This window comes from Blennius ocellaris (genome assembly GCF_963422515.1).
Source record: "Blennius ocellaris genome assembly, chromosome: 9".
Classification (NCBI taxonomy): domain Eukaryota; kingdom Metazoa; phylum Chordata; class Actinopteri; order Blenniiformes; family Blenniidae; genus Blennius; species Blennius ocellaris.
The window spans coordinates 10,257,190-10,318,137 of NC_137658.1; the positions used below are offsets into that span (position 1 = coordinate 10,257,190).

Consider the following 60,948-nt stretch of genomic DNA (forward strand, 5'->3'; position numbering starts at 1 on the left):
ATTCTGCTGAATAGCTTACTATTGCATAGAAGAGGCAGATGATGAAGAGAACAATATTACCATGGGGAAAAACCCAACTTGATACTATTGGCAGTGGAAAATAAAGAAATCATATGTGTCCTTCACAAAGGAAAATACACAATCAACTTCTGGAATCAGCACGACACATGGAAACACACTTTTACAGTGATAAAAAAAATTATCTGATCTTTAATCCATATATTCACAACATAGCTTTTTCTTTTGAAGATATAGAAATCAAAAAAGGTATATTAGACACACGTATGCATGTACATGTCTGCAATTCTAGTGTTTTTTTCCACCGTCTCTGTCATGTTCCTAAACCCTCTCAATGCCAGGATGGAAGAATAAATACATTGCCCATCTCCAGTGGTGGCTCATTTGTGATTTCCTACATATTCAGCACTTCATCCCCCCCCCCCCCCCCCCAAGTAAATAGTTTCAAACTTTTGTCATGCATAAACCTGAAGGCTCTTGAGGACGGACGAGATGAGACGTACATCTTCAACTCGCACCAGACTGTTTTTCTCCTGTCAAACTTCACTGACCCATCCAGCATACTCTCAACCCAGCACGCAGTGTTTTGAAAACGTGTCAGCCATACTTCCAAACTATGCTGATAACATCCGCACTCCGTGTGTGTGTGTGTGTGTATCTGTGATCTGGGTTGAATTATCTTTTAGGCTTTACTGAATGAGCTCTGCATATTCCTCTGCGTGGGACTGGATCAAAAACTCTCTGCTGTTTGTGTGGAAGTGTGAAGCAAACAGGTGCACAGCAGACAGCAGTCTCTCTTACAGTTGAGTAGACTCAGCTCAGCCCCAGTACCTGTCACCGTCTGCATTCTCCCGACGCAGCTGCAAAACCAGCGACACCACAAAAAGCATTAAACTAAATGCCAAGGATGCTCGGAATTTTAATGGCCAAATGGAGACACCCAGATACACACAGATTTTAACGCTGCTCATCATTTACATCACTCTGTGCAGGCATTTATATGTAGGTGTGCAGACACAGACGCTGTGATGAATGCAAGTTGCGTGGGTGTTTGGGTTGTTTAGTATTTGGCAGAAGGTGTTTAGGGGGCCCTAACTGTCTGCACAAACGACACCCTGAACTTTTGAACCTGAAGCACGGATTAACAACTGACCTGGGAGCAGCGGAGTCTGGGAAACTATAATAAAGGTTGATTAAAGAACATTCCTAGGGTCTGTTTGTGCATGCTAAGTGAGCTGTGGAGGTTGGAGACCTCGGCCCAGATCGAATCAGCAGATCTGACTCCCGAGGATGTGATATGTTTGTCATGAAAAGAAGTGCCACAAGGTGACATCTCAAACACATTGTAAATCTGCAGGTAATTAAAGAAATGCGTAAATGCAGACATAACCGCACACATACCTTGGCACAAAAGCATAAACACGCCCCAAAATGTTTTAATTTTGCATCCCGTAGCAAAATCAACTGGAAAAAAAAAAAAAGAGCTCTGAAAGCTTTGGAAAACCAACCAGTCATTACTGCAATCACCCCAATGGTATTCACAGTATAATTAGCTGAAACAGGCAGCACTGTACCTATAAATATGAGAGACTAAACAAGAGTAAACAAAAGGATAACCGCAGCCAGCAACCCCTCACATTAGACTTCAGCTCACTCCCACAAAGGCGACCAGCAGCACCGTCAACAAAACCTGCGGCAGCTCTGACAGCAACTAAAGCATAACTCAGCAATAGGCTGATCACAATTAATCTTTGCTCAAGTAATTTATTACAGAAGCAACTAAAGAGAATCGTTTGCTTTGTTGATGTCATTGCTCTTTGTCACATCACCACTTCACAGTTCAACTTTTAGCCGTTTGTCTTTGTGTCGACGCAGGTTTCCCTCTAATCTCACTCCTCTGGAACTTAAAGATAATAGATTCTCAATAAACATCATCTGACAAAAACACAGCTGCAAGTATTACAACCATGGTTTTAGGCAGAAACGGGTATTTTCGGTGTCCATCCCAAAAAATGTGGGTGTCCAAAATATATATGGGCAGCGAATATAGGAGTTTTACGGTCCAGACTAGAAACAAGACACGGCGCCGCTTATCTGCAGAGCGACTGGACCACCTCATTCCACTTTCATACAGGAGAATCCCTTTGGAGGAATTTTCACACAAGTGGAATCAATTCAAGGGACCTATGATCTAAATTTTGATTTTCAAAATGTTGACATATATTTGGATATGTGTTCATCATTTATTATTTTCCATGGAAGAAATTCTTGGTTTGAAAATGTTGATTTTGATACAAGTATTGACAATCATGCTTCTTCACTCCCCAATTTAAGCATGTGCGACATACTCAGGCCTTGGGACCCAGCTATGGGTGGTATGCAATACCTACTTTGATCATTTCTGATTTTTTGCTGCAGCACAAATGGCAGCTTTCACTTAGTTTGTGGACTTGGAAGGGTGGACTATCCACAGCAGAGGTCAGGTCAAGATTAAGCACACTGCTGAGACAGATCAGCACAGAGATGTCGTCTGAGGGAAAAATCCACCGCGACAGGAGTGGTTTTCAACAGGAGAGTCCTCACAGGTTGCCTGGCAACATCCTGCTGTGACAACAAGACTTTAGAAAGTCACTGTGGCGGCCAAAATCAGACAACCCTTTTGATTTAATTTTCACATTATTGGATTATTGTCATCAGTCCGATAAGTCAATACATGTATCCTATTACTAATCACCTATATTGCACCTGCTCAGGCTGCATCCTCCCATCAACCATGGTTTGCTGAGGTCGGCTCCAATAACCCACGATCCTGCACAGGATAAAGCGGTACAGAAGTTTAGATTTAGATTCACACTTAATTTTATCTGCAGCTTTTGCAATCTCATTATGTTTTAATCTAGTTTTGAAATTGGAAACGGCATGACAAATCAGTGCTGAATAAAGCCACCAATTCAGTGACGGCCGTGATTAAATAGTAGGATGTGACAGTAACAAAACTCTTCATGTGTAAATCCCATTTGATATTAAGGCTGCATGGTATTAGATAAACATGTGATAATATTGCCAAATACTGCAATCATGATACCAATTGCTATAAATAAACAAACACTCAAGTATCTGATTTTGATCTGTTTGTGCTTTTCGATTTGTACTTTCAAACAACTGGTCCCTTGTATTGAACCCAACAAAAACCAGATCCAACTGAGCTGTGTTTGTTTGATTAAAGGAGCGTGTGCGGCGTGTGCAGCGTGTGCGGCGTGTGCGGCGTGTGCGGCGTGTTCCCACGAGCGGCATTACTGAAGCAAAGCGGTTCTTCAAATTGTTGAAAGTAATTTTCACCGGATTTCTTTGTGTTTCTGACCTGTTTTCACCGGGTATGGTGTAATGTTGAAATGATGAAGCGAAAGATGATGAGTTGTCAACACAATCTAGGACAGTACTTCTCCATCTGATTGCATGACATGAATGCACAGTGCATGGAAACATTACTCAGTTCAGTCTAGGGCTGCATGACAATAGGAAAACATGATGTGCTATAATGTGTGTTGAGAATTACGATTATAGCAATGTGAGTTATGATGAATAAAAACATTTGAGATACTTATGTCTCTCTGCTTTGAGATGCATTCTTCCAAATAACAGTGGTCGTTTTTCTTCTTTCTTCACTTGTTCTCTTGCAGATCCAACAAACAGTGTTTCAATCACAAGGCACTTTGTTGACTTTGTCATTTTTCTTTGGGTTTTTTTTTGCACAACTGACTTCAGTCCTGAGGCCACAACCTGTAGAATAAGGGCTGTCAATTATTATTTTAAGTTTTGCAATTGTGCACAACATGGATGAATAGTGCATGAAACAGTTCATCTCAGTTCGGTGAGTCTTTTGCCAAATCTATGTGTTGCACATGTTGATATTGCGATAATGACTAATACGCGATATATTAAATAATTTAATAATTTTTATGAGACACGAGTCACTTTTGCCTGTTGTAAGTGAAACCTTGTGTTCAGTGTTTGGACAATCCATTTCAAACTCGACACAAATATTTGGTGTTTGCTAATGATTGAAGTAACATTGGCAGTAAAAATAAATACTCTTGCTGTTGTTATTTTAACTGAGTGTCAGAGGATGAGGGCCACCGATTCCTCAGCAGCTGTGTGAAGGTTGTATAGCTCATCGACCCAAGGCAGGGCCTACAGTGTTTACTCGTTGAAGCAGTGATTGTTGCAAGCAGATGTCAATGCCTTTATAGCAGTTTCCAGCTGAGCCTCCTGACTGTATTTGATAAATATCTTTAAAAAATAATATGTTGTTTTTCATTTCTGGTGCTTTTCCCCAGCAAGTCCCTGCAATTAAAATACGGAGCCAGAAAACCCTGTATTTACTCATTGGACTGCCATGCAATTCATTAACATGCATGAAAAAGGTCCCAGCTCTATTCCAGGTCGAAGTGCACCTGGAAAAAAAATAATGATGCAAGCTGTCATAGCGCCATATTGCTTGTGTATACTTTAATGCATCTTTGTGTTTTGAAATGCCTGAACCAAGACTCAAGCCCTCACTGTTTTTATCACATGTATTTGAAAACCTCTGAAGCACGCACGCACGCACGCACGCACGCACGCACACACACACACACACACACACACACACACACACACACACACACACACACACACACACACACACACACACACACACACACACACACACACACACACACACACACACACACACACACACACACACACACACACACACACACACACGAGCAAAAGCTGTCATACTCGTCTTTGCTGGAGCTTGTGACCCACAAATGGGTGTGCAGGAGCCTCGAGTGACAAACAAATGTTCCTCAACCTCGAACAATTAGCGCGGCGAGCACCTCAGACAGACAGCGAGGCAGTCGAGTGGCGGCGGCTGACTGCAGAGAGGGAAGAGGTTGCGACCCCGCTCGCCAGATGTGCTTCGAGACGACAAGTGACTTCTTGAACGGAGAGCAAAGTGAGCAGAATGAAATGGGAAGACAAGACTCATTTCACACTTTTAAAACGCGTTGTGTTGCCCTACATAGGGTGGGCTAACCCCGCCCCCCGCCGCCAAAAAAATAAAAGTTAAAATAAAAATACCCAGCAGCCCACAGGAAAACTGTAAAGCTGAGCATGTCTTTGTTTTGAACATGTGAAGTAGTTAGATGACTATATTAAAAAAAAAGAAAATGTAAATAATTTCCCATGAATAATTGTAATGTTGATGATAAAGGCAATGACAAGCAATCGGACCATCTCAGATTTGCCCTCATGCACCTCAACCACAAACAAACTCAAGAATCACGGCACACTGCGATGTTTTCAGAAAGCACAGAGCACATGTTTTTTTTCTTTTTCCTCTTTTCTCTTTAGTGTTTTTCTTCCTTCTCTAACTCAATACGTGCTGTGAATTCTTGGCATGACATCACAGCTGAACGGCCTTGTTTTTCTGTGCTCTTCGTGGATAATGTATGTCGGTGGTCGAGGTGCAGCTGGAGGGATTGTTCACGTGTGCATTTGCAAGCAGGTGTGTTTCGTTGACTGGCGCATCCTCCATCCTAATTAGGTCTGTTCCACTTATTTTGTCATCTTCTCCACAGAGTTCAGAGCGGATCATTCTTGGTATTTGCACTGGAAAACTCCCTCACCAAATATCTGTGTACAACGTGTTACGGCTGCAGTGGTTTTGCCTGCTCATATGAAATGAATACTGTGGAAGTTTTGTCAATTTTCGGTTTTGTCAGAATCCACAGCACTGTCCACTGTCCTTACTGTGCAGTATATATCAGCGTCGTCGTAAAAGGAACGACAATAGAGCTTGAACATGCACCACTGGAGGGAACTCCTTTTGATAGAATTAGTTTTGCTACAACGCGTTTCCCGAAACCTCAACAGGCCACGACCCTAACTTTCAACCTTTATCCGTTATACGACTATATTTGGTAACTTGCACATATCTTCCACGTTAACTACGTTTATAGCATCAGTCAAATGGATCGCATCCCTGCAGCTTCAAGAGAACACGCTGGCACTCACCGGTGTAGATCAGCTTCTCACTTCATGGAGTCTCTCACCACTGGTGCCGATTCCAGCCGACGATGGGCGTAGGTAGGGTGCAGTCTGGACTCACAGTCACACCTACAGATCACAAACCAGGGGAAAATTCATGTTTTGGGCTATGGATGGAAAACCTTAGAAATTCCACACAGAAAGGCCTGGAACCCACATCCTTCTCGTCGTGAAGCTTAATCATTACACCACTATATGCTTTAGGAGCTGTTGAACCATTACACGATGCTCCACAGTGAACCGCAACAGTTTTTACTGTTGTTTCAAACAGTGCAACGTTAGAGTCACAGCGTTAGGTTCAACAGAACAGGATTATTTATGTCGGAGTTGCCTGCAGAAATCATTAATTTCACTAATCCTATGCACGACAGCCGTCCTGTAGGAAACATACTTGAGCAAATGTCTGCCCTCGGCAGACACTTTACTAGGCTTTTTTATGGCAGATGACATAAAAAAAGCACATGACATCTTAAAATATGTCAAAGTGAGCGTGTCACAAAATATGACAATAAAACACAGCAATGGGAAACAGCTTTTGGATGAGTTACAATCGAAAAAATACTTACAAAAAAAAAAGAAGATGATGACTGAAGCAAAGCAAAACATGAAAAAAAAGGATCACATTTTTTCCATTAGCAATTGGATCGTGCACATGTGCATATAAAACAGTTCACCAAAACTGGGACAAAAACAATATCAGCTCATTTTGATACACACCATAAATGTTGTCAAGCATCTTGGTATTAAAATACAACAACAAAGCTACAAACATGTTAGAAAGTTCTAAGCCTCGACTAAAGTTGTAGTTGTGAGTGGGTGTTCTCCGTCAGTTATTCACATTTACAAGGCAGAACCAGAAACCTGCAGCACATTATGTTTTGAGTGGATGGTCATGTTTCTCATCTGGTGACCTTAACAATGCCGCACACTGACAACAGGTGAGGCTGGTCAATATATTTCACACCTGGTCAGAACAACATCTGGATCCTCAGAATGCTGAACACACACATAGACAAAAAACAAAAAACAAAAACAAAAAAACCCACTAGTAATCACTGCATCTAAAGAAAAATGGACACAGAAAACTATTGTAAGTGACAATGTAGATTTAAAAACATGTAGCTAATAAGTCTGATAAATCATTCTGTTTCAATGAAACATTGTATTGTAAGACAATGTAACACAATAATGTGTCTGCAATCTTTCAGGGGAATAAAAATCACGTTTAAAGACATTTTAAACTCAAAATATGTGTGATTATAATTCAGTTTTACCTCAGCGGGCAAACATAATGATTGTACTGTATAATTGGCATGCAATAGTGTATCTTTACCCGGGGCGGGCTCAATCGCCAGTCAATCACAGTGATTTAGTCCTGGAGTAGAAAAAAAGACCCTTTAAAAAATAAAAAATTTGTTGAAATGTTTAATTCACACATATTTTAGTGTGTGTACTGTAAAGCAGCTAGTTTTTTTTTTATTTCAGGATCCACTGTCAGCCCTTAATGACAAGCCATCAAGAATGCAGCTTGACCCAAAGAGTATAAAAGAATACAAGTTAAACATGTTTAATGAAAAAAGGGGATTTAAATTAGTGATGTAAATGGGATGATTATCTTTTATCATCAGTAAAGTGTATTTTGATTAAATCTAAAAAAGCTTAAATTCAGTATCTTTACCCTTTTAAAGCAGTGTATTCATGCATTGATATGAAAATAAATCAGTCTGGACTGAGAGAAGAGTGGATTACAAAGTGTCGTTCCGCATGCCACTTTAGTTTTATTGGCTTTTAATTTTACCCTCCTTAGTCCTCCAGATGACATCTATATCTCATATTCTGTATCATATCGGTGCTTCGCCATGCTCAATTAGATATGTACAATTTTTCAAGTTTTTCATTTTCAACTTGACAAGTGGAGCATACTGGTTTTTTGAGCCACACAGAGATACATCAAACAACACACACACACGCACCCACACACGCACACGCACACACGCGCGCACACACTCAATTGAAATGCATCAACTGGGATATTGGAACTCGTCCAAACTGTTTTAGAGTACACGCCTCTGTCCAAATGCTGCTTAAGGATCTCCCAAGTTTTACCTTCCTGAACAAAGTCACACCCTGGAGTTTAACAAGGTGATAAAAGACACACACACACACACACACACACACGCATGCACATGCACAATACAAGTATGTGCTTCTACAAAAACGTAAATGCACAGGTGTCATTCCTCCCACGGGTCAAATGTCTTCCACATTGTTTCCCTCTGAAAGTCAGGATCATTCAAAAGGTGATTTCCACTGAATGAAAGTTCTTGGAAACCCGAAGGTGTGACGGCTGGTCGGCGTCCGGCCTGGCGGGTCCAGCCTCGGTCAGTCACGCGTGACTATATTTTATATGCCCATTTCTGCAGCTCTTTACAACTTGAATCCACAAGCATGCAACCAAAAGAAGTATTCTGAGAGCGTGTCAGGGGGAGTTGGCGAAACATCACACGGGTTTAGAAGGGCCTTGTAGTCTCTCACACACACACACACACACGTATGCACACAAGTGGAAATATCAGAAGAAGAAGGGGGAAAAAAAAAAAAAGGATTGTTGAGTGGCGGATGAGACACAAAGGAGGATACGGATGAGTGAGAAAACAAACAGCAACAAGAGAGAAGAGGACAGAGAGTGAGAGGCTACATCTGTAAAGAACTTTACAGGCGCTGCAATCTCAGTGCCACGTCGACACGAGACAGATCGCCCGCCAACATCAGGGGGGAAGAGGAATCCGTTTTCTCCCTCCTCCTTTTCTTGCTTTCTGGGAACAAATGTTTTTGTTCCCCAAAATGTCCACACACTTATCCAGCAGTTTCTAAGAGAACTCCCCGAAAAGTGCCTCTCTGACAGAGCTGCCCTCCCCCACCTCACATTTTAAGGTTAAACTTCACCAGATTAAGGCCGCATGTTTATGAAGCCCAGCGTTTCCAGATGAGAGCAGTCAGCTGAGAATTATTTTTACTGTCACAGTCCATTTCAGGGTAATAATAGGAAACCTTGTGGCTCTTTTTTTTTTTTTTCTGTATTTAAATGTGTCAGGACTTCTACGTACAGACACGTCTGCTATGAAACTGAACACAAAACTAATGAAAGTCATTGAATTCTGTGAAACTTTATTATTAATTATTATTATTATTATTATTATTATTATATGCTGTCATCTTCCCACATTCCACTTATGTTACTTTGTTGGCTTTCTAATGTAACCACTTCATGATGTTGCTCTGCCATTAAGAAAGTGAAACGGTGGCTCACATTCCCGAATGTCTGTTAACTGGTACTAATTATGGCCACAGCTGCAGCACTTGAGTGCTGGATTCTACTGCATTCCATAGGTTCTATCCCAGTGTAAGCCCAAGAGCTGGAAGAAAATCTTGTCATACAAACACAACAAATACAAAAGGTGAATATCAGGCCGATTAAAGGCTGGTTGTGCAGCATTTTATGTTGCGTCATTGAATCACTTACATTTTCATCGTCGGTGGGCCACACCGGTAAAATACTGCCATAAAAACCTTTAGAATTACACTTGAAAGGTTTTCTTTGTTGTGGCGCAGAGTATACGTGATGGAAAATGTCTGTAATTTCACAAAACCAAACAATTACCGCAGAAAATTACGGCAGTACAATCTCAACATAAAGTCAATTCTAATGATACAAACTGTGAAATGTCTAAAAAGCTTTCAGGCTAGATTGGTAGCAGTGAGGTAGCGAGCTTTCCTGGCAGCATCACCAATATTTGAGGCCACATTTACAAGTACCTGGGTATCTGAAAAAATAAATTGATATTTCTCTGTTTGAGCCACACGTTAAACACATGATTCACCACAAACGATGTTTCCTGAAAATTCCAGCCACAGTGGAGAGCTGGATAAACTCAGTGTCTCTGTTTGCATCTAAAGGCGGGGAGGCATCTATGAAAATCTCCACACACAGACACACAACTACTGCCAATAAAGACTTACAAACTCTTCACAGAGGGCCAAGTTTGTTTACAAGTTCAAACCTGGAAATCACTTGCCGTGAGGCTGAAATGACTCATGATGGGTGTAACACTATGTACAAGAACTATGTATGCCTCTGTCCTATCAAAAATAACAAATCTGATTAAAACTGCTGCAGGCGGTGGTCCGTTATGGTAAAACTGTGCTGCCTCATCTCATCGCGAATATTTGAGCGTTGATACATGGATTGATACTTTTGGTAGAGGTTGACATGCTCACAGTAATCGGATGAAGCCAAGACCACAATAAAAGTCGGGCTACAGTTAGCGCAGCCAGACAGTGCAGCAGCAGTAGCTCTGCTCACACGCCGAGGTTTAAATGCACTTTCAGCTTGAAGTACTGAGCAATGAATCTGTCACCTAAACTGTCAGATCTTGCCTTTGTTCTGTTACATCTGCATAGTGTTTCCCTAAACTGGCAGTGGATTTTAACCAGACCGACGTGCCAATCAGAGGGAGTGAAAGAGTATTACAAGAGATTGCATTTCATACAGGGACATATACAGAACGTGAAGCCTGACCTCACTGGGTTTTATTTGTCAATCATGTCCAAACATTTTTTAGCTCATTGTCACAGTTTTGAAATCCCAACAGCACAGATTCACAGTGCTGAACAGTCCACACATTGAACCAGTGTGGGGAATTAACATTATTTATCGCATTAAGTTACAGATTACGTTCATAAAGTCGATATTTCAGTGTTCCCGTGACTTTTGTTGTGCATTAAAACAGCAGCGGCCTCTCTGGTCTTGCTCTTTGCTCCTTTTAGTTTGTTACTAAAGTCACATTTACTGAAAAATTAAGCCCGAATCAGCTTACCTGAGTGTCTGTCAGCCTGCATGTTTGTTAATCTCAGCTGTTCTGTTACTGTTTTCTTCTCCTTGAGATAAGATAAATCTGTTTGTTACAAGAACTGGTAGCAGTTTGATTGTGGATCAACTTCAGCTGAACTTAATGAGTCAATCAGTCTTCAGTCTGACCCCAGAGGCAGCTCAGCGACAGTCACACAGCAACACTTCATCATAATAATTCAGCCAATGTGCAGCCAAAACACATCACATTATGGTTTAGGTAAGATATATATGTGGAAGTAGAACAGGAAAAGCTTTCCAGTTTTTTTTTTTAGATGTGTGTTTGCCAAGTCATTTGAAATGAGAGAAAGAGAAATGGACTACAAAATTTTAAGATGCATCAAAACAAGGTAAAATAATAAAAAGGGGGGGGGGGGGGGTTTAAAATCGCAACAAAATATAAAGTATATTACACCTTGAGATAAAATGTTAATATGACAAGAGAAAGGTGAAATTTAAAATCAGACAAATAAAATATGAACTTAAAATATTGAGCATACCATAAGTTATGTATTTTCTGTTATGACTGAAATATTTGCCTACACAATTTCCACAAACAATTATTTTTGTATCGTTTTTTTTATTTACACATCCTACCAACCTTTGTAGAACCAAATTCACCTGAAATTGAAAAATAACAATATCTGAACCGAGGCAATGAATTACGTTGAAGAAAATATTTAAAAAAAAATCAGTATTGCAAATAATTGTGGTTATTATAAGAGTATTAAAAATATGTGGGCTCATATCAACAGGATCTATAAACGCATCAAAATCTGATCCCATTGTAGCATCAATCATGTAATCCAAAAAAAAATTGGATTATATAAAAAGAGCCAATAGAAATGATGAATTAAAGATTAGAATTTTTTATTTTTTTACCAACTCCATTCATTTGGATGCACATGCGTGTCTTTTTATGTGATAATACTGAGCAGCTCAAGGTTTCATGACTTTAACAAGATTTCTTTTTCATCATCCAGTCCCCAGCTCACATTTTTATTGGAGCTTTGGCATTGAGCAGTGCAGAGCGGCTGTTCACGCCAGGAATCGTAACATCCTGCTGGTCTGCAGGTGATCCTCTGCCTCCACCATGTGGTCGCCAACGACGAGGCACAAACTGTCATCTTCAGCCCGTTTAAGGTATTAAATGTTAATGTTAAACTTTATTGATCCCCAATGGGAGATTCCCTTTTCATTTTGCAGTTCAGGAAAGCAAAGCAAAGGTCAGACTTTGCTACAGAACAGCCCCCGTGATTCTGATAATGGTTTAGTGTCTTACTGAAGGACACTTCAGGGGGGGCGGGGGCGTCTGCTGACAAGAGAGACTTCAACTATTGGTTTGGGTTTTTTTTTTTATACAGTGTCACAGAGAGCCATGAATGTGCAGGCTGATGATCCTAGTCCCATATTCTATGAATGCTGCTTCAAATTTAGGTTGGCAGAAAACTGCAAATCAGGTACTGGTGGGCCTCAGAATCCCTCCTCGAACAGCTGTTGGACGCACAAACAGCTCAATGAAAAATCGTCATAAAAAGCCGAGCCACAAAGACACAAAGCATGAATTGATCAAGTGTCAAATGAAATCGGAAGAAAAGTGGGAAGTCAAAACAAGGAAGATGAAGCACAAGGAGAAACAGATATAGAATTTATTCTTCAATATTCATCGCAAAGAATAAGAGGTGACACAGCTGGAAACAGATAATACAGAATTTATTTTTAACCAGAAGTAGGAAAATACATAGGTAGGTGTAAAGGAAACAAGCAGAACCTGGAGTCCAAAAGAAACCATGAGAGAATCAAACTAGTTCAAAGAGAATAGAGAGGACGGCTAAGGGTACAACAGAAAGCATTGTTTACCATTCAGTTTCATTTTAAAACAGTATGTGTTGATTTGAAAACAGCTGCCTTGATTTCTTATCTGGGTTAATGGACATTCTACAACATTGTGCAAGTGTTTTTGTCATTATTCCTTTTTCTGTCTTTTTTTTTTTTCCTTTTCTTTTTTTGCTGGTATTCATGAATGGTAAACAATAGTTGGTCCAGTGCATAAACACAGTGACACAGATCAATATATGTACTCAGCTGACTACAGATAGACAATCCTGATCATTGAACAACTACCACTAAACTGGCAGGGAGCAGGAGATGAGTAAATATACAAGATGGATGAGAGAAAAAGGAGGAGTCTGGGTAACCAAAGTGTCTGGAAAGGTTGAAGATGGAGAGTTTAAAAACAACAGCCACAGTTGGGGGAGGAAAGAATGCAATAGCTACATTGGTCCAGACTCTTTTCTTGAAAAATCTGAATGTTTCTGGATATTATTGCCAAGTTTGTTTTTTGTTTTTTTTAGGGCGGGGGGGGGGGGGGGGAACTAGGGTGAATCTGAAACAATCCGACGGGTTGGAAAAAACCCCAAACTATAACAGCAGTAGACCGTGAATGTGGGTGTTCATGTGAGTCAAGGAAAAGGACAAAAGTGCTTTGCTTTCCTAACAGCCCTACATTTCATGAAGACTATGATTTGGTTGGCGTAAGAAATCGCTCGGCGACAAGAGAACTGAACTACAAGCAGCTTTGGTGTGCACCATTACAAAAGAGATGCAGCCTGGAGGAAAACAAAAAAAACGAAACAAAATGAAGTCACTCTACAACTAACAGCCCAACTACGAAACACAACGCTACAGTGAAAAATGTACAAAGCCAACATGGATGTGGTCCCTCACTGGAGCTCACTAGGGCCCGAAGCTTCAGCTCGGTCTGACTGATCCAGTCATAAGTGTTTAACGCGAGCGGGATGGAGATGAGGGGAGGCGTGGAGAACCCCAAAAAGATCCAAGAACTTCATCAGTGACCATCAATAGTAGCTAGCTAGTTAAAAGAAATGTAACCACCGTGGTGCACGAGAACAGAACGAGATGGACTCATGAAGAAGAACGTCACAGGACCAGTCTAGCGGCACGTCGTTAGCTTTAGTCTCACAAACACATTTTTACACCCGTCAAAAACTGGTGTTTTCTATAGCACTGAACTGCAGCCACGAGCTCTACTGCCCTAGCCTACCGGCAACCAGCAAACTACTGCCAGCGCCACATCCAAAACAAAGCTGAAAAGCGTGGAAAAGAAAAAAAAAAACAAACAAACAAACAAACTGAATATCCCTGTGATGAAGTTCTTATCGGGCACCGTTGACGCGGGTTACTTTCAACCAGCACCAGCTCAGTCCTAACGACATTCGGTTTCTCTGATCAACACATCGCCATGATTTCTGCAAAGGATTTGGTTTCGTGACGGGAGAGAAGATTGGAGGGCGGGGGGGGGGGGTCTTGAGTAAAAGTAAAAACAATGTAGCAAACATAACACCGTCATAGAATTCATGATTTACACAACAACACAATTCATTATCTTTTTAGAAAGGAAACATGAGATACACCTTTTATTCACACTTTACAAAAAAAGCTACCCTTTTAATCTACTACAATACTAATGCCATTCAGGAAGGAGGAGAGAAAAAAACCAAACTGGACACATTGGTTTCCACTGGAAAAAAACAAAAAAACAAAAAAAACAAAAGAATAAAAAAACAAAACATGAAGGGTGCAAAAACTTGGGACAAAAGACCTTGATCCGAGGACTTAATTTATACTTCCTATTTTACTCGCTTCCCTCTTGTTTTAAAAATTCATTCATTTAACATATACATTAAAGTAATGAGCTCTTCACTCATTAGGTTAGGGGGGCGGGCGGGGAGTGAGAGGAGCTGCGTCTGAATCTAAGTGCTCGTCATCCGTGAAAACGCAGGACTGCTCAGGTTATCTGGTTTCATTGTTCGGGGTCCAAACAGATTTGTTTCACTGCAAACTGTCAGCGTGGTCTTCAGAGGGGGAAGCAGCTGCGCTCCCCGACCCTCGTCAATCCAAAAAGCAGAGGAAAGTGGGCCGCCGGGGGTCCACGCAATGGCACTATAGCTGCAGTGACGAGGGGAGGAAAAACTATACAGATCGATTGAGCAGGACTTTATTTTTTTTTTTTTTAATATTTAAAAAAGATACAGCTTGAGTAATATAGGGAGGTAAAAATCAGATGTTGGGCGGGTTAAGGGTGCGAGGATTCGGCTTGAGGAGATTTAAAAAATCGTGGCCAGGGAGGAAGCTCGGGACTCAGCTTTTCCGGGGCAGGGAGCTGTGCCAACGTACAAAGAGGGAGCAAAACTATTTAAGAGTGAATTCATAAAGATAAGATGCCCAAACTCGTGTTGGTTCAGGATAGAAGACGGGGAAATCAGTGGAGAGAGAGAGAGAGCTCAATGAATAGGAAGGATATACACATCATAACATTGTCACAGCTCATAAAAAAAAAAAAAGGAAATAAACATGAACAAAAATGGACATAAAATCTTCACAAATGTCTCGACAGTATTTAAAAATAAAAGGAGAAAAGGTTGTTCAGGCGTTCGTCGCATGTAAATAGTGCAAGACAACGTCCACTGCTACAGTGAGGCACGATGTACATGTGGGAGATTTTTCTTCCGAGATCGTGTCGGTCATACGTCACTATTCAGTGAAATGTGGGGATGAACAGATGCGACCCAATCTTGCGTGTCCTTTTAGTTCAGAACCGATGGCAGCAGTACGGACCGATGGCTTTGATAATGGGCAAGAAGCAACAGAGTTTACTCAATGTCTCTATTTACATTGGAACAATATGCGGGCAAATCAAACCAACAGCTTGGGGGGGGAGGGGAGGGGGGGGGTACAATACTGATACATTAATTACAGTCGATCTATGGAGTGCAAAGTAGTGATAGCGAACGCCTTGAACAACCCCTTCTTACGTCTTTTGTACAAGCTGGTAATATCAATTCATCTTAACATTAACTGGATAAAAATTTAGCCATAGTTTACAATACAATCTTTTCTCAAATCTGATCATAATTTACTCTTCGTACAAAAAAACGCCAGAAAACAGGTCTTTTGTGGTTCATATACAATCATGTAAAGACTGAGTCTAGATTTCTATTCTGTACAAACACTTGTGAAAAAAAAAAAAAAAAACCCACTGCTTTTCTGGTGTATGGATTTTATGGCTGGGGGGGGTGTATCACTACTGGCCTCAGAGACAGTGCTACAGATCTGCCTGCAATGTGTGTGTGTGTGTGTGTGTGTGTGTGTGTGTGTGTGTGTGTGTGTGTGTGTGTGTGTGTGTGTGTGTGTGTGTGTGTGTGTGTGTGTGTGTGTGTGGAGTTGGATGGCAACTCCCCGACAGTGAGAGGAATGCTGGTTTTTGTTCCCATGGATCAGCCAATTCTCGTTGCCTAAAAGCGATCAAGATAAAGAAGTTTGTCACAGCTCCGCCCCTCCCGCCCCAATCATTTTGCCCATCAGCTTAAATCCCAACCCCCCCTCACTCAAAACAGATGACACATGGGGCCACGTGAGCTCCTACGCACAAGACGAGCCTAAAAACAATACAAGCTGGGGTGAAACAGTCTGCGGCGGGGATGGTAGCTGCTCTTAAGTTTCTCACATCTTTCCTCCACATGACGGCGTTACAACCCGCCTGTGTGGAATTGGGCCAATGCCGGTTCTGGGATTCTGGTTCTTTAGGCATCTGTGGGTTTGGTAGCTAGTGGCACCAGGGCCGGTGCCAGAGGTGTAGTCTATGTAGCACCACGGGAGGCCATGACCGCAGTGAAGGCCTCAGCACCACAGAATGACAGCAGGATACATCTCATCGTACGTGCCGTGTGACATCGACCTCTGGTGATACTGGACTACCAGCAAAAAGCTGCGCTAACCCGAAGACATCCCACTCGGTAGATGCGTGTGTGTGTGTCCAACAAACACTGAGGAAATATTCTCGCTGCATAAAGGGCCGAGGAAAGCAAGCATGAGCCAATGATGGAGGTCTGAGAATGACAAGTCTGCCGTCTTTGCTGGTTTCAGATTTATACAGGACAGACAGACGTGCAGACCTTTAGCTATGGAGCTCGTTGGGTGAATGTCGCCCCGTTAGCCACATTTTAATTTCCCATTTCCCCCTGAACCAAATGGCGCCCTGTGTGACAAATCCGAATGAGCTACCATCCACTGAAGTTTGAGAGACAGAAGCAAAGTGGGTGAGGTGGGGAGGGGGGGGGGATGGGGGTTCGTGTACTTCGGAGGGCATGGGAGTCAAAACGCAAAATATGATACACGAAGAAGGACTGAATTGAGCAGTTAAAAAAGAACATAAAAGAAAAAACTGAGAAAGAAAAAAGAAAAATATAGAATATCTATAACATTTTACGAAATCCCTGTCAGCCAGACCTCACTGTACGAATATTTTACAGGTTGTGTTTATTTTGTTTTCCTCCTCCAGTGTGGTGGAGGGAAGAGCTGGTAGTGGGGAGGGAGGAGGGTTGAGAAGGGAGAGGCTGTGGTCGCAGCTCCCCCTGGTGGTGCGGCGGGGACTCACTACCTGCGTGCGGGCAGGTGGAGCCCATTGACCTGGGGGGGCGCGTTGGGCAGGAGCAACTCCAGCTGAGCAAAGAGGGAGAAGTGGTCAGAGGGGATGTGGGGATGGGGGCACCCGCTGACATTGTTCTCTACAAGCCAGTGGGGGTCCAGAGGGCCCAGGATACCCAGCACGTTCAGGTGAGGCTTGGAGTAGAAAATATAGTCGATGACACCCTGAGGGGAGGAGAAGAAAAAGAGGACTTCAATTGTGGAGAAACATTTGTACAAAACAGAAGTTTTGTCCCGGTTTGTGCATTCCGGAATTGCACTTTGTACATTTGTGTGTGTGTGTGTGTAAAATGCGTCAATCCAATGACAGATGCTGATCTGTGTGGCAGCTTCACAATCACCTTGAAGTCGAAGGTGTAGTTGGTGTAAGGCATCAGGCCGTTCTCGTAGGAGCTCTTCAGCTTGAAGCCGTGGGTGATCCTGCCATTGGACGTGCTGCTCTTGCCGTTGCAGTTGAATTTGGTCAGGCTGTCGCTGTAACGAAGCTCCTTGAAGTCCTTGTGGGTGCAGTCCACCCCTCCAGTACTCAGGTACTCCACCACACCTGAGCAAACATGAGAGCAGACGCTGCGGTTATGGAACTCAATGTGTGGACGCGGTCAGTCAACGAAAACAAAACGGCGAGTTTGCCTTTACTGAAGACATCATGTCATATTTTCAAAAGCAAAACACTTACAGGCAATAATGGTAATTTACTCACAATTACATTACTGGAATCATTTGTCGATATAAACACAGAGTGGGTAAAAGGAGACACTGGTGTTCTTAATTTGGCTCCTCCGTTATAAGGAATGTTTCTCTCAACTAAGCATTGTTTCTTACCATTTCGTCTTGTTTAACTGAAGAGAAGCCAAGTAAGTTTGCTGGTGGGAATTTAACTTAAACAACAGAACGCTTCATTATTTTAATCATCATTCTTGTTACTCATTAGCAGGACAATCATTTTGCTGTATCAAGTTACATAACTCAAATTCATTCAACTGCAAGTATGTTATTCGATTCTTTCCATTTTCAGTTCCAAGCTTATAAGGTGGTTGTGCACAATTTAAAAGACAGTTTTCTACATATGAAAAATGCTGAATGCAGCAAAAGCAAGGTACATCAATGAAAACCTGCCAGCGATGCACAAAACAAAGTAAAGCCGCTCTCGAGTTGTTCTGTCTCCATAGGTTTGACCAAGTGCTTCAGTCGGATTCCTGGGAAATAATTTCATAAAAAAACCTAACAATGGTACATGTTCTACCGACAGACACAAACACCTGGTGAACCTTAAAGAAACAACTCCTTGTTAATCTGAAGAAAAGCATTTTAAATGGAAATAAACCATGGACATATCCCTTTGTTAACCCTTTTTATAAATAGTGCACCAGCGTTCCCATCCTGGCTGAAGAATCTCTTCATGTTATTCTTCCAGGATCTGATTTCATAGCATCAAGAGTTTCTCAGTTTTATTCTGCACTTGATGCGAGGCTGTAATCCACACAGAAATGTAGGATTGTAACTGAACACTTAAAGTAAGCACCAAGTGAAATATTCAGACCAAACCAACAACGACTTGTTGGCCGTGTTCTGTCCCTACACCACAACTTTGAAGATAATGACACTATCAGCGTGCTTGATCTGTCCCACAAAATCCAGAAAACAAATATGGGAAACAGCAGCTCATCGGTTGAGACTTTTTTTTTAATGTAAAATCCAAAATAAATGTTTTCATATTGCACTGCTTGAGTGAACAAAGTGTACAATGTGCTCTGTGATCAGTCACAACACAGTTGTACGAGTCGTGTTTTCTTACCAGAGTCAGGCAGGGAGTTGAGGTCAGCGCAGAGCACCAGTGGAATGGCGTTGGTCTCACCAGAGATGGAGGACAACTTGAGGCTGCGCGTGGCCTTGTCCACTATGTTCTTCACTTCTGACAGGAACATCATGGTCTGAACCAGCTTGACATCAGAGTACTCCGGGTCCCAGTGCATGTGGGCATTAGCTACCAGAAGCAGCTGCTTCTCCATGCCATGGAGCGACTTTCCAGCTGAAATAAGAAAAATAAAATGAAACTGCATTCCAGAGAAAAGAAAAGGACTATTATAACAGCACTGAAGAGTCCTTCAAAAAAAAAAAAAAATGACAACATGTTTTCATGATGTGGAGCGACTTCATTATTGTTTTGATGATCATCTATTGTCTTACTGTTGTCACCGAGAGCGCTACATGTAAAACCACTACAATTAAAATGTATTAATATTCATGCGCCAACTGCAACTCCACCCATTATTCCCTACACTGGAACGATATTTGCTCATAGGCCGTCAGACAAACTCCATTAAGGATTAACAGGGAGGACGAATCTCGAGGTAATATCCAAGTAAGCAAATCATCAGATGTCATTTGAATGAGGAAACAAAACAACACTCATTCTCACAGGAGAGCTCCATCATCTCTTTGCGAACTTCGAGCAGGACAGCGACCCCAATGTTGTCCTTCGTCATCACCCTGTTCAGCATGGCCTCGGAGCCCTCGGAGTTAGCCATGGCCAGCTGGTTGAACTCCACCGTGTGCTTCTGCACTGCACTGAACCTGGAAATAAAGAGAGAAGGACACGGGGAGAGAGAACTTAACAACTTTGGCATGCGAAGATGGGAATAACTGAACAAAAAAAACAAGTGCATAATTTATGGGGCGCTGTAAATGGATGGAATACTGGATGAGAACACTGAACTGCAAAAAGGAAGACACGGTGAAAGGAAGTGACACTCAAAGCCATGAGCTCGGGTGCAACTTAATTTGCTTCTTTTGAACCGTTCTCCAAATGAGACACGTGTCAGGCCTGGTTTACAGGTACCCAATATTTGATCAATATATTATTAACAATGCAACACATTAAAACAACATTACCAATCTTATATTTGCTGCGTTTGTTATTCTTATGGGTACGTGTGGCCAACGGAGTCCACCAGATTAATCAAATACGACGTTGCAGTGTGGATAAAGCTTCAGTTTTCAATGGATTTTAAAATGGCAAAAACAAGAATTTCAAACGTGGACTTTATGGCACTATATGAAGGCTCCCAGATTACAATGCTGTTATTTTACTCATACCCAAAATTGCAGCCTCAGAAGAATATAATGTAGCTGCTCAGTCAAAATGAATCTTGGCTACCATTTGAAAAACAACCATTGGCAGATAACGAGACGCCTGTTAAGTTCAATACACTGGCTCAAAAAACATCTGCAAGTCCCACTGAAACTCCAAACCTGTGTCCACGCAGAAGAATCAATGTAGACTGAAGATGGCCAACAGTGACCAATCTGAATAAAGCCAATCATGTTGTTCACGTCATAAAAGCTGGGCACGCGTACTTATCCGTCTTGTAGAAAATTGCACATCCGTCTACGTGTTTACGATCCGACTCCGACATTGTTCTGGCTCGAGACTTTGGACTGAAGAAGCCGTCATAGCCTTGCTCCTTCAGCTCAGGCAAGAAGAAATTGTAGTACTGCTCTGTCTCCACTTCCTTCGAACCAAAGACAAACATAAAACACGTGGTAAGAGGGCATCAAACACCCAAAGTTACAGAGATACCAAAACTGAAACTGAATAACCCAAGTAAAAAAACATCATGTTCATCTTACAAAGACAGGACTACATTTCTTTTTACAATAGACAAAATTAAAAAAAATGGAAAAAAATTTGACTCACTTAAGTATTTATTACAATAATTTTGATTTTTTTTAATAATCAATGTTTACCACAGATGGTGTTTTCAGAACCAGTACAGGACATTTTGGTTGGAAATATTGAAACAGTAGATATTAGAAGAAACATTAAATCTCCACATGTTGCATATCAGCAGATGGGAGCCTTTCACCCAAATAAACAAGACTGTCACAGCAAGACTGTAACTGCTTCATATTTCACTAAAAGTACATGCTGTACAAACATTACGATCCAAAACATGACACTTAAAAATAACATTATTCTTCCACAACACCGCTGCTTTCTCATCATGCTTTTACAGATCAGCCTATAAAATATAGTAAACAGCTCCATCCCAGATCAAACACTAAAAACAATCATGGAGCCCCTGTGGCGGTAAAATAGCAGACAAATTAAGCAACTGTCCAAAAACATGCATTTTATTAATTCTGAAGTGTCTGTTGGTGTGAATGTGTCCGTTTCTGTTTTTCTAGCGATGGACTGCTGACCTATCAGAGGTGTAACCTGCTTTCACCTGCAGTCAGCCGGGATCGGCTCCAGCAACTTGCCACAACAATGATCACACCTCCATAAACACCAGATCCCAGCGCATCTTCAACACAACAGGTGAAACTACCAAAGTGAACTCAACATGTTTGTGATTCAGCACCAACAGCTCTGACCTCAGATCGAATACTTTGCATGCTCGGTGAGCAGAGAAAACACAACATGACTGCAAAGGTGCCAACATGTTAAAACCACTGCCTGTTACCTAGCAACACCCTGACCACACAAAAACACAATTCAAACTATCAACACTCGACATACTACACTTGGATATTAGTTGTACTTATGACAAAATTAAAACTCCAATGCCCAGTGAAAAAAGACCATTTACATTTTTGCTGCAACAATATGCAGTGCATCAACTTACTCTTACCGCAATTGGAAATAATGTTCATGTAAAGCTGTTAATATAAATTTAGATTTTTGGTCAAAACTAAACATTGCAAAAAACACACCATTAATAAAGTCAAAACTTCAAAGAGTTATTCATATGCAACTCTTAATGGTGGCTCGAGAATCTTTATTATTATACAGCAGCCAAATCCTTCAGGCTGATAACTCGTCAACCACAGATCACTTTTTTTTGGAATCTAACAGATCCCAGGGAAATTATAAAGTTCTTCTCACTGAAGCGTTGAGGACTTGCTTTTGATAAACTGCTTTGATGTGCGACCAGATGGGTCCAAAACCCCAGAGCCTCTTCATTTTTTTTCTCTGGATCTCTTTCAACACATTAAAATGAAATCAACACATCTCTTACCTGCAGACTGATGATGTCCGCATTGCAGCCGAGGATCTCCTGCATGATGGATTTCTTCCTGTACTCCCAGTTTAGAGCCCAAGTGGGGCAGTAGCCATATAGCTGTCGTGTGGCATACTTATCACAAAGTACGTTGTAGCACATGACGGAGAACAGTGCTGAGGAGAGAAACCGATAAAATAATTAAATTTTCATTTTTATAAACATAACAATACAAGCCAAATTCAGTACTTCACATGTAAATTAACGCTATGTTATTCTTTAGACCTGATGATAAAAATGGAATAGTGAAACCATTCATCCATCCAGGTTCTGCGCGGATATATTCTTGGAAGATCAAATTAATACTTTGGCCAGGTCTTCTGGGATCAATTGATAAGAGAGGCTATTTTTTGTTTTGTTTTATTTTGGGGGGGGAACAAGCAGGATCCCTTTTTAGCCACAAGAAACCAGGATGACGTGCAATTCAACTCTCAACACGAGTTTTAACCGGAGCAGGTTCGTCACAGTCATATGTTGGTCCAGCCTCATCTACAATAATTGACTATACAAGAGCTCAATCTCCTCATTCAGCTTTTAAATTATTCACAGCTTAGTTTCACTTTGATTTTTGTCGAGATCGCTCAGCCTTCTGTTCCCGTTTACCGACAGTACGAGTTGTATTTAAACCGTGTTAAGCTGCGGTTAATGGAAACTATGCTCTTCCTCCAGTGTCCTGCCTCACTGTGAAATCTTTACAGAGCGTGCGTGAAGATCTCATTGTGATAAGTTACAGGAAATATAACCCATTCATCGGAGCTTCATGAGCAGGTCAGGTGGATGTTAACTTGTAGCGAGCAGAAGAAATTCATTTGCATTACACGTGCGTGTCTGAACATAACTGTGGACTGATCATTTGCTCGCATATCAGTGGGAATAAAACGACAAAAAACAAACAAACAAGTAAAGCAATTGAAAGTCCTGTTTTGAGTCTGCCATGCTTACCCGAAGGCCTTGCTCGGTCTGGTTCCTGGAGGGAGATCCATGACCGGGCTGGCGGCTGCTCTGTTGGTACTGAACAGGAGGGAATTAATTGCCTACGAGTGCCAACATGTCAACAGACATTACATATAACTTCAAGTAAACATTAGCATCTCATAGGCGGTCTGGCTCAGAATGTCCTATTTCCGTATGTCTAACGCAAACAACAAGCAACAAAACGGCATGAGGCACTTCCTGTTGGAGTGAGAGGAGAGACTCACTGCGCTTGATAGCCCCCGCCAGATTGTCTAGTAAGTAGCTGAGCAGTCTTCGCGTGCCGTCAGGTTCCTGGGAGAGGCTCATAATTTCTTGTGCAAGTGGGTTTCCTGTGGAATGACAGAAGGCTGAATACTTGCTAAGGAAACCGTGGGATTTCAAGGATTGAATGGCTAAAAAATATTCTGAACAGCCACTCACCTTTCAACCCCAGTGTTTGTAACTGAAACAGTTTCCCCAATTCAAATGGCAGAACCCGCAACTGGTTGTTATTTAAAAGCAGTTCCCTGTGGGGGACAGATGGGAAGTGGATCATTAGAAACCAGTCCTCCAGTGAATCCACCATCTTTGCTGCCACTCAAAGCATTATTCGTTAGGTTTCTTCTCAAAATCATTTTAGCAGCACATGCTGACTTTAGAATGCTTGTAACGTGGCCTCTTCAAGCTGAAACTAGGGCAGTGTGATAACGGTATCTCGAAGACGGTAGTGGATACGAATGATAATCTTCTGATGTACATTTATTCATTGATATGATATAGTTTGTCTCTTTTAGCTTGTACACGCTGTACTGCGAGGACATGCATGTGCTTGATAGCAACATGAAGTCAGAAGCAGAAAAAGCCAGAGAAGGCATGAATGGAAGTGGAGGGGATGCTAATAAAGCTAAGACACTCAGAAACCGAAGACAACCTTTACAAAAAAGATCATGTGATCTTAATCATGTGGCCCCATCAGTTATTTACAAAGTGAGTCAGTGCAGAGTACACTGGTATTTTGAAATGTATGAAAACAAAGGCTGCTGTTAGCAACAAGTCAAATCCTCCAACTTTGTAAAAATGATACGAGATCTAAAACCAGCTAGTTGTGGAAAAAGCCTCGATGGTTGTGTGGCATCACAGCTTGTAGCCTTTCGCCAAGCGAGTCACTATAAAGTGTGAGGGCAGTCAGACCATCGTCTGATCATGGAGATACACACTGGGATAACCTGTTCCCACTTCTGATTATTGATAGATGAACAATCAGTTCTGCGACAGAGGGGTTTTTAATGGTTGTATTATACATAAAACTAAACCCCAACGTGAGCAGTAAAAACCAACATGTTAATTTTGAACAGGAGCTTCATATAAAATAAAAACCAAAACCTTTATTTTCTACCTGTGCTTTAAATTGAAATTCCAGTTGTACTCAAATGTGGGTTTTTTTTCCATTTGTTGAGCGAGTTGCTCTTCTGTCCAGACTCTTCCACAGCATTTAAATGTTTGATGTGAATCTTTTAGCCTAAAGAACATTTTGTGCTAACTATTTTGAAATGATGTGCTCTCAGTTTTTTGGTCTTAACGTTTAAAGTACAGTTCTTCAGGCTGTAGTCACGATAAGTCTTTGGAACTGTCTCCATAAAAAGTGAAAAAATAAACTTTGTGCATCACCCAGCCCTGGTTGAAATCACACCAACAGATAAGTGGTATAAATTGAGTAGAAAGCTCACTAACCTGAGAGACACCATGTTGCCGAGCTCTGCCGGCAGGCTCCTGATCTTGTTGGATGAGAGATCCAGGTACACCAGGTTGTGTAGTTTGGCAATGTCTGGCGGGATGCGTGACAGTGAGTTGTCACTGAGGTGCAGGGCAGTGAGGTGGGTGAGAGACCACAGGGCTGTGCTGAGACTCCTTACTCGACCTGCAGAGGGGGAAAAGCACAACCAAGGAAATCCTTGTATCAGAGTTATGCCTGAAAGCAGAACAGTCGGAACAACATGTCACCCACTGGCATAAGCTGCTCAACATGGTGCACTAAGCTCACAAGGAATAACTGCTTCATTCTTGTCTGGCCAGAACCATCACCCCCCATCCGACTAAGACAAGCACTGCCTTTGAGCGATCTCAACTTTTTGGCTGCATACATTCTAACATTTTGTCAACCACATGGATGATCTGGATTCCAAACATTGATATCAACCAAGCAAAATCCACAAGTCTTAACACCCATTAGTTGCCTATGTTCGCACAAAGGAATTTGAAGGAGTTCAATATAGAAAGTTAGCGAAGTTCACAGCAAGATGCAAGAATCTGAGAACTACTGCAGACAAATTTGACCACAAATCCAAACGTTTCCCTGACAATACTCACCACTGATTTCCAGCTCAGCCCAGTATGACTTCTTCCCATTGGCTGCCTCCTCGCTGGACATAATTGTGTACATCCGCCTGGGATCCGGCGGGTCATATTTTTCCTTGGGCATTCCTATAACACTGCACACAGAAATTCTAACAGGTTCACATTACAAGATACAACACTGTTCAGCTACACAGCTAGGCCTTCAAACAGTAGCTTGCCAGATGTGAAACGTTCTGAAACGTTCAGAGCTAACTGTTTAACAATTCCTGCACTGAGAAGTTTGACACCACTAAGTTTGGAAAACCTCTGAACAACAATCAAAAGCATTAAGATAAAGCTGTGATTACATCAGTGCACTTTTAAGAACTCCCAATTAAGACTGATTTCACTGGGTTACATAAGTTAAGCATATAAGCTCGGCTCAGTATAGCGGTTTTCCACGCTAAATGTGAAAAACCAAGCCATTAACGGCTATGCGAAGTTTCACTAGGTGCGGTTTAAAACGTGCAATCTATCTGTAAACATTAGTACATTTTCTCCTCTAGCGTCGCTGATTAGCCTAGCTTAACCTAAATAGCAGCTTCTAAATAACAAACCGGACGACTGACGCTACTAGCTCACATGCTAACTAGCGAGCAGCAAAAAAAAAAAAAAGCAAGCCAAAGTTGGAGAAATTCACCAATTTGTTTACCGTGGGGTCGCTTTCGAGTGAGTTAGACATAAGAAGAAGAAAAAACTACGCTAAATGTTTGGAGGAAGCTACAGTCCGAAGCTTGTTTACATAATACCAAAGCGTTGAGTTGCGCATAAACACTAGGCCAAAAAACAACGCATTAGTTAGCCGCGGCTAGCTCGCGGTAGCTCGCGAGCAGCAGCAGGAATCAGTAGGAGCGAGTTAAACGAACCGGCCACACAAAGACACACAACACTGCTCCTGGAGGCAATTCACGGCTATTTAGCTTAGCTCCAGTTAGCTAGAGGCTAACATCTCAATTATATGAAGCTAGCCGACTTCCTTTTTTCAAATAAAGCCCTCTGGTGAAAATGACGACAGCGCTTTTCGCGTCCGAGAACCGGAAGGTTAAAACGGGACGAAACGACTGAAGCGTAGAAGAGGGAAATGGTTCAATTCTCTTTACCTGCAAGAGCATACCAAATCGCGAGGACGACTGCGTGTTCTCCTTTTGTTTTCTAGCTACTTCTCCTCCGTTTCCGCTGCTGTATCATGGCGACTGTCAGGATTTTTTTTCTTTTTTTTCCTCTGCCGATAACAGCGAGGCGTCCTATTGGTCAGTTCCGAGGAGCCAACCAGCTGTTGAACCACAGTAAATAAAAAGCCCACTGAGCTCAGTGAAGGATGGAAACCAGAAATTAAATGAGTGATCATTCCATCATCTGAGTGAGAGTCATCAAATACAGAGGAGAAACTTTTATTTATTTATTTCTATTGAGCCAACCTGCAGCTCCGTAGACACACGTGGCTCTTTGGCTCAAGTCATTCTCGATCTCTTTCACTGGATTATAATTAAACATTTGATCATTTTATAAAAAAATTTTTTTAATTATATTTCAACCCCAAAGTCATTTTCGACTAGGCATTGTAAGCACACGAGCTAACATGAGGGTAGAAAATGCTAAAATGACAAGAATTTCTAAAGGGGAAAACTACTTAGAAGTGAGATAAAGTGGTTAAAATAGCTCTAATGTCCTTCCTTCCTGTGGCCAGAAGGCTATATTTTTCCCCTGCTGTTTTTCTTCTGTTAATTTAATCCATCAGTGAAGCATTTCTTGTCTAAACTGTCAAATACATCTGAAAAATGCTGGAAAGGAAGTATGAAATCACTAAAATCTGGTACAAAAACAGCTGAAAATATGATGAAATATTTACCACTCTGAATTGACATTGAACATTGAGAAATGCAACATAAGATATAGTTTTTGTATCTCAAAACTAACTTTAAAAGCTGGGTCAACCTCATTTTAAAGGTTCCACATGTTTTGTGGATCAAGGAAAATTTGATTTGGTGAAAAAAATCACAATGGCGTTTTAGACATAAAGGTTGCAGACTCCAGATCTAGTACATAAATACACATCAACACAGAGAAAGTACAGCTTTAAACTAAATGTAGGGAGATGTGCAGAAGTGCAGATCAGTATGCAGCTGAAGAACAAATAAACTCCTCATAAGAAATTATGTGACGGCCGATACAATGAGGATTTTGAGGAGTAGAAGATGTCGTCACAAAATGCATTTAAAATGTTTTGCATGGGCCGCGCTGTGATGCAGTGGTTAACGCTCTCGTCACATCGAGAAGGTCATCGTTCAAATACCAGCTTTTCTGCATAGAGTTTGTATGTTCTCCCTGTGTGTGGGTGGGTTTCCTCCCACAGTACAAAAACAAGCTCGTGAGGTCCGTTCGTGACCCTAACTTGTCCAATGAATGCGAGTGTGTGTTCCTCTGTGATGGACTGGAGGGTGTCTCCTGCCCTCAGATCCAGCACCCTGATACCATGCACAGGACAAAGCAGTACAGAAGATGGATAGACGGACGTTTAAAATTCATTTATTCAACACCAACAGGACAACATCCCCAGAATTGTTGGGGCCATTTGTAAAAAGCATCTAAACAGGGATTTTTCTTTGTTTGACTGTTGCTAACTTTTGTTATGTATTTTATAGTTATTCACCTATCCTTTTTCTGATTACCATTATACATAGTGGTAAATGTCTGTTTTATTTTATTTAATGTATCTACTTAAGTCTACTTAATGTGTATATATTGGTAAATCTTTTCATTCAATCTGCTTCAAGTTTATTCAACCTTACATTTTGTCATTGTGTTGAAACTAATGAAATAGACTCTTCACATGTATATGGAAAACAAAAGGAAGATTTGTCTTTGTTGATTTTGACTCGCATTCACAGTTTTGGTTACAGTGTAGAGAAGAATATTAGAAAATCACAGAGAGCAAGTATGAGAAGGTAAAATTCATATATTTCAGAACATTCCAAACACATCAAGGCACAGCCTTGGAAAATGCAAAAGTAGTAAAGCCCACTTGAACAAAAATTAATTTAACAGTATGCTTCACTAAAACGAAGAACGTCTAGACAACCGGAGTCTTTTGATCTTCACACTGACATGCATCCATCAGGTGATCCTGGAGATAAGTGAGAGACTCCTGCACATGGAGGGGGAGCTCCTGTCCGAGGTCGGCCTTGGATCTGGATTGGAAGGCCTCCACAGCCTCTTGGACTGCCGGGGCCGATATCACGTCATGTGCCTTGTAGACTAATGTGCTGATTTTTCTTCTTTGATCCATTTTTGAGCTGCATAAGTAACCTGTGGAAAAGGGGTGAGAAAGGTTAGTCAATAACTGAAGAGTTTTCATTAATAAAGTCCCAGTAATGGTGACGTGATTTTTGCATTTATGGGACTGAATGGAGACGTGTGTTTCATTCATATATGGAACCCATCCGGCTATGTGCTCTCTCTCAGTGTGATTCACTCCCTGCTGCTGCATATAGAGCACATCTTCATGTGAAAAGAATCAAAGTCAAATCAAAAGCACACTGCTCACCTTTCATTGCCTTGTTGTAGCTGAACAGCAGCATCCAGAAAAGTTGCATCAACTCCTCCCACTTCTTCCACCTCTCTGTTCCATCCTGAAGAATCCATTCATGGATCAGTTACAACCAGCAGAGAGTCTTAGTCACTAACTTCATTTGGTCAGACATCTTCTAAAAAATAAATGGCTTGCAACTTTACCATCATAAACATACCACATTCTGCCATCACTACATCAGTGGCGGAGCTACACAACAGGATTAACACGGGTGGAAAGAGTGCGATACTCACTGAAGGGTCTGGCATGAGAGTAGAATTCTTTAGAAAGTGAAGCAGCAGACTAAGCGACATGGGCACATCGTGGATCTTCACATCGTGGCATGCATCGTTCAACAGATGTTCCAACAGCTTACATTTTAGCTGCTTGCTTTGTAAAGTCTCCAACAACAACATCCTGTGTGTAAGAAACGGAGTCACATTAAGTGTTGGAGTTGCGTTTCAGCTGCTCGTCAACACAACAGGTTTGCCACTGGGCGCCCCTCACAACACAACCTGGGCAGTTGACCTCTGACCTTTCCGTAAAACCTTACAAACTCACGACATGACAGCCCCTCAATCAGGGAGTCATTTCAATTATGTCACTTCTGTCAGGAATATTGGAAATTGCTTTGGCTGATGAAAATTCCGAAAGGCAATGGCATTAAAAATACTGTAATGAATGGCATATTTTAAAAATGACTTATTGAAAAATATAGTTTATATATAAAGCCATTGGCACCAAGTTCAGAACACTGCAATAAGCGACCGAGCTGAATATCACTGGGAAGGTTGGTTAAAAAAAGGAAAAGAGACACATTTTAACACACTGCAATGTCGTCTCATATCATCAGAACATCAGTGAATCAGTGATAGTTGTTAAAATCAAGTGTCAGACTGAAATGTTTTTGTTCACTGTAATTTTCTTTGTTTACTTTAAAAAAAAATTAAATAAAAGAACCATCTGGTAAAACACAAAACATGCAGGGAACACAATTGATAGCCTTGGACAAAATGATATATAAATGCTACAACACAGATACAGAACAAATCAAGAAAAGAAAAAGAGAAAAAATAAAGAGGCAATCGTCATTGCAAACCTCACTCTATAAAATGTAACTGTTTTAGGAATGAGGCTACTGAGGTTTTTCAGTTGTTTATGAGTTTAATAGATTTGAAAAGCAGTTTAAAATCCACGGGAAAACAACAGAACGTAGGAATTGCTTTCGAACACTTTTGTTTGGGTACGAAACATTTGCTTAGTAGAATGCATGTTCCTTTTGGGACTGCGGGGGAACCTGGAGGAAACCTACGCACACAACAGGGATAACATGCAAACTCCACACAGAACGGCCCTGGGCTGTATTTGAACCCACGGCCTTCTCGCTGTGAGGCTTGAGTTATGAAGAAAATGTGGTCTGTTCATGTTACCTGGTTTCACCTCTCCTCCTCACCTGTGTGTTCGCAGAGGACCAAAACTGATGAGCATGTGGAAGAGCTCCAGGGACAGCTTGGCCGAGCTCATCGCGGGAGATCCGTCCACCTCCAGAGCAAGAGACAGCATCCGTTGGAAGACCGTCACCATTCTGTGGTGGACAAATTGGGAAAAGTAACAATGAATAGAAAATCAAGTAAATGGAGATGACAAACACAGAACCAGCCAGAATGAGAAAATGTGCTGTTCTTTCCTTCCTTCTGCTCAGGCTGACATGTTCAATTGTTTTGGGTGATTTACCTAATATATTCATCTCTCTCCCTGGTCATCGTGTTGCTCTCTTCACATTCTGTTGATTTTGTGATGGCAGAAAACAGCAACTTGATGACATCCCTATGAAGAACAACCAAAGGAAGAAAAAAAAACATTCAAGAAACTGCTCTATATTTACACAAATGGCACTCGTCCACTGGCTTCAACAAACAGATTTATTCAATTTCTCCTACTTGGAATCTATTTTACTGGGGTTTTATGGGGTCTAGCAAACCGTTCAATGTCCAAAGGTGTAGTGGTAAGCACTCTGGCCTAATAGGTCCAATCCAGGCATGAGGGTCTTTTCTAAATGCATTTATTATTTTTGACAGTTTGCATGTTCTCCCTGTGGGTGAGGGAATTTTATTCTGCTTTTGATGAAATCCTCAGTCCTAAAACGAGCATTCCAGGCTAACTGGTACGTCTAAATTGCCTGTAACTGGGAATGTGACAGTTTTGTGACTGCTTGTCTCTCTGTGTTCACCCCGTGATGAGCGTTTGAGTAGTGTGACTTTTACCCTCTGCCCATCACCACTGGGGTCAGCTCAAAAGGCTCTATGTCTACAAGTTGCACAACGTTGTACAGAAGACAGATGGATGGACGTAAGAAACAAGTTAAAGCAGCTTTGAGTGGCCTAAAGATAAAACAAGTTTCCTTCGACCTAAAGCTGGACTGAAAAGCTCACCCTGTCAGGCTGCGTGTCCTCTTGCTGTGAGGGCTGTATTTTAGAAAATATCACCGATAACACATTAACAAACATTATTTGGCCAAAAAGTACAAACCTGCACATTTCAACAAACTGCCGTGTCGTCTTACTCGTTCATGTAGTTTGAAATGAGAGTGTCTGCTCGACCCGACGAGGCACTAGATGTTATTGAGCTGTGCGGGTTTTACCTTGCGTCTGAGCCGAGACTTGTCAAGTCAGATCTGACAACCCTGGTTGTCGATTAAGCAAACACACCGCGTTGGATTCCATTAGCTTCGCATGAGCTCCATCTAAAGAGAGTGAACGCACACTAAAGATACCAGCTCCTACAAAGTCCCGAGAGCTGGCCGAGGACTGCAGAAGCACCACCGGTTGATATGAAAGCTGTGCAGCCGTCAAGACACGGTGCGGCAAAAACGACACACAGCCTGACCGCGAGCTTGTCCTTTCTGCAATGAGATCTGGAATCGAGCGCACACATTTTGTTCAGCACCTACAAATTTAAGTGCTAATTAAGTATGGACGGAACAGACACAAATATTACACATAATAATACACACACAACTTACGAAACATACACACAAACGATTCCACTACTATAATAGCCTCATAAGCATTAGAACAGAGCAGCAGTGTGCAGTTTGCCCAAAGGGCGCTTTGTTCCCCGGAGTGCAGGAATTTGTAGGATGAATGATCATTTATGAAAACTGCACTTGTTTTGATGAGAGATTAGTTGGCAAACTAAGAAACAGATCGTCAACTAACTTTTAAGTCCAAAGATGTCCTTTATCGTTATACTGGCCTGTAATGTTAATACCCACCGGACCCGAGAAAACTGGTGACGACATGACAGTGTCGCCTTTGCGATTGAATGGGGGAGGGAGGATGGACAATTGTTGGCATGAAAGTCATCTTCTAAAGTCTGTATGATGTACTCCAGAAGCATGCGCACAACCTCACTACAGTGCTTCTCTGCACTGTCCTGATGAGAAAAGAGAAGAGCAGAAAGGGAAAAAAAAGTGTAAACAATCTCAGTAGCGCCAGTATTACTTTATTAGTCTATTTTGAAACCAGAAATGCCGACGCACATCTGACAAGCAGAAGTGATGACGGTGTATAAAGTGCTACAATCACTCAGTGTTATTGCACATTTGAAGATTTTGCTATCTGGCGCTGTACCTGATTTGCCATGACTGAGGTCAGTAATTCCCAGTCCCAAGGAACTGTGGATTTATCAGCCATGTGATGTCTGTGAACAAAAAAAAAAAAGAAAAAAAGAAGAAGAAGATAGAAAGAGGAGACAAATTAGAAATCTGGGTAAACATGAATGATTAATGCTTTCCGATCTACTGTACTTCTCTTTGCGAGTGCTCTGACCTCTGTGTCCTCATGAGCAGATTAAAGGCCTGCACACGGTGGTGTTGGGAACACTGACGGTTGAGCAGGATGCCATGGAGGAGGTGGGCGGTGATGTCGCCGGGGAGATAGTAGCCAGGCTGAAGCAGGTCAAACAGCAGCTGCAATGTGCCCTCTGGGTAATTCACTTCAATGGTGGTGTAAACCTGACACAGCCTCAGACGGCTCAACATTTCTGGAGCTCCAACAACTTCATCATCCTCATCAAACTAATCAAAACAAATTGAATATAATGAGATATGTGATAAACAGAAGAAAAACAGTCAGAAATATGTGATTGAAAAGAGAAGTTACACACTAGATCTTGACTTGGTCGGGCCATAAACCTCTTGAGTGCGACTGGAGACACATAATGCAGATCTTCTCCCTGGACCGCCCTGAAATCTCTGCCAAAACTCCTTTCCTGATTCATATCCTCAACGTCAATCTCTTTCTGCCAGTCTTCAAACACCAGACTGTCATTATCAGCAGTGTCGTACAGGTCAGCCTCTGACTGCCCTCCAAGATCCATTTCAGTTTCTTGTATTAAACAGGTTGGTGGTGGATCAATATCGCTCTTGATATTAGTGAATCCACTCAGAGAATCCAAGTTGAAAAGCTCAGACGAGTGCAGTCTCATAGGGGAGTGGGGGGATGAGTGACCAGAGGAATGGCTTTGGTGGGCTTCACTCTTTTTTTGATCCTGAGAAGGAGAGACAGTTGGAGAGGAAATCATCATGGAGGAAGAGCAGTCAGCCTTTTTGTTGTCCGGTGAGGCTACAACAACATTTCCATTTGAGCAACAAGGCTCGGCACTCCTTTGTGGGTGCTGAGACTCTTGGGCTTTTAATTTTGTCCCTGTAACCACCTTACTGTTGTCTTGTTCCAGTCCCATGTGTGATAAAGTCCCATTCACAGGGGGACCGGGGCTGAGGGAAGACTCCGTCTGACCAACATGTGACGTAGTAGCGGTCCTTAAATCAGTAAAACTATGTTGGGTTTCGCCGATGGTGTTTAATCCTTTCTGGCACAGTGGCGTCTGTATGCAAACTTTGGTTAACTCCACAGAGCATCTGGATGTTGTCAGCTCTGTTAAGTGAGAGTAAATAACAGGTAATCGTGTCAACTTGACAACCGGCTTGTAAAGACAAGGAAGTGCGTCAGAGTTTTGCTGTTGATTCGCCTTTTGCCTCTTTGGCACATTGCCTTGCACTGGGGCCGAAGCAGTGGAGCCGCTTACAGAGGTTACCTTCTGGTTAAGATCCTCGTTGTTGGCGATATCTAAAACTGTACTTCCCAGAGTCATTTGGCAGTCAGGTGATACATTGTCTGTCTCCAGGTCTCTCTCAACAGTCTCAGTCAAGTCTATGACGGTTGCAGAGTTGGACTTGTGTCTTTTGCGCAGCTTGAGATGTGGAAAACACCATCGTGGATCCGTGAGATCAACATAGTGCTGGTAAAGAAAAAGAAAAAGGGGTTACTTGGACAATTGTAGAAGAGATATGCATTCTATGCATGCAGAGATAGTGAACATATTCTGATACACTGAGTGGCACTATATGTTAAAGTGTGCTCCTTACTCACAGTAAAACTCCAGACTCATCTTGTTTCCACCCAACAGGTGGAGAACTTTCATTTCTCAACTTCTGCACGTGAGGTTACGTTCAGTTTGGTCAGCTATCGCACATGTCACACCTGAACATGTCCCTGTAGCAACACATAGCTAACAGTAGTTCCTATTGCTACACTATACACACATACATTGGTTTGTATATTTGTTTGTACATTTTATTTAACAAAACTTTATTTGCAACCGAGAAAAAACCAAGGAGAAGACTCTGTCCTACTAGTTAAATGCCTCAGTAGTGAGATATATTTTACACTCTAAAACATCTCTCACCATCTCCCTACAAAGTTCATTCAGCTCTTCTGGTAATGTAGCTGCCATATTGTGAAACTCGTCAGGCCAAAGCAAAAGCTTTGACGTGATTAACATTTGCCCCGGCCTCTGACTTTGCTGGGAGGGTTTGACAGATTAAATAAATTCATGAAGCAGTGCAACACGGAGCTTTAAATAATTAAATATATATATATATATATGCATATTTATTTATTCAATTTGGGCACTTTCGTCGCAATACATGTTGCTGCTCTATTATTGTAACGGAGATGTTTGACCACAAGGTGGCACTGTACTGATATTTACTATGGTCTTCACTATTTTTTAGAAGCACCCGTCTATGAAATGCTTTGTGAAAGAAGGTGGGGTCAAACTCACTGGTTGAGCTATTAATACATACCTGAACAGAATGCTTAATTGGACATCGAGCAGCAAGATTGGGATAGTTTCTTATTTGCTTTTTTATTTGGGACTTTGTGTGGTCTCCACAATTTCTCAAATACATTTTCAAAATATTTGTGAATTTTGTCCCGACCCAATCTCTGCGTTGTGGTTATTTTAAAATTGGAACTTCAGCAGTCCACTGTTGCACTGCTTCCTGCATGACTCAGAATCACCATGTTTGTCTCCTCATAAGTTCTATTTTTCTGAGACAAGAAACAAAAGTGAAAGTTGGAGAACATACTTTGAAGTACTGAGAGTAAAACAAAATGGAACATCGGGTTTCATTCTGGTTTGTTTTTGGAAGCCTGAATGCTTGTTTCCTTCGACAGATATGTCAACACTTCGTTCATGGTCATTCAGAGTCAAACAGTTAAAACCGGACATGAAGGTTAAACCAGACGAAACGGTTAAACTGAACCACATTGTTGAAATCGTCCAAAAATGTTGAACTGAACAAAACAGTCAAACCAAACAAACCGGTTCAACCAAACTAAATAGCTAAACTGAACAAAATTGGTGTTTTGGTTCAACTGGTTACCCTGTTAACTGGTGACCAAATTCTTTTAACAGCAGTTATTAAAAACATGGCGGAAATTTGCTGCCGTTTTGGCAAATGGCATTTATGATACACTTTAAAATCTCAAACCCTTTGCCAGTCTTATTTTATTTAGTATCTGTTGCTGTTAGCAGGAATGGCAAAATCCTAAGTAAGTTGGTCAATGGACCAGCTCTTCACCCTCTCGCAGATTATCGAGGGGTCATGGGAGCTTGCCAATACAACCTACGTGTGTTTTGTGGACTTGGAGAAGGCTTATGACTGTGTCCTGTGGGAGGTGACATGTGACATGTCTTGTGGGAGGTGTTAAGGGAGTACGGAGCCCTGGAACCACAGCTGCAGGCAATCCGTTCTTTGTGCTCCCAGTGTAGACTTGTTCACGTTGATCACTGGCCTCTGCCAGGGCTGCACCCCTTTTGGCCTCAATGCTGGACGGGGTGTCAAGGTGCATACCGGCATCGTGTTACATGAGGGCCTACAGCGTTCACTGGAACGGTTCACAGTGTGCCGAGTGTGAAGCGATTGGGATGCAGATCGGCACCTCCAAATCTGAGTCCATGGTCCTCTCAAGGAAAAGGAATGAATGCCCTCTCCAGGTAGGGGGTGGTGGACCTTCCTCAAGTGGAGGAGTTTAAGTATTTCGGCATCATATTCAAGAGTGACGGGAGGAGGGATTGTGAGATGGGCCATAGGTTTGGACAGGTGGCTGTAGTAATACAGTCACTGTACGCTCTCCGTTTACCAGTCAGTCGACACCCCCACCCTCACCTTTGGTCATGAATTTTGGGTCATTACCAAAAGAATGACCATTGAGCCAGAACTCCACATTGAGAGGGGCCAACTGAGGCGGTTGGGGCATCTCATGAGGATGCTCCCTGGTCGCCTCCCTTTAGAGGTCTCCCAAGCTCAGGACACCCTGGATAGATTATATCTGTTGCTTGGCCTGGGAGCATCTCGGGGTCCCCCCAGAAGAGCTGGAGGAAGTTGCAGGGGACAGGGACGCCTGGGCTTCTCTGCTCTCTATACTGCCACCGTGACCCCAAACCGACTAAGCAGGAAAGAAGATGGACGGACGGATAGACCAGTTGACAAGGAAACCAGTTAATACGTCTAAACCGAAAAAAAACGGTTAAACGTGACAAAAAAAATCCCTAAATAAGCTGCTCCTGCAAACAAACGTAATTATGTGTTTTAAATACTATATTAGTTCTGACAGAGACGAGACGTCAAACTACTTTCAGTCGGTTCACCTTAATATTCAAATGAGCAACATGTCGAGGAAAAGTACCTACCGCACACGTCCGGTCTCTGGAGGATTCACTGTCGCTACGGTGTGGTTTTGGGGAAGGTTGACATGAACTGCCACAGCCGAGTGCCACCAAAAACAATAACAATAAAGAGGAAACAGAAAGATGTGACTCACGTTGATGACGTCACCGGCGACGTCCACCCGCACGTCGGACAGCGGCAGCGGGTCCGTCCTGGTGAGGCGATGGTTGTAGACGCCGACGATTTCCACGTCTGACTCACATGAGCTGATGCTGATCGTATCATCCATTGCTCCTCCACCCCCTCCTCCACCTTCTCTCCCTTCATAGTAAACCCCGAAGACAGGAGCTGTCGTCTGCCCCCATGTTCACCAACAGTCACATGGCGCAGGGGCGCGTCACCTATAACTTCTTCCCGATTGAACGCTGTCCGGCTCCGCTTTGCTTTCGACTCTGTCTATGTCCCGTATCGATCACATGCAAAGCAATCGCAATTATTCCACGGAGGGTCCCGAAGTCACGTTTCCGGGCTTGGATGACTTTTCCTCTGTTTGTCTCGAGGATCGCGGTCAACTGGCGTATATCGCCATCTGTCGGACTGGAGGAGAAACACTGCTTATGTCTTCATCTGGAGGGAAATAATGAAGCCTTTTCTTTTTTCTTTTTCTTTTTTTCTTTTTTTTTTAAGTAACTAAAATATCAATATTGTGCCTGTTTTGCACATGTCACACGGCCTCGCATGTATTCCTGCAATAAATGGAGAATTGTTTCTGCTGATCTTCTGAAAAGCACTTGCTCTTTTGGAATTTTGTAGGCAGATTAGTCAGAATGCTGCCCAGAAGACTGCAATGTTTATGAGCAGAAGACCCGCACACAGGGAAGCCTTTTGGGCATAATATGGCAACACAGCCCCATATATGCACAATATATGCTTAATGATATATTCCAATATATCTTATAACACAATATATCTTCCATGAAGAAGTTCCAACAGAAAAGCTAAAGAGCAACATTTGACTCAGGAGTAAGAGGTTGCAGGCCTTTTTTCGGTGGTCCAGCCTGACTTTATGTTCTATAGGTCAGAGCAGTAAAATTATGACATAATACAATGATGACTTAACATTAGAGTTGTGACAACAAAAACATATATACATTAAGACAGTCCAGTCAGTTCAGGTTAGTTGTTTTTACTGCTATTCGGGGTTCATTGTCAGCATCACTCAGACAGCATGTGCCTTTTATAACAGCCAAAATGACTCCAATGCACAACAGACAAACTTTCAGAACTTGGTCTCCCCTAAGGAGATGAAAAATTAGCAACAATAATTATAAATGAAAGTTGAAACTTCATTATTTTCAGTTTAGTTTCACTTACAGTGAAATATTGTACATTACCAGTTGGAAAAACAATTGTTATGTCTAATATGCCTGGCAGCATGAAAGTGTCTGGTGTAATTTTTGTGTTATTTGATAAGCAATTCTCATGCAAACAATCAATATATATGATCAAATACTCAAAGTTGTGAATGCTAATTATACATGTAAAAGCTCGGCGATATAGTGTTCACTCTTGTTAACCTGGAGGCTTATACATGTAAAAGCTCGGCGATATAGTGTTCACTCTTGTTAACCTGGAGGCTTTCCAGATGAAATTATGAATTTGGTTACATAAATCAGTCATTCAAGATTGACTGTCGATTGGATAATCGGATTAAAAGGCTAAAATAAAGACCAAACATTCACTGAGTTTATGTGATTGTGTGTAATGTCACACATCGCCACTGGAGTGCACTCACGCTGTGCAAAAGACAGGGATTTTTACAGATAAGTCCATGAAGAAAATATTGAAGAAATTAAATTAAAGATCAAATAGGTATTTATTAAGTTTTTCAATGATACAAACACATTTTTCTGTAGTTTTTCTTCCAAAGAGAAACAGATGATCTCTCTTCTGATCATGAAGAGAGACAAATGAAATAAACATACACTGAAGCCCTAAAACTCTTTCAAATGACTGCAGTCCGAATTCAAACTGGAAAAAAAGAATGTTTCAAAACGGTCATTATCGTTAAACTGGTCATGTTACAATAAAATCAACAGTGTTTAAAGGCAGAGCGACAGGGAAAAGATGGATTGCCACTGGTATGTTCCACTCTGTGCGACTTAATTTTTTTAAGGAGCATATTGCCATCAAAAGCTGCTTCCTGTTGATATGACGCCGTGTTTCACATCCACATCCTCAAGTGCTAACTTTATAAGAACATGGCAATCACGATAAGCTGTAGAAAATGAGAGCCCGGAAGTTGGTGACTTCAAGCCTTGTGGTGTTTTATTTAAGCACAATATCTCTGCGTCAATAATTCATATCAAACTAGTTTTTGAATTTTGTTTAGTGTTTTTCCATCTTGTGTAATGTATTGTGGACACACGATTTTCCGGGAAAAGAGAAAAGGCCATTTTGTAAGTTGGGCTGTTTTTCTATGAAATGTAAATTTTTGTCCTGCCGTCTCATGTAATTGGATGAAAGGAGCTATTAATTGCAAATGCCTCTAACCATTACACCCAATGAAGAGTATGAGGCTGGATGAGTCATCGTAGTCAGACGTACACAACCTCCTGACATCTATTCAGCAATGTCAGTACTTTCTTGGGATGGGTAATGTCTGTGTTTATGAGCCGTGTGTTTGCGCTCTCACTTTTGTTTCTTTATTGTTCTCCGAGTGTCATCGGTTCTGTAAATCGTGCAAAACCTAGTTTTGCATTTAAAGATGTACTAAATATTCAAGTTATTGGTCCAACACACAGAAGTAACCAGTGCCAAGTCCTTTTGTCAGCCGTGCTGTGTTATTACGATCAGTTGATTAGCTCTGAGAACACATATATTTTTATAATGTCACAAGTGATTCAGCTGGAAGAGGTGATCTAAGTTCAGTTAGGCTGACAAGCAAAGCTATGGAGACATTTGAAATCCCAGATGAACCCCAAAACACTCTGCTGCCCATACATGGACACAAATTAAGGGTGAAATATTTTATCAGCAACAGAGCATGCAGTTTCCTGTTGGATAAAGTATGTCTGCACTCGTTACTAATTACTTGTATTAGAAGATGTCTAATATGAGGCCAACTGGCTGGATCTGTGAATAGTATTAGGCAGAAAATAGAGAACTGTGCAGGTTTCAAGGGAGATGGAAAAATCAAAAGGCTTAGTTTGAAATCTATTTCATAAGCATTAATATCGTCTATTTATTTGCTTTCATTCTTTCTTTCTTGTTTTACCTCTAAAACATTGGCGACCTACTTGACTGGAGCCATAGTGTGGCTTTAAGGAGTCAAACAAAGTAAACACATTGTGTTGATCAGAAGCGTTAAGTTACAACTTATCCTCAGGCAGAATCCGTCTGATGATTCTGTCACGTTTCGGTCTGTTTTCTCAGCTCAGTACATCTTGGCAGTGTCCTTGGATGTAACAGAGAGACGGGGTTTGGCTATTTCTGTCCAGCCTTCTAGAAAAAATATCATTGATGTGTTGGGCATCCTCATACAACATTTTCCTGAAATGTTCAGGTGGTTGTTTGGGCAGCTACTGATCTATTTTGGATTCTCTTGCTGAGTCAACAGTGACAGACAAACCTGCAACACTCAGTCTGTGCAGTGAAATCCTCTCACGACACTGTTTGCTTCAATAAGAATACTGTATGTAGGAAATCAGACAGACGGCCTGTTTTCATCAGCAGCCCAGCGTGGCGAATGGCTCTCCATCGGACGTGAACAGTTCTTCCATCACGCTAATAATATCATCCATCCAGTCATCAGTCCTGACCTGGATTGTGAGGTGGTCAGCGCTCATCCCGGCAACGAGGGACTATCAGTGAAGCACTTATTCATTCACACCTGGAATGATAATAATAATAATCCATGCATCCTGTCTGCTGTCCTGCTTTACCCAAATCGGGGTCGCAGACCGCTAAGAGCTGACACCAACCAATTTTGGGTGAAAGCAGGGTGTGTCCTGAACAGGCTGCTAATCCATCACAAGGAAAACACAGAGAGACTCACAATTACACACACACACACACACACACACACACACACACACACACACACACACACACACAACTACACTATATTTAAATGCCAAACAGAAAATATAAACAATGATGATGATGATGATACATTTTTATTTTGAAGTGCCTGTCGAAGGGTTGAAAAGAGGCTTTTATCTGAAAAACAAACAGAAAAATATACATCAACAATATTTATATTAAAAAAAGAGCAATAGATTACAAGTGAAATGTTTCGACCAGTTTCAGTAGTGTCCATGCACTTTTAGTGCTCAGACCCTCATAAAACTAACTACATCCAGTCTTGGAATGGCATTGTTTAGTCTAATTTATAAAGAAAAAAAAGTGGGTTGTCTTGAGTTCTGCATTGAGGTTTTATGTCATGGACCGACATTACTGAGTTTAGGAGCAGAGTGGGACAAAGTTCAGCCACTCAAGGTTAAAAATATAGACTTCTGACCAATTTATTGAAGATGTTTATCTTTAGATAGTAGGAGGAGATAGATACACCCAGAGAAAATGCACACAGGCAGAGGATGAAAACGCAAACCCACTATGCAAAGTCTTAATTCAAATCTGGACCTTCTCACCAAGGAGCAACAATACTAACCACTGTAACACTGAGCCGCCCTTGTTGTGATAAAGGCATCAGCACTCGAAGGGTTAATAAACAAAACTATCTAAGAGAGGCAGCCAAGCATCCTGGGAACACTTATCCATCCTGAGTCTTGCAATAAATAAAGATCCAAGAACCTTGCATAGTTTTCTTTATTTTTCACGAGTTTCATCTGAAAGTTAGAAACATTTCAAAGAGTGGAGTCAGTGCTTGAATTGAGTTTATGCCCAAAGGCGTTAAACTCACTCAGCATGGAAAATCACGTACGCTTCATTTCACCACAGAAGAAGAAAGAAAATATTGTAATAGAAAATGTGAGGGTCTCCCTAAGACAGAAGGCACACTAATACAAGTGTTAAACGTAAAAAAAAAGCAGATTTCCACAAGAGAATCATTAGTTGTTACAATAAAATGCGAATTACTTTTGCTCTCAGATATGAGATCAGGTGATGAGAGATGGTAGCAGAAAAGCTCACAAATGTTGCCCTTTCCTGTTCCAGCCAGACGGTCGTGACACTGATCGAGGCCAACAGTCTTCTGCTGTCTCATCCCATTTATCAGAACATGAATAATAGTTAAATAAAGCATCGGTGGACAAACATTATCTCGAGGGGAACTCCATTCTTGGTAAAAAGAAACACAGGCATAATTGTTTCAAATGCACAATCAGTGTTATTCATATCTGAAGACGGACTGTCTGACAAGTGAGAATTTTGGAAAAATATCAATATCAAAATGTTTTGAAAATGGAAAAATAAAGCAGGAACTGTATATTCTTCCACTTTGTGTAGCAAGCCGAGTACACTCGGGGGCACTCACTGACATCCCTAAGAATAATACTTTGTGAGGTAAAAGAGAAAAACACCTGAAGGGAAAGCAAGGTAGGATTTCCTTCTCTCATTTAAAAAAAATTATAATTTAAGTCAGAAGAGGCAATTTATTATATTCGTGAAACTCCTGTTTAGACAAAGCAGGAGAGAAGTGTATGCACATTTAACTCAAGAATAGGCACTACTATCAATAAATATACTGAAATTATTGAAAGGTCAAAGCAAATAAGTAAATCAAGTAATAATCCACAGTTGGATCCAAACATGATGCACTTTACCGAAGGTAGATTTAAAGTAAATACAGACAATCTTCTGGAATTCATTTTTAAACCTAAATTACCACAGAACATCCTTCTTTCTATCACTAGTCTTTCTCTTCTGGTCTTTAGTTAGGTCATTCGCAGTCTGAGCTGTTTTGTGATTTTGTAGTCACACTGTTCGGTACTATTATAAGAAGTCGTGATTTACCCCCCCTGGTGGTGCATCAGATGAAACACTTGACCGTGTGGAGATCCTGGTTTAAATCCCCGTTATTGCAGGAAGTTCATCCGTTATATAAAATATCAATGGCTGACCCTGTAAAAAAAACAGGATCTTTGACTGCTCTTGTTTTTGGGTTTTCATGTGAAAACGCAGGAAAATAACCAAGTGAGGTCATAGATTTTCATCATTAATGAAATTATGGCAATTAGAGGTCATTATAACAGGGTCTCTTTTAACAACTACTAATCTTTTCTATGTATAAAATCCTTATTATTGTTGAATTGTAGTGACACTTTTTTTTTATTCTATACTGCATTATCCAGTCTCTAGGACTTAGGCCAATCCTAATTATCAATGGGAAAAAGTAGAATATACCCTCAACAGATTGCCAGTCCATCACAGGACAAATGCAGAGGGACAGACTGTCGGCCATGTTATTTATTTAATTACATTTTTGGAATTAATTGTTTGTGACTGTGAAGCTGCACTTTGTCCCTCATAGGATCCGTTTGACTGGCAGAGTGTGGAATAGGTCGAGAGACAGAGGAGACTAATTGTGGACCAGAGCCAAGTGACTCACTCTGCAAATTGTGACCCTGTTGAGAGATCTGACAGCCTCGTGTCTGCAGACTGGCTGCCGGGAAAAATCCCACTGAACTATGGACCTTAACGGAGCTCAATAGCAAAGGCGGTAAGGAAGCATCCAGTCCATCCATCTTCTCGGCTGCGCTATCCAACATAGTTTGGCTTCAAGCTGGAGCCAGTCTTAGTTGACAGTTGGCACAGGTGCTGTGAGCCTGAAGTAGGTTGGCAGTTACAGTCTTGCTGACAGAGAATTTAGATGCCAGTTAATCTCAAACACACATTTTTGGACTGTGAGGCGAAACTGGAGTACACATAGAAGACCTACGGACAGGGAGAACATTGGAACTATGAGAACCTCTGGTATGCAATCAAATTAACTTATTCATGCTATGTGCTTGTTCAGTGATCTGACACATTAATTCTTCCAAATGTATGTTAAGCATTTCCCAGTGTTTTTTTTGTTTCTGAACGTTTCACCAAATAGTTGACTAATATCGCAATGCTCAACTGAGCAGGTGGATTAAAACCTTTTTGAGCTTATTCTTGACACACAGGTCAGCCATCTTCACATGGCTCCACTGCTAAAAGAAGGAATCAGTCAAGAAGCTCAGAATGTGACAGGAGACCCAACAGGACCATCCTTCACTGCTCAGTAATATACTGACTATGACCTGCAGCATCTTTTGTCAGAAGATTAGATCATTTCTCACGTTGTTGCAGCTGCCGTTTTGTAAACATCTCAACAATCAAAAGCTACTATGTCTATGACAGTCTCTCTTGCAGAAATCACAATGATTGTGAGGTTTTTGAAGTACAATTTTGATTAAGTGCATAACCTAAGACCTATTATGAGCCTAAACTGTTATAATCAGAAACTTCACGTCTGCATGTAGACCGGTTCAGTGCCTTGCTCAAGGACCTATTGAATGGACAGATGGGGGATCGAACCCATTGAAAGTCGACCTGCTCTGTTCTAATACAGTCAGTTCCTTATTGCACCATTTATTTCATCGTTTTTTAATTTAATTTCACAATATTATGCTCCAGTGTTAAATTAACTCTTCATAAAAGTTGACTGAATATTTTATATGGGCAAATCGAAATATTTTTTTTAAAATTGTGCCAAAAGTTTTTATTCTGTATCGAGTCGAAATTTAATTTGTAATCTTTTCAGGGCAAACAAAAAACTCCCTAAAACTTTGCTCATTTTTATTCCTGTAAACCATTTATTGCATCTAAGTAAAGTGTACCAAAAGTATTCACAGAGGTAAATCAACAGGGATGCTTTATATGATAATAAAAAGGCAGGATTGTGCTCTGCAGGCTGATGAGAAATAACAGGGAATGAAGCCAACAAAGTCAAATTCTAAATGAATGCTCTAATGAGCGATTGGGCTGGTGACAGACTGGAGAGGGACACCTTGAATACTAACTGTTCCCTTTAAAGAGCTGGGATGTGCACACAGCAGAGACTCGGAGAACTGGGAAGATTTGGACTTAACAAGGATTGTTTTGGGGTAAATTACTTTATTTTCACAGCTGGCATTGGAGTGCAGGGAGCGTACAGACTGCAGCTTCATTTAAAGTCACATAATGTAGCAAGATTAGACAACTCTCAACAGCATCACAGTACCAAGAGTGGAAAAGCAAGAATTTACCAGACTCTGCAGCAACGCTACCTTTAGGATGTTCAAGCACTTTAAAAGAAATGCAGAGATCGGCAGGTTCACAATAACAATGTAAACATGCTGGTGTTTCGAGCAGTGCTGAAGGGTCTGTGTGCATCGGTCCCCATACACTCTCTGGTGCTCCCTCATGGCCATGTACTGCAGGATCTCGAAGGATTGCATGTGGTCAGCTACTTGAACTGACTTCAAAATACACAACAAACAAGCCTGCATGTAACTTTTCTGCTGATAAGCAGTCTGCTTTACTTTACGTTGGAGAGTTTCCATGGACCCTGGCCTGGCATGGTGAGAGGAGTCATTTTTCATTTATCAATGCAAATATTGTGAACATGTCGAAACAATGCAGGCCTTTATATCTGAGCCATTGATCTGTATTGCAAAGTAAATTACACATTTGTTTTGTGCCAGCCAAACAAGTAGTGTTTTCCACATGTTCAGGTCAATCTACTGAAGGCAGTTTTTCTTCTTTTGAAATATTCGTATAGAAAACTAAACACAGAGAAGAATAATGTCTGTCAATGCAGTCAGTGAATATAGTGCATCCACATTATTTGAGCGTTGGATTCATAACATTCAGGATATAAAATACAGCAATTGCTTGCACCATGCTGAACTGGCGATCCCTCCAGGTCTGTTGTTGTCTTTCTCAGACAAAATTAAATAATAACCACATACCCTCACTATGTTACATCCTGTCATATTCTTATTGTGACACTTGATCGCTGTGCTCAACAGTTGTGACAACTTCTGATACAACAGCTGATAAAAAGTGACTGTCTCATATTAATTTTATGATCAAATTACAGTTCCTGTTAAGTTTAAAGTGTTGACTTTTTTCTGTCTTTATTATCACCATCCTCTACTGTGATGTGTGCAAATGTAAAAGAATAGATAAAGTGATCAAGTAATTTCCATTCATGAAACAATAATATCCTCATTTATATTTGATTGTTGTAGTAGTGTAAGAACACCTCATTCAGAAAATAAATGAGCATCATCTCACTAAAACATTCACAACTCTTTGTACTTGAGATGATGTCATTGGATAACTCATATTTTAGTTGATTTAGAATATTTGTGAGTCATCTTTAGACTTCTGAGTTGACTTTTTCAGGAGCGCCTGAGAGGATTTTTCGGAGTTCTCTGTGGATGTGAGGGAAGCAGAACCTCACAACGTGTTGAATTGATACCACTGCTGCAGTCAAAATAAGGTTTGATTTCCTGAGGGTCCTCTTACTCAACGCTGACTTCTTATGCCACATCTTTTATTTCCTGCTCTTGAAACTGAAGCCACAGGATCCACCTTGCAGCTAACCAAATCCCTCCAAGCAGACAGATCACGAGCTGCATTCAGACGGCTACGAATGTGTCCTTTCCATCAAAAAGAGACGGGGAATTTTCTCTCAAGTGTTTGTGCAGGAAGCCTATTCTCTACGGTCCACGAAGGGAATTTTAAAAGGGCCTTCCTCTGCTGTGCACACAACCAACACAGCCCTTTATCAAAGAGCAGACTTTTAAGACACTATTTCTATTCAGAGAGGCTGATGAAATGAGTCAATTAGTTCCTAATTTGAACATATTCAGAGGTATTTTATGATTGGCAGAGTACATAAAATATTGCTTAAACTATTTTAATAAGTAAAGCACCATTTCAAAATGTGTTAAAGCTCTTTTATAATTCCAGACAATAAAGCTATGTACAAATGTGCTGGCTTGTGTGACCTTCAAGGATTTATCAATCTAGTCATGTATGCACAATGCAGTGTGGCGTTGTCCGAAGCAGTGCAAAAGTTTGTGTGAAAGTGAAGTGCTGTTTGTTTGGGACACAGCAAAGGTCAGCAGTCGTGTATTTATCCCCGCTCACCAATCCCAGTGACAGCAGCAGCAGCGACAGGAGGAGAAGGTGGGAAACATGGAAGATGTGTGATTTCTGAAAAAAGAGCATATGAATCACAATGTGGCAGTGTATCTCTCTCTCTCTCTCTCTCTCTCTTCTCTCTCTCTGTCTCTCGCTCTCTCTCTCACACACACACACACACACACACACACACACACACACACACACACACACACACACACACACACACACACACACACACACACACACACACACACACACACACACACACACACACACACACACACACACACGAGGTCCTTCCCACTCTTCTATTCTTCCCTACAGTGCCACCAGTGTTCACATAGACAGGCGCCAAGGATCCTCCGACAAAACACACCTTCAAATAAAGATGCAAATACAGTCTTTAAGTAATCTTACGGGGTCATGCATATATTTCTGTAGGCTGAAACCTCGAAAGAAAATGTTTACTACAACAAATCACCTGCAACCTGAGATGAGGTTTTTCACACACCACCTCGGGCCATTTATTCCTGGAACCTTACATAACATAGCAGTGGGCTCTGCTCGCATCCAGCCGAAACAGCCGCCTCAGAAGAAAACAGGAAGCTAAGAGGATTGAGGCGGCGGAGAAAGCGCAGCCCTGCGTCATCTCTCTATATGGTATCCTCCCAAAGATCTACATATGGCAACATCGCAGGGAGGGGATTAGTTCATTCATCAAAGCACCAACGTGGGGAGAGCAAGCTCAATACGAACTGAAACAAAATGTATTTTGTAACTATATACTCATTTGTAAATCTTATCTTTTTAGTATATTCAGTAGAAGTATATGTAATACATCAATTGACTTGTTCTTATGTTTACGCTTTGTGTCAGTCTCGAGTATGAGAGGTTGCAGCAGCTGTGAATTTTTATCTGCAATTAACGATCCTCATCTCCGATGGCAAGTTTGTGTATAGTTTCATAAATGATACTAAATGTTTCATCCACCACTGTAGTGAGGGTGGAACAAACTTGTTCATCACTAAAAATGTAACAACGTTTAATACAAACTTTGAAGCCATTAAACAAAAGCAAAAGCGTTGGTAGGTAGTCCCTAAAGTCGCTAAAGAAACATTGTCTCCTGTTTGATCTGGCAAGTGACCACTTATACATTTCTTTGTATAATCTTAAAACCATCAGTCGTTCATTTTTATTCAATTCAAATACTATTATTCAGATGATTTCAGAAAGCTACAAAAAAGTCTCAAAATATTTTGTAATGACATTATTTGTTCCTAATGAATTCCCTGGAAAGTGTCAAAACACTGACATTGAGAGTATATACGTGCCATATTATCATCATATTATCATCACAGTTTTTTCAGACTAATGACAAAATCAAAGAAAAAAAATGAAATAATTTTAATGTAAACTTAATTTTAACATCATGTCATAGTTTATTGTAATGTTTAAAACCAATGTATGATGGACACGCCACACAAAAATGTGACTTTTGGCTCCCGTCTTTACTAGATCTCCTTTTCTCAAAAGTTTTACCTCAGTCAGGCTTTGTGCATAAAATGGTGAATACATTTAATTCCAAAAAGACGAGATCGCCCGTAGGTGTGAAAGTGATTGTCTGTATTCCAGCGCAGATATCCTGACTCGGAAAAGCAGTAGAGAGAATGCACGGTAGGAAGACCAGTCAGTAAAAATAGTGTGTGGGTGCAGACTGTCAATAAGAATGTGGAAGAAAATAAAATGGCGGCAAACACAGGACTTATCTTTTCTGTCTGCATTTCAGTTTGTGTTTCTAAAGTTGTATCATATCACTCCTGGGTTGCAAACACAGACTGGTTGCAAAAGACTTTGTCTGCACAGAAACTGAGGTATTTATGATGAAATAGTGTACTATAGTAAAGTCAAGGTGAGGCTTTGTGGCAACAATGTTTCAGAATATCTAAATTCAAAGAAACCTAAAAGTTGAAAACACTATTCAACAACAGCAGTCATGTAAAAGGCGCCTATTTATCATGCAAAGAGTAAAAACTATTTATTTTTGATAAATGATGTTATTATCATATATATTCTCACATCACATCTGCACATTGACGGGCACCTTCTTTGTGGTAATTTATTATGAACCTGAAGATGGACGACACCACAATTACCTCAGTAGGTGAGAATAACCACATGTGAAACCGTTGCTTTGCAGTGAAACGGTGTTCAAAAATCATAATATTAATAATCACTGCTAAGCTGATGAATAAATCCTGGGGGCTGTAATTATCACCAAAAGCATTACCTGCTGGCAGTGGGACAAGTTGTCAAAACATGGTGCACATTTAATGATTGATGATTGATATTCTAGAAGTCATTTGGGGTGACTGTGAAGACAGTGAATGAATCTGGCATCTGCGTCATACTGGGGTCATGTCTGTCATAAGTGTGTCAAGCATGTCACTTACTAAATAGCCTATCAGCATTGTCTGACTGATGAAGACGTAAACTTTTAACTGGAAGCCGTCATCGTGGGCCCGCTCTGGTTGGGCTCATCAGCAGCTACTCTCACATGACTTGAATTGTAATGAATTGCTCTTGAAAGCAAGCGACTAAACAGTCCATTAAACCTTCTGATAAATAACTGTAAGCAAAAACACACTTTTTTAAACAAAATGTATGCACTTGCTTCCAGTGAATAAGCAATTTTAAATATAGTATTACCTGAAGTGCAGATATGGGTATTGACCATAGGACACATCCCATTATGGTAAATGTAGTTGTCTAAAAATTCGACAATACATTTGGAGTTATAATATTATTGTAACATATTTTCAACACTTCCCTCATCTGACTTTCTTCTTTACATCAATCATATATGCAATAGATACTCAAGGTTGCAGTCAAAATCCCCTTCCACTTCTCACATTCAAGCAAAGCCAATTCATCAAATGGTTGTGAGATTTGATTTGTGCAGTTTGTCACGACGAGGAAAAAGCTTTAGCTGCTCGGAGCCAAAGCTGTGGGACAAGCAGGTATTCGCCCCTCATTAGTGCAACATAACAGGAAGCTGGAGGCAAAGTGGCAGGATGCTCAGTATTGTTACATTTCTAGGAATCGAATATGTGGAAGGCTGGACTTAATGCATATATAATTAATCCTCATGTTTGCAATCATAACATGATTCTTTGCGATTACCTCACAACATTCAGACAACTATAGTATGAAATTAGGCATGACTGTATCAATGTCAATGCAAGTGTGTTCTCTCGATTTTTCTTTTCTTTAATTTCTGAAGATGTAAAATATCCTACTCAAATTCTGTAAACAAGCATTTCGTGAGATAACATCAGATACCACTGAGAGTCAGATGTCTATTACCTCATAAGCCAGAGCAAACAGAATTGTTAGTGCCCATTTGGCCTCAAATGATATTTTGCAGTAAAGTTGTGATCAAATATGAACCATAAACAGGATTTTATTGAATTGTTTGTCAGTTCTGTCAGTAATGTAGCAGTTGCAATGAAAGTCTCAGTATATTTCAATGTAATATGAAACTAATGTCTTCATGATCTCTGCTGAGACTTTTTTGCTTTGTGTTGTCTCATTGTATTTCTACTTTGACTGGATTCATTAGTTTGCTTATGGCTCTTCCATATCAAGGAAAGTAGTGAAACAAAACAAAAATGTGTTGTTCAATCCACTATCTTAAAACAGAACAACAAGATGTGTTCATTTACGATAACTGTAACAGAATTTCTTTATTTGCCCTGAGGTCATAAAGTCAGACAAAACAAAAAAAATATGTTTTTTCTGCTTGTAAGAGCTGTGTTTGTGTTGAAGGACACAAGTTTCAGAGGTCACTGTTTAGATTTCATTTAATGCACCCTTTAGGGGTCTAAGTCTGCTCACCAACAGTTTTCTGTTGTTTGCTTTAAAAAGACCCCTGACTGGAATTGTATGTGCCTTTTTTTCTGGTGCTTTTATATCATAGCATTTATGCCTTGGCGTACATGTTATATAACTAAACCTACAGGGGCAGACAGAAGCTTTTCAACAAGAGGTAGTTTACTACACTAGAAAAAAACTAAACTATGCAGTTTTTCAGTATACATATCAGAAACATGTTTTATTAACATGAGGATATTGAGTTTCTTGTTGTTAAATAGTTCATTCTAATACATGGTGTTCAGATATTATGAATACATGGGATTCAATCTACTTAATATGAATAGATGGAAATGTGGGACATAATTAAATTACATTAACGCAACAAACTATGTTTGTGTTTGTGGACATGACTGAGAATAGTTTTTTTCAGTGTATGATCACCTCCACTGTGTCTCTAAAGAGTGATTACATATTGTGTTGGAAGACTGAGAATGCACACAAATAAAGGTCTCCATCAAAGAGGAGAACCAAAATAAATATTTCACAAAATTCCATTGGAAATGAAGTGCAGATCAGTCAATAATGGCTATTTTACTTTGAACACAGTGCCCTTCTAATTGGTTCCCCTGTAGGGCTCATAAATGTCAAAGAAACCTCCTGTTGTGACAGTTCACCTCAGAGACATCAATGATTCTTTAGTGGCCATGTCACCTAAACATGGGTGATGTTTATTGGTAACACCTTTTTTAATGTGCCAGACAAATTAAAGGAACTCCATTTACAAGGCCTGATAGGCTGATATTGACTTGTTACTGTGAGGAAATATCAAACACACAAGTCCATGAGGTCGCCAGAAGAGAAACACCTCCAGAAATTTCAATCCCAGTTGTCAGCACTCTCTCTCACTCTCTCTCTCTCTCTCTTCTCTCTCTCTCTCTCTCTCTCTCTCTCTCTCTCTCTCTCTCTCTCTCTCTCTCTCTCTCTCTCTCTCTCTCTCTCTCTCTCTCTCTCTCTCTCTCTCTCTCTCTCTCTCTCTCTCTCTCTCAAGTTTAGAAATGGGCTTGTCCTGTGCGTGATGTCACCTCACTCCCGTGAGGTCCACCCACAGTGAACATCTCCTGTTCGTCTCCCTCCAACACAAAACAATTCAATAGAACGCGCAAGCTGCGTTACGCACGGTGACGCGGAATCTGCGGAGGAACTGTATTCACAGAGCCTTTGGATTTGAAACTGTTTTTTTGTGTGTTTTTTTTAATCTATTTTTTTTATTTTAATGTCACATTTCTTCCTTATTCATAACTTGGTGACACAACTGATTGGGAGATCTGTGATGAAGGATTTGCTCGTTGAGAGGTTCTGTTGTTGCAGCCTGCGATCCCCATGCAGGCTGCGCGACGTGTGCGCCTACCAGGAGCATTACGCACAGCCTCTTTCCTCCGTACGTTAACATCTCAGTAGCGCGCACCTGGTCTTAGTCTGGGGGAAAAAGAGAACGGAGCAACAAAGATGATAAAAAAGGACTATCCACAATCAGAATGGATTTAACCCAGCTGAAGTTGTTGGTGGAAAACGTCTCCAACGATGAAAACACCACCGACGCACCGTTTGCGTTACCCCACACCGAGGCAGCCACCGCGCTGATCATCCTGGTGGTGACTGTGATCATCTCGGTGACCATCGTCGGCAACGTGCTGGTGATCGTGGCGGTGCTCACGAGTCGGGCTCTCCGTGCCCCACAGAACCTCTTCCTCGTCTCTTTGGCATCAGCGGACATCCTGGTGGCCACGTTGGTCATCCCCTTCTCCCTCGTCAATGAGGTAATGGGCTACTGGTACTTTGGGAGCACTTGGTGCGCGTTTTATCTCGCTCTGGACGTGCTGTTTTGCACCTCATCCATCGTACACCTGTGCGCCATCAGCCTGGACCGGTACTGGTCTGTGACCAAAGCTGTCAGCTACAACTTGAAGCGGACGCCAAAGCGCATTAAGTCCATGATCGCAGTGGTGTGGGTGATATCTGCTGTCATTTCTTTCCCCCCTCTTCTCCTGACTAAACACGATGAATGGGAGTGTCTGCTGACCGATGAGACCTGGTACATCCTCTCCTCCTGCATGGTGTCCTTCTTTGCTCCGGGTCTCATCATGATTCTGGTTTACTGTAAGATATATAAAGTAGCCAAGCAGCGCTCGTCCACGGTGTTTGTGGCCAAAAACGGCCTGGAGAGGCAGCCATCCCAGTCAGAGACCTGTTTTGTCAGGAAGGACCGGTTTGAGATGGAGAGTCCGAGCAGCCAAAGCTCCGGGAGCAACCAGCCGCAGCAGGGCGAGCTGGATGACATTGACCTGGAGGAGAGCTGCTGTCAATCGGATACCAAACCTCGCCATCACCGCTTCACGAAGCGGAGGAAAGTGGAGGGCTCGGACTGCTGCCCGCCCCCAAACTGCCGCCTGTCCTGGGCTTCAGCCCGGGCGCTGCAGCTCTACCCGGAGCAGAAGAACCCGGGAGCGCGACAGCAGCTGGCCGCGGCCAACAAGACCAAAGTGGCCCAGATGCGAGAGAAACGTTTCACCTTCGTGCTGGCTGTGGTGATGGGGGTGTTCGTGCTGTGCTGGTTCCCCTTCTTCTTCACTTACAGTCTGCACGCTATCTGCAGAGACAGCTGCTACATCCCTGGCGCACTCTTCAACCTTTTCTTCTGGATTGGCTACTGCAACAGTTCTGTCAACCCCATCATTTACACCATCTTCAACAGGGATTTCAGAAAAGCCTTCAAGAAAATCATATGCAGAACTTCAAAACGCACATGAAAGACCCATTTGTTTTTGTCTGTGTCTCTCTTGCTCAGCAGTATTGGGGAAGGATTGTATTATAGCACATGGTTACAGGCTGACTCTCTTGCTCCCCCATTATTTAAATGTATTTATCATGATATGGACAGAATATGTCAGTGTTGTGTACACATTTCAATGTCTATGAATAAAGGTAAAAAGAAAAAAAAAGATTTCATTAATAGTGCAAAACTACCATTTAGAATGAGTTATATATTCACAATGCTTAAAGCTCTTTTTTAACATCTCATACACCTGGGGTGTGTAAAGACATGCAAACTTGTACATTTCTACAAGTCATTGTGCGCTGCATCTCTCCTGCAGCTCCTGCAGAATTTCCAAACAAAACTGAAGCATATGTGTCTGTATTCCAGGGCTGGCAGGTGGCTCACACTGTGTTTTGTGCCTAGACGAATACAAGATTAATCTCCACTGTCTTTAATATATGACTGTGAGGAAATATAGACAAGCAAGTCCTGCCGTGTGTTTGTGTGTATCGTGGAAAACACAGTTTAGCCAAGTATAGGAGTAGTGCAGGATTGAGATGCTTGATAGCATAACAAGTAGTTGTGTTTGTATTTGTTTGCAGCAGCTCAGGCTACAGCAAGACCCAAAGCCATCTTTCATCAGTGATCCCCAAACCTATGTCAGAGTTGAATGTTCCATCAAATAACACACAACAAGAACAATTGGCAAGCTAATCAATAACTCACAATAGCTCCACATTTCCTCAAGAAAGCGTGAGATCACAATGTTCATTCAAACCTTGAGTGCATGTCATAGAGGAGCAGTTTAGGTAGTTTTTGAAAATGCCTCTATCACTGCATATCATAATCATTATCTTCATAATATATCATTAGCAGTGGCTGCTGGTGAAAAATGGCTCTTGGTGAAAAATATTCCAGGTGTTACTGTACTGCTCCACTACTTCCTGAACTGCTTCTTTATTTCCTGTCTTACATTATTGGACACACTGATTCATCCAGGTGTGTCTGGCCAATGTCACTATAGGTCAGAAACACCTGGATGAATCAGATCGTCCAATAATGTAAGAGGAGAAAATATATTGATTTCAATAAGTAGTGCAGCTGTGCATATTTCAATAACCATCCCAAAACAACTAGATAACAGTGTTCTGTGAAACAGTAATTATTTGATACCAATATTAATAACTTGAGGTGTTCTTATACAAAATATAAATCGTACATTGCACAAACAACGAGTTTAACCAAATTGGAATCAAACAACTTTTTTTTTCTCGCACAAAGCTGTTGACTGTTACAGCACCGCCCCCTTGTGGCAAAAACATTACAAACGAGCACATAAAATAACAAATTAGTTGTAAATGGGAAATGCAAGAGGCACACCACCAGAATGGAGTGTGAAAAGGACTATATACAACTACATAAAGTTATATAAATTGTACTAAAGTGTCTGTATAAAATTCACACTGTTTTTAATAAGAACTGATGAATTGATTAATACTGCACAATATATTAAGGTCAAGCTAAATGGTTATTACCATAAGTGAATCAAAAGTTTGTAGTAATGTCATGGAAATAAATTGAAAGAGATTTAGTAGGCTAAGTCTGGGCATGTTAGAGGAGGAAAGCTTGAAATATATGATGGTAGTCCCTCCCTTCCTCCCACAAAAGAACATCTCTTGACACAGTCTTTGCAGGTAGAGCCAAACTCGCATCCAGCATAAGATATCATCAAAAAGACAGCTTAATATCCACGAGTCAAGGCTTGGACAGTAATCCCTGCTTTAGAAAACAGTATTATCACAGGACAAGTGCTGTGAATAACCACTTTTACTCTTTGCTATGTTCCTAATTAGGTAGGGATTCAGGAATATTTTGTTAATTTGGGAAAATAATTTTTAATTATGACATTGCTGCAAGTTGCACAGAAAAAGGGTTAAATCCATTACTATATTTAAACTTCATATATCACTTATTTCCATGCAGACCGTGGTCAGGTCACGATACACGTGGGATATAAAGTTTATGTGAAACACTGACTATATCATGAGGCTCACATGCGAGGGCCAGAACTTCTCTGGGAAAACTCTGGCTAGTGAGAAGAACGCTGACCAGCTTATTGTCTGCATGGGGGTGCTGAGGATAAATACACTATTTATATCCTCCTAGGAATGTCTTCAAAGCACTCCTACGGCTTCGCTGGCGCCGTGCCAAAGATAATCATCCCGTCTGAGGGGTGTCATGCTCAGAAAGACTTTTTTTAAGTTGTTTTTTTGCAAAGTGTGTTCATGATGATGGGGGGAAATATCAAAGAGGGAAACGAGAGTGAAGGTGGGTGCACATTTCCTTTTCTCTTCACTTGCCCTCATGAATTATGACGTCTGGGCGATGTGGGATTGGCGTGGAGAAGGAAACGTTTTCTCAAAAGGAATCATAAACTCTTAAAACAAATGAAATGCTTGGGCCAAGTTGCACTCAGAAGAGGTGAAATTATCTCGGTGTTCTCATCATCTTTAGCAGGATGGACGTGATGTTTATTTATTGAACTTAATAGGAAGCCATTGTGCACTTGTTGGAATGAACTTAATTTCTCTGGAGGACTCAGCCATCAATTCATTTTCCATTACCTAAGGTGGAAACAGTTACACGGACATGTTGTTAGTACACTGATTAGTATCTGACAAGGCTCGCATCTCTCCTGGTAAATCACACCTCCAAATTCAATTGTCTTTCCAATCAGCTGCTTCTCTGCATCAAGGATGAAGTGCAGTGCTTCTAATTAACTTCAGAGTGTTTTCTGATTATTTCCGTTGTAATTTGCATCTGTCCTGCAATGCAAACATTAAAGTTTAGAGGCAGAACACTCGACATGTCACAAAACATAGCTGCTATTTCCATGTGGTGACAGAAAGAAAAGATAAATGCAATATTCGGGTTTTCGGTTGTTTTTGTTTTTTTTTGTTTTTTTTTTGCTTTGTTGCAGTGTGAAAATCATTCTGTCATATCTTTTATTTCTGTTAATCAAGTCGGTGACTACTTCAGTGAGAGAAGAATGGAGCGGCGGTGACCCTTCAGCTGACAGACTCTTTCCTCAGAGCTTAATGAGAGCAACAGACCGACTGAGCAGAGCTAAAAACAATTCCTGGTGTGCAATGCAGAGGGGAGGGGAAAAAAAGAAGCTTTATCTAAGTGTGTTGGTGGGGAAACAAGAGAGGAGGTTTCGGGTCAGCAGTGTGGGTTAGGCTATTTGCAGTCACAATAGTCCGAGGAGAGACTAGTGTAAACGGTTCAAGATGGGTATAGCACAGGAGGAAAGGAGCCTCTCAGGAAAAGAGAAAGAGGACAGTGAAATGAGCTGTTGCTTCTCGTCCTCTGCTGCTTTGCCTTGTTTATCACTCAATGCTGCATCTACAGGTAATTGCTTTTTTTTTCCAATTGTCTCTAACAGGATAAAGGTTGGAGACGAGCAAGGCCAAAACACGCGTCAATCCCAGGAAGCTGCGCATCTGGAGAAGAGCCGGTTTGTCATTAGTGTAAATCAGCTGGTGTCACGCTGAAGCGAGAGAACGACTGAGCTCGCTGCCTCCGGGCTATTGGAATACCTCACCCCGTTTAACACGAGCAATGCATGACTTGGGGGTGTCAAAAGGCATCAGGCAAGTCGAGGGGTAATTTAAAGATGACGGTCAGATTACATGCTTTTGTGTTTAGATTTCTACTTTGAAACACGCGTGTTCCTCTGAACAAACTGAGCCGGGGGAGAAACTGTTACCACAGAACATCTTGTGGCCTATTTTTCTATCTCTTTTTTTTTTTTTTTTTTTTTTAGCATTTACTATAAAAGTGTGGACGTTGTGTAACAGAAGTTGTCACAGTGTGGGTGTGCTAATATGCTAAAAACAAACAGATTTCTTTCTTGTTTTTTTTTTTATTTTTACAGAGTTGAGAAAGTAAGGTGATTCAGTCTATATTTTATCCATTATTACGTGAGAGCTTTTTAAAAAAAAAAACATTTTAATACCCACTCCTACAAACACCATCCAGTGCAACAAATCTACAGCTAAAAATAGCCCACATATATAAAAGCTTCTTATTCTGTTTGACTGCATGAAGCTATGGATTCAAGAAGTTTTAAAACGAGGTTACACACTTGGTGTAGTGGTCGGCTCTCTCTGCTCACAGGAAGATAACACCCGGCTTGAGTCCAGACTTGAGGGTTGATCTGTGCAATATTTGCAAAACGACCCTTCAAAGTCCTAGTAAGTATTAAATACAAATCCGCTAAAGAATAGATTATTCAGCGACTGACCATAATCCCCTTTCTCGTGTTTGGATTTGATCGTTTACACACTGAATCATTGACAAAATGTGTGTTTTCTCGGATGGTGAAAAATGTTTATTCCAGACATATGCTCATCTTCTCTCTTGTTCAACAAAACAACTTCTTGTTTGATGCTTTGCATCATACGGAGAGGAAATGCAATTAAAATCTCACAACAAAATTTGGTTGGCGCCCTCATAATGGCAGAGAGGTAGAAATAATGTTGAATTAAAGTATTAAATCCAGCGCAAAAGCTAATAGCTTAAGTGGAGGCAATTGCTTCTTGAATTTTACTTTTATATACTTTTTTAAAATTTTCTTCATATTTATGGAGAGAGCTTATTCAAGAGGTCATTGCAGTTTAAGTGGACGGGAGCTGCTAAACTGTAGAACAGCATGGCAGATATGAATAAAGGTAAAGTGGACAACAAAGCCTCTGATTGTACCGAACACGGCAGCTTAATTATTTTCACACATGAGTGGAAGATATCGTTTCCCCCTTGAACAGTAATCCACAGAGTGCCAATGCTTCCTATGAAATTAAAATATACTTTATTTCTTTTTCTTTCTTTTTTTTTTGCAAGCAATAATAAAACTCATTCTACTTGTTCATTCATGCAGCTGATATGTTTTTGAGGTATTTTTAGTGCACTGCATTGCTCAAGCAGTCATCAGTGAAAGCTTTTTTTTTTTTTTTTCTTGGTACACACTGTTCCCCCCTTGTTCTCATGCTGAGGAGGATTACAGGGATGGGGGTAATGCATCTCCTATACCTTTGTGTTTGTTATCTATTTCCATTACTGCCAGTAAACACACACCTTTGACACTCATGCCATATGTTTGTCCATTTCACACATTAGCCAGAGAGCAGGAACTACAACATTAAAAAAAAGACATAGATTACCTGGGATATATGGAGGCTGGGAACTCTAAAAGGAGAAAATGGACGGGTCTTGACATTACGCCGAGGTGCAGCATATCACTGATGGGCATCAGGTGTATAGAAACCAACAGCAGGGATTAATATATACGTTTTCAAAACAACAACTGATCCACAGAAATGAACATTTTATTTGCAATGTCGTAATAACCTTCATCTATCTCAACTCATTAAAAAGTTACAGTACTTTAAATTTTACACTTCTCTTTCTATCCACACTCATTAAAGCAATGCTTTCAGTTTTCCACAGAGAGACAGGTGGAGGTTTGGAGGTAAAAACTAAACTATGTGCTGATGTGCTTGTTACCTGTGATGGCTATTATGAAGATCTTTGTCTGTGGGGATGAAGGGTTCCCAGAAAGCAAAGATAGAAATCTCTCAACTTATATAGATACAAGTTATTTTACATACTTTTCCATTGTGCCAAACACAACGCAGTCATCTCACGGCACTGGCAAGGAAAATGCAACAATTCCACTTCAGGAAGTAAAGGCTATGGTGGAAAAGAAAAACAGGAAGAATCCTGCAGAACCAGGCTCAGAAGAGAACAACTTGCTGCTGTTCATGTTGGGGTTTGGGGATAGAAGGAGAGAAAAGGAGAAAATGGAGACAGGGAGGCAATAAGCAAACAAACAAACATAAATCTACTCACAGTTCCTGTCAATACTGTCCCTGCAGCATTTTGAATCAATTTAAAACTGTGAAAGTAACAAACGCATTGATTAATTTCTCGTCATCACTCACATTACGGGTGAAAGAAAAGAGTCCTGCAGACTCGTTAATTAGATCGAACGGGACAAGAACAGAGAACGTTCTTTGTCTGAGGCCATGAGAATATCATTATTAACTTTGACTGGATCTGTGCAACGTTTTAGGGTTTTTAGAAAAAAAGGAGTGGTTGGATGTTGAAACTTGGTAAAACACCTGAAGCATTTATTTTAATTTTTAAAAAGTTGAATAACAGCAACCTCAAAGGCCTGTGATGCAAATGTATCTGCTCAAGTTGCTAAATAGAGGGAAAATGTCTGTAAACAGACTCGTTGATATTGGATCTAATAGATGGTTGTTTAGATGAAGCAGCTGTTAAAAGAACCACAAAAAGCAGGTCTGTCTTTGTAACATTAACAAAGAAAAACATTCCAGGTTCAATACAAACATATTTTTTGTTCCTTTCCAAAGTCTTTAGCCAAACACTGTTTTTTTCCTGACTCCCTCTCAACGCAACAGAAGTATTTTTTTTAAACAAGCAAATGCAAGAATGTTTACTTTACAGATGCTTCCATTTCTAACAAATGTAATCGCATGACTATGAATTATTCAAAACCCAAATTTATTGCCAATGTATTATTTT

At 41.0% G+C, this 60,948-nt stretch overlaps 3 protein-coding genes across 4 annotated transcripts; 1 reads left to right on the forward strand and 2 right to left on the reverse strand.

Annotated features, from left to right (window-relative positions):
• Positions 1–17,268: 17,268 nt before the first annotated feature.
• cnot6a (CCR4-NOT transcription complex, subunit 6a) lies at positions 17,269–27,150 on the reverse strand. 2 transcript variants are annotated; one of them, XM_080502706.1, is made up of 12 exons: positions 27,042–27,135; positions 25,915–26,036; positions 25,279–25,465; positions 23,989–24,074; positions 23,793–23,897; positions 23,536–23,604; positions 22,552–22,709; positions 20,888–21,042; positions 19,950–20,104; positions 19,326–19,559; positions 17,872–18,074; positions 17,269–17,695 (listed from the first exon to the last, which is right to left on the reverse strand). In XM_080502706.1, the coding sequence occupies exons 2-12, from the start codon at positions 26,024–26,026 to the stop codon at positions 17,480–17,482; spliced, it is 1,680 nt and encodes a 559-aa protein (XP_080358832.1). In that variant the 5' UTR covers positions 26,027–26,036; positions 27,042–27,135; the 3' UTR covers positions 17,269–17,479. The 2 variants fall into 2 exon arrangements, with proteins under 2 accessions (XP_080358832.1, XP_080358831.1); XM_080502705.1 differs by lacking the exon at positions 25,915–26,036 and having other exon boundaries at positions 27,042–27,150.
• A 1,339-nt stretch (positions 27,151–28,489) lies between these two features.
• simc1 (SUMO interacting motifs containing 1) lies at positions 28,490–38,041 on the reverse strand. The gene is made up of 10 exons (XM_080501948.1): positions 37,681–38,041; positions 33,677–34,810; positions 33,340–33,587; positions 33,142–33,211; positions 32,784–32,944; positions 31,244–31,336; positions 30,963–31,094; positions 29,764–29,926; positions 29,486–29,570; positions 28,490–29,247 (listed from the first exon to the last, which is right to left on the reverse strand). Exons 1-10 carry the CDS (start codon positions 37,813–37,815, stop codon positions 29,012–29,014), a joined length of 2,457 nt encoding a protein of 818 aa, XP_080358074.1. The 5' UTR covers positions 37,816–38,041; the 3' UTR covers positions 28,490–29,011.
• Positions 38,042–53,059: 15,018 nt separating this feature from the next.
• Positions 53,060–54,371, forward strand: adra2db (adrenergic, alpha-2D-, receptor b; the record flags this gene model as incomplete). The annotated part of the gene is made up of 1 exon (XM_080501889.1): positions 53,060–54,371. One exon carries the CDS (start codon positions 53,060–53,062, stop codon positions 54,329–54,331), a length of 1,272 nt encoding a protein of 423 aa, XP_080358015.1. The 3' UTR covers positions 54,332–54,371.
• Between the last annotated feature and the right edge of the window lie 6,577 nt (positions 54,372–60,948).

Excerpts from the sequence above, each read along its gene's own strand:
- cnot6a (XM_080502706.1), bottom strand. The coding sequence starts at position 26,026 with ATGCCCAAGGAAAAATATGACCCGCCGGATCCCAGGCGGATGTACACA. Across the intron at positions 22,710-23,535 it reads AGACCGAGCAAGGCCTTCGG|CACTGTTCTCCGTCATGTGC; the intron begins GTAAGCATGGCA and ends TTCTCTCCTCAG. Across the intron at positions 19,560-19,949 it reads AGAGATGATGGAGCTCTCCT|CTGGAAAGTCGCTCCATGGC; the intron begins GTGAGAATGAGT and ends TTCTTATTTCAG.
- simc1 (XM_080501948.1), bottom strand. The coding sequence starts at position 37,815 with ATGGATGATACGATCAGCATCAGCTCATGTGAGTCAGACGTGGAAATC. Across the intron at positions 33,212-33,339 it reads CTGCTCATGAGGACACAGAG|ACATCACATGGCTGATAAAT; the intron begins GTCAGAGCACTC and ends TTTTGTTCACAG. Across the intron at positions 29,571-29,763 it reads CTCTCATGCCAGACCCTTCA|GATGGAACAGAGAGGTGGAA; the intron begins GTGAGTATCGCA and ends TGGATTCTTCAG.